A 60619-nucleotide genomic window follows, 5' to 3' on the forward strand; every position below is an offset into this window, starting at 1 on the left:
TGGCACTGCTGAGGCACCTCGAGTGCCGTGTCCAGTTCTGGGCCTCTCAGTTCAGGAAGGACATTGAGGGGCTGGAGCGTGTCCAGGGAAGGGAACAGAGCTGGGGAAGGGTCTGGAGCACCAGGAGTGGCTGAGGGAGCTGGGGGGGCTCAGCCTGGAGAAAAGGAGGTTCAGGGGGGACCTTCTGGCTCTGCAGCCCCCTGACAGGAGGGGGGAGCCGGGAGGGGGTGTTGGGCTCTGCTGCCAGGGAACAAGGGACAGGACAAGAACAGTGTGAAGCTGTGCCAGGGAAGGTTTAGGTTGAACGTTAATAAGAATTTCTTCACAGAAGGAATGATTACACATTGCAGTGGACTGCCTAGGGCTGTGATGGGAGTCCCCATCCCTGGAGGCGTCCAAGGAACGACCGGACGTGGCACTCAGCGCTCTGGTTTCACTGACAAGGTGGTGCTGGGTCAAAGGTTGGGGTCGAGAATCTCAGAAGTCTTTTCCAACCTAAGTAATTCTTTGATTCTGCGATTCCATGATTGTGTTACAATCCCCTCGCACCTCCCACATTTTAACCCGAACCCCCCCCGTTCTTGCCCCCTCCCCTCGCACGCCCCTCACGAAATGGCGGCGCGGGCGGGCCCGGCAGGGGGCGCTGCGGGCGCGGCCATGGCGGCTGCGCGGGCGGGTCCTGAGGCGCCCGGCAGCCCCCGCGCCCGCCGCCGCCATGGCCTTCACGTTCGCCGCCTTCTGCTACATGTTGGCGCTGCTGCTCACGGCCGCGCTCATCTTCTTCGCCATCTGGCATGTGAGTGTGGGGGGCCGGGGGATGCGCCCGGCCCGGGGACGGGTCCCGGAGAGCCCCCGGGGCGTCCCCAGAGAGCCGCGGAGGGAGCGGGGGAGTCGCATCCGGAGCCGCCCTCAGAGGGGGAATCGGCCTCTGTGCGGATAAAATGGGTTTTTATACGGGCAGATAGTGACTGAATGAGGGGGAATGGCTTCACATGGACAGAGGGCAGGGTTGGATGGGATACTGGGAGGAAATTCCTTGTTGTGAGGGCGGTGAGACCCTGGCACAGGTTGTCCAGAGAAACTGTGGCTGCCCCATCCCTGGAAGTGTCCAAGGCCAGTTTGGACGGGGCTTGGAGCAACCTGGGATAGTGGAAGGTGCCCATGGCAGGGGATTGGAACTGGATGATCTTTAAAGTCTCTTCCCACCCAAACCATTCCATGATTCTGTGATTTCTTTCTCGTGCCCGGCACAGGGAGAGCAGCCGAACAGGTCCCTGCCAGGGGAGGTGCTCTAGGGGAGGATGTGATGCTTGGCAGGCATTTGTTCTGTAGAAGTGGCTTTTGTACTTCACTCTGCATCTTTTTTTTTTATTTTATTTTTTTAAATTATTTTTATGGCATTAAAAATTCGAGTGTTCACATGCTTGGTTTTTTTTTATGGCTTGCACCTTTTAGACATATAACCTGCTCTAGGTGACCCTGCCTTGCCAGGGGGGTTGGACTGGATGATCTCCTCCCAGCCCTAAAAATTCTGTGATTCTGTGATATATGTGGGCTCAGCATTTACTTAGACAGTGAGGCAAAATATTTGGCAGCTTTTAAGCTTGCTGTGGCTTTTTCTGGATTAAGGAAGCCCATCTCTGGTTCCTGCTGGCCACCAAGATAGTCCTGTGTGAGGTTTGGGGTCTCGGGTTAAGAACTTATGAAGGGGATGTTGGAAATTCATTGCTGGTGGGGAGGTAAAAAGGTGGAGAGTTGTCAGAGGTCTCTGAATACCTGAAGAATCTTTTGCTTTCTTGTTTGTAAAACCAATTCCCATGTGTTTTACCTCAGGGTTTAGGATGTTAAAATGTCCCCGAACACAACGGCAGCAGTTCTGTGACAAAATGTCACTTTTCATGGATAAAATACACCTTTGCTCCTGGACTGAGCAATCACAACTGTTTCATTTTTTTTTCCCCCTAGATTATAGCATTTGATGAACTGAAGACTGATTACAAGAACCCCATAGACCAATGTAATACACTCAATCCTGTAAGTAGCACACTAGACTTTTTGTTTTGTTAAATAAATATATGTAAAGTGCTTATTTTTTTTGGTGTTATCTTGATGCAATCTGCCCAGGCAATTGAATTGCATCTGGGTTGACAAAACCTTGCCGTTGGTAGAAGTTTTAGGGAAATTCTTTGTCTGATTCTTTACTTTCAAGTTGAATATTCTGACTGTTATTAATCTGCTGGTGATCTTGTCAGCTGTCATACTAACATTCTTTCAATCTGCTTTCCACATTTTCGGCACAAAGACAGTTGAAAAGGTCAAAAAGATTAAAAGAGTCAAAATTGCATTAAAGGTGTGTACTGCTTTTCAGTTTCATGTTTTTTGACGCCACTCCCCTCTCATTTTGTTAGGAACATTTGTAATACTATTAAGCTGTTTTGTTTAGTCTGCCTGTCCATCTGCTCGTTCTTTGTTCCTTGGGGTTTATAACAACTTCATGGATTTCCATATTTTGTGCAAAAACAATTCTGCTTGCTTACCCAGCGGCGTGGGGAAAACTGTTACATGCCTATCAGGTGTCAGAAAGTAACTTCAGGCAGAAATAAATCGTGTTTTCCAAGCCAGATTTACTGAACTCTGAGGTTAGAGGAGAACAGTTGTTTGTTTTAAGCATTGACCAAGTCAATTCTGATCTTTTTTGGAGGGTTTAGGTGGGTGGAAGGCGATAGGAATCATCTTCACTTCTCTATTTTGTGTTCCAGGATCAGGGGTGTGTCCTGGTGTCCTCTCTTGGATGCAACTCTGGCTTAGGAAAAGAATTTGAGGCAAACTACTTGCCTGCATCTCTTACAGGCCAGCAGCAGAGGGGAGGCTTGTTGGAGGACAGACAGTTTGATCCTGCAGGATTTTGTGCATTTCTCCTGTTTTTTACGCTGTGTGTGCCCAGGCCGAGGGAGGACGGAGGGGCAGCACAGCAGCGTGGCCTGGGCTGAAACTTTACTGTGGTTTAAGTAAATTATGCGAGTTATAAATGAATTTACAGTAGCTGGAAGGGGGGGAAAAAAAAGGCATTTTAGATTTCCAGCACACAAATGAAAGTGGTGTTACGGCCTGAGGAGGGTGGGGAGGAGCAGAGGTGCCAGGCAGAGGTTGCAGCTCGGAGAGGGGGTTTCCTGCTCGGAGAGCTGCGCATTTAACAGTTTCCCTTGCTTGGCCTGTTCCAGTCATTCCTGCTGCAGTGTGGGAGAGGCCAGTTCTCATTACATGGATGCATTATGGTCTTCCTGCAACCTTTGTAGTGCTAAAATGCGCATGTTTAACCAAATCTTAACCCTGTGCATGGAGTGTCCTTTACATGGCAGCTTTGTGACCTGGAAGTCTGAAATAACTTCATGTTTGCTGTTCCTGTGAGAGCAAATGAGCCCCTAAAAGTGGAGTTGGGATCCAGGCTCTTAAAGGGAATCTGGTAAATGATGCTGGACAAAAAAACAGGAGGGTTGTTCTCCTGGACAAAGAATCAAAAAATCCTGGTAGGAATTGAGACACCTCAGTAGAAAGATTATCCCAAAATAGTATCTCCTTAGTACACTGCTGATTCCTTCTCTTCCCTGCTCCTGTTATAGTCGTGTCTTTTCTCAGCAACCAGATTCACCCTCCCTCGTTTCTGTGATAAATATGGCAGAATGTGATGTAATTAATTTTCCCTTAGGACAGGAAGGGCGGATAGAGTGTGGGAGATTTGAAAGAGGCAGGTATTGCAGTGTGGGAGTAGGGTATGATAAACAAGAGAAGAGAAAAACAAATTTTGAGCTGTTGTAGGTAAATAAACACAGATTTTTCAGGCCTGGTGGATCTGTCTGAGCAGGCTGCCAAATGCATTGTGTATTGGACAGGGTGGTTGTTGTTCTGCTATAAATAATTGCCATGTGTAAATGGTAAGTATGCAAAGAAGGGTCTGGGTGAAAATATTCTTTTTGGAAAATTTTGTGTATGACAGCTGAATTTTGGTGGTGTTGATGCAAGTTTCCTTTGTTATTCTTCATTTAGAGAGGCAGGAGGGTGTAGCAAAGGAGGTGGTGAGAATGTTTGTTGGTAGCTGTTAGATTTCTAGGAAGATATTTTTGGGGCTTTAAGAGAAGAATAAAAAAATTGTAAACCACTGAAACTTCGATGTAATCGCCCTATGCAATGTTAGTCACTGCCCAAAAAAAGAGGGGCAGAGTGTGTTGTGTGTGTGCACACAGTTTAAATCTTTGGGTGGAAATGGAGTGGTTTTCCTGAGGAGAAGTTTTAGTGGGCCTGAGTTGAGGAGGAGAAGCTTTTACAGATCTGCTGCTTCTCCTGTGGAGTCAGGGGGGGACAGCTGGGGGGATTCAGCCTGGAGAAGAGAAGGGTCCAGAGAGACCTTAGAGCCCCTTCCAGTGCCTAAAGGGACTCCAAGAGAGCTGGAGAGGGACTTTGGAAAAGAGATGGAGTGAGAGGACAAGGGGGAATGGCTTCCCACTGCCAGAGGGGAGGGTTAGGTGGGATATTGGGAAGGAATTCCTGGCTGGGAGGGTGGTGAGGCCCTGGCACAGGTTGCCCAGAAGAAGCTGTGGCTGTCCCTGGATCCCTGGAGGTGTCCAAGGCCAGGTTGGACAGGGCTTGGAGCAACCTGGTCTAGTGGAAGGTGTCCCTGCCCATGGCAGGGGCTGGAACTGGATGATCTTTAAGGTCCCTTCCAACCAAACCACCCTGTTATTCCATGCATGATCCCTTCTGACCCGTGTGATAAGGCAGGAAATAGCACTTTGGGGTGACCTGTCGAGACCTTTCCTCTCGTGGTGGGCGTGAGGTTCCGCAGCCCTTTGCATGTGTTTACTCTCTGTACCTCTCCATGTTGTTCCTATTAACAGCACTAACACACCTGGCATTTCATGCTTCCTGTGGTTCCATGATGATGAGCTCTGTGGGCTTCTGCTGGAAGCATGGTGCTCCAAGGCATGCACAGTGGGAACTGGGAGGGAAAACTGCCCAATTCCCCCCCAACTGCCCGTGTGGAGCCGACCCGTGTGTGTGACTGGTTTGGTTGGGTGAAGCTCTGCCTGGGGTGTTACGTTTTGGCAGTAATTCGACTTTGAGAAGTTGTGGATGTGTGGATACCAAAACAAAGCTGTGAACCAGGAGAACACAAACATCTTTCTGCCTATGAGCCGTTCTAAGGAGCATGTTTCCTGCTGATATTTTGCTGTTGCACGAGCAGAAATATCGCGATGATCTTTTCTGAGGGCCACGTGTAAAGTGTGGAATCTGTCAGTTTATTAGAAGCAATAAAAAAAATATTGATCTGAGCATCTGACTTTATAAATTTTTCTACTTTGTCCATGAATATCATGTGAAAACAGCAAGGCAGCACTGCTGGCTGCTGCTTTCACGTTCCACAGTCTTGTTCTTGTTAGTGTCGGTTTTAAATATGATTTTTAAGCAAACGCTCACCTCCAAAGCAGCTGAAACGCCACACGTTTTGCTCTGTGTGATCGAAACTTCTAACTCACCTTTTTCTTTTCCAGCTTGTACTTCCAGAGTACCTCATCCATGCATTCTTCTGTGTCATGTTTCTCTGTGCAGCAGAGTGGCTCACACTGGGTCTCAATATGCCCTTGTTGGCCTATCATATTTGGAGGTAATTTTGGTGTGGCTGTGCTCAGTGAGTTGTTCTCGTTCTCCCGTTGCCGTGTTCCTGTCCCGTGTTCCGTGTCTTGGGAAAACAAAGACGCTTTTTGACACGACACCATGAAAGTTTATGGCTGCACAATAAGAACCATCACTTGGCTTCGTTGGGTGTTTTTTATTTTTTATTTTCTTGTGCTGTGCGAGAGTTGTGTTGTGTGTCCTGGTATTCCTTGGTGGGTGGGGGGCAGGATCCAATGTTTCCCATGGCCCTCATCCCACACCTCCCTGTGCCCCCGTTCCAGGTACATGAGCAGACCCGTGATGAGCGGCCCGGGGCTCTACGACCCTACGACCATCATGAATGCAGATATTTTAGCCTATTGCCAGAAAGAAGGATGGTGCAAATTAGCATTCTACCTTCTATCCTTTTTTTACTACCTATATGGGTAAGTTTTTCCCCTCAGTCTGAAGTTTTGGCTCAGTGCACCAGAGAAATATTGTACATAGGGATATATTCCTTCCACTGCCTGAATGGAGCCTACAGGAGAGCTGGAGAGGGACTTTGGACATGGGCATGGAGTGATAAGACTTGGGGAATGGCTTCACACTGACAGGGAGCAGGGTTAAATGGGATACTGGGAAGGAATTCTTCCCTGTGAGGGTGGGGAGGCCCTGGCACAGGTTGCCCAGAGAAGCTGTTGCTGCCCCATCCCTGGAACTGTCCCAAGGCCAGGCTGGACGGGGCTTGGAGCAACCTGGGCTAGTGGAAGGTGTCCCTGCCCACGGCAGGGGGGTGGAACAAGATGAGCTTTAAGGTTCTTTTCAACCCAAACCCTTCTGGGATTCTGTGAATTTAGCAGAGACTCTCCCAGTGCCTCTGGCACAGCCCAGCCAAGGTCACCTTCCTGCACAGCTCTAAAGACTCGTCAGGAGCAGCAAAAGCACAGAACTCCTCACCCACTTCCCCCCTTGAAGCCCCAGCAGACAGCAGGGTGGGGGGGGTTGGTTCAGTCTTTGATACACAGGATGAAAAGATCCCTGGACTTGCAAGTCCAGACTGGCAAATATCCTTTCCTGCAGCACTGATTGATTCACTCCCAGAATCCCTGTTTAGGCTCTCCCGTTATGTAATGACCACATAAACAAATTAACATTATAAATTCATTTGCACTGGAAGTGTCCAAGGCCAGGTTGGACGGGGCTTGGAGCAACCTGGGATAAAGGAAGGTGTCCCTGCCCATGTTGGGGTGTAGAACTGGATGATCTTCCAGGTCCCTTCCAACCCAGACGTTCTGTGACTCTGTGATAAGGTGTTGATACAGTGCCAACTTTCCCGAAAAAGAATCCACAATCACCATTAATTCTGTTTCAAACACAAGTCTTAATTTGGTCAGAATTACTATTTTGAGTCTGTATCCCATGACTGGAGACTAGAAAGCTTGAAGCTTTTCTTTTAAGCATAATATAATAAACCCTCAGAGCATTTCCATCAAGAAGCTGAAACATTAATATTTTTAGAGTAAAGTGTTTGATGTAAATGTGAATTTTGTTGAAGAGTCATTGTGTCAAATCTTCAGTCACAATCCATGTATCTCACATGAACTTGTTCCTTAGAATATACATTAAATGTGTAACACTGATCAAAGTGATGCATGTTCATATTTTTATTTTCTTTTGCAGCATGATTTATGTCCTGGTGAGCTCTTAAGAAGACACTCAGCAAGCTTTGTTCCAGTTAAGTGCATGCAAAAGCCACAAAAAAACCATGGATTCTTTACAACAAGAACCTCTGACCAAGAATTAAATCCGGAACCCGACGATCGCAATTGCGTTAGAAAACAATGACTCCCCTATTTTTAAAATGTTTCCACATTTTATACTTGTGGAAAGACTGTTTTCTTATATTTTCCTGGGACGCTGAAATTAAAGAATTACGTGTAAATTAATATAAAGGTGACTGGGGTTTGGAAAGTTTTGACTTTGCACTGCATAAGGAACAGCCATAACCTTGGAGTAGCTGTTGGTTACTACTAGCCTTAGGACACTAGGGATTTGCTTTAGGCTGGGCTTTGTAGTGGCTCACTTGGACTTGTGTATCCCACTTTTAACTCTAAATCAGCCGTAGCTCTGAGTGCTTGGGAAGCACTGGAATGCTGTGTTTTGCCCGTAGGTGACGTTGGTCTTAGGATATGAATTCACGGACACAATTGCAAAAATAGTTCTCTTTTGGTTTGGTTTGGTTTCTTTTCTGTCTGGTTAGTCTTTCCCTTTCTGTGCATGGTCCAGGTCCTTCTGTATCTCTTCCAAACATTAGCCCTGCTTTTTAATCTCGAGCCTGTGTCATTGTGGTAGGAGAAGCTGAATTGTCCACGGAGGAATGAATTTAAATAATTTTTTTTTTAAATGTCTGTGCTGTCTGAATAACAAATGGATAAACCTCCAACATTTACCAAGTCCAGTAATGAAAACACTCTTGGGTTTAAGAGTAATAAATACTCCAGACTTTCTCAAAGCAGAAAGTGAGATTGTGAAACTGCCCCACTGTTCCTTAGTGCAATAAATGACAATAAAAAACAAATCTCAAATTCAGCAAAACTCCTTTCATCTGGTGCCTTGTTTTGTTTTTAAATTCAGCAGATCCTTGCTGTGTCCATCGCTCAGATTTACATGGATAATATTCTAAAAACAGAACATGGAATCAAGTTATGTCTGGAAAAGGGAAGCTCTCATTTCCTGCCTTTTTTCATGAAGTTTAAATAGTAGATGGGGCAGGGGAAGATGTTTCACATAAATATTGTAAATTGTGACTGCAAACAGCTGCTTAGTTTACAAGTAATAATTAGGAGTCTTTCTCATTTACCTGTGCTGGAGAACAATGCAGAGTTTCCCAGTTCTAGTAAAACTTTTTTTTTTTTTTGTATAAACTGTGTATTTGTTCACTTTGGGTCTCTGGGGTGTCAGAGGCAACAAAAGTTGTACCAGTGTTTGCACTGGGGTCCACCAGAAATCCAGGTATTCCAGTATTGGTGTGCTGGGCAGTGGCAACAGCTGAGGAAGAACAGTGTGAGACAGGGCAGGTGTTGAACATCTCTGCCTGAGGAGTGAGAGAGCGTTTGGAAATTTGTGTGTTACAGGTGTCCTGGGAGAGCTTTGGCATCTCAAACAGCCCTGAAGGGCTTCTCTGCCATCAGTTCAGTTGCTTTCTGAGCACTTTTATAACCTGGCGTGGAAGATCCCAGAACCTCAGAATGGTTTGGGTTGGAAGGGACCTTAAAGACCATCCAGTTCCAACCTCTGTCACGGGCAGGGACACCTTCCACTAGCCCAGGTTGCTCCAAGCCCCGTCCAACCTGGCCTGGAACACTTCCAGGGATGGGGCAGACACAGCTTCTCTGGGCAATCCCGAGAAAGTGACTTCTGCAGTGGAATTAATTAAACTGTGTAAACATACTTGTTCAGCAGTTCTGCCAGATTTCATTTGGTGCCCCTAAACTCCTATTTCCATGTTATTTATGCTGGGTATGAGTGATCTGTCAGAGCAGAGAATTCTGTTTGGTCTCTTCCTGGTTGGAATTCCTTCTGTAGCTTTGGGTCTGTCCTTTCTCCTCCACAAATTTTCCCTGTTCCAGGCTATTACCACACCAAGTTTGGGTGCCCAGGGGATGCAGAGTGGCAGTTTCCTCCTCTCTGCTCTGAATTCTTCTCTTTTTATAATGTACTGGGACTAAGAGAACTCAGGCTGTGGTAACTTCAAATCCTCTTCCTGAAGGAAGAAGAATAGTCCTGAGAGCTATTGAAATACATAATATGTACATAAAATTGCTTTTCTGATTGTCATTAGTTTTGGAGTTCCAGGAGGCAAAAGATTATGGAGAGAATAAAGAACATTTCTCTCCCTGTGAGCAAGTTTCCTGCTGAGTCATACGATAAATACTTAATATCTGACACCCATCAGCTGCAAGGATTGAACACCGGGGCACATTTGGAGCAGAGTATTTTCTCTAAGTGGAAACTGGAGGAGTTCCTGTGTCTGCTGTAGGAGTGGAGAAGGGAATGGCAGTAAAAACTAATTAATCTGTAGAAATCACCTTTAAACCTGCGCTCAAGTGTCTGGTTTTAAACATGTTAAAGAGAGAAATTTAAATTCAAGTCAATTCTCCTTCAACTCAAAGCCACCGGAGCTGTGGTGGAGTCTCATGTCACAACTTCTGAGTTGGGAATGTCCTGAAAAAATCAAAGTTTTATCAAAACCTGCCTGTTCATCATTCCCTTCATGAGTGGATATAGTGGAACAGGAGGGATGGGGACTGTTAGAGGAGTGTTCCTGTGGGATCCTCTCCGGCTCACAGCTGATTGTTTGTTTACTCTCTGTGCTGTCAGCAGGCAGAAGGGCTGTGCCAGAGCCTCACCCACGCAGCTACAGCAGTGTCTCTTCCCGGCAGTCACCTAAAAACCCACCTGTTTGGCTTGTCACAGATCTGTGGTGCAACACCTCCTACTTGTGGAATGAGGGGACCCATTCCTAAATATTCCTGAACACAGGGAGCGGAAATGTGACGTTTTAGAACGAGTTCTTACAGCTCGTAAGGGGTGAGCCCTCCAGCCTGACTTTGCTGAGGGTGTTTGTAAACAGCTCCAGTGCTGTAATTTTTATCCAGCTCCATTATCCCAACATGAATCCAGATTATTATATGGAAAGCCAGGCGTGCAGGCCACCAGAACAGCAGTGAGCACAACCACACTTGCAGGAGTATTTTTAAGGCAGTGAGTATTAAAGTCACCGAGGAGAGGGGGATGCTGCACATCCTGCAGGATCTCCATCCCCACCCCAAAGTTTCACAGCCGGATTTGGGAGGGAGCAGCTGTGTCCCCCAGGCAGGAGCAGTGAGGAAGTCGTGGTCAGGGGAGAGGTGTCTCATCCATGTGTGTTCCACAGAGATGCCCAGGGCAGTGCCAGCTACCGCGATGCCGATCTCGGCACCGTGTCCGTCGTTTCCAGGTGTGCAGCCAGGTTCTCCCGGAAATCGTGGAGGAAATTGTACTGCTGGAAAAGCACAACCAGGTCTGCAGTGAGTGCTCTGTGCTGTCAGAAGAGGCACTGCCCCTCTTAAAAATTTGTTTGATACCCCAAGAGGAAAACTGCACCCTCTAGTCTGGTTTGTTGTGCTTAATCCAACCCTCTGGAATTTTTCACTGTCAGACACAGATTACATGGATCTTGGCTTGGATCCCATCAAGGGCAATGTGAGCCCAAGGTAATGCAAAACATGGTCCTCATAGGTGGGAGCTCAGTGTCAGAATTCAAAGCTGCTTTATTTTGCATCATGGAATGATTTAGGCTGGAAAAGCCCTCCAAGATCATCAAGTCCAATCATCCCCCAGCACTGCCAAGGCCCCCACTGACCCATGTCCCAAGTGCCACATCCACATGGCTTTTAAATCCCTCCAGGGATGGGGGACTCCACCACTGACTTGGGCAGCTGTGCCAGGGCTGGACAACCCTTTCCATGAGGAAATTTTCCTTAATATCCAACCTAAACCTCCCCTGGCACAACCTGAGGCCATTTCTTTTCATCCTGTCGCTTGTTCCCTGGGAGAAGCTGTTCAGCAGCTTCAGCAGGGAACAGCTCAAACCCCAGGGAGCAGCTGTGGAGCATGTTGGAAAGACAGAGGGATCCCTTTGGGAATGGCAGGAGGGGCCTGGCCGAGCTGTCCCTCATGTTTGGACACGTGTGTCACCTGCTGCAGCCCTGTTACCTTGATGGTCTGTATGGCCCCGGATCCCCTCAGGTTCCTGAGGCTCTCTATCACCTGCTGAGGTGCCAGAGTGTCCGAGAGCTGGAGCAGGAGACAGGCAGCCACTGCAAGGGAAAGGTGTGTGCACGTGGATGCACAGCCACAGGCTTGTTCCAGGAAAACCACCCCAGCAAAACTCCCCTCGGGGTCACACATCTGTTGGGTTTTTTTCCTGAATCCTATTTCTGGGCACTGGCCCATCTGCTGCTGCTCCTGCCCAAGCCCGCAGGCTTCGGAAACATTGTTTTTCCCTGCCTTCCTAGCAGCACTTGGGATGCAATTCCTAGGCTTTTCAAGAATGAGTGCCAGTACACCCAGTTAATTCCCCTTTGTGTCTTCTGGCAGCATCACCACCCCTTCCTTCTGGGTCACACACAGGAACTAATGCTTCTGGAACACTGGGATGAAGGAAGATGCAGAGGAACAAGTCCATCCCCTTTATAGTAAGACAAGTTCTTACCGAGACAGGAGCGCCCAAGGCCACCATAACAGCTGGGAGAGAAGGAAACATCTGGTTGTAAGAAGCTGTGGGAAACTGCAACACCCAGAGACCCCCCAGTGCATAAATACATGGACACAATTCTCACCTCAATATCATCAAGAGCAGCGGTGGCACAAGGAAGTCAACAAGAATTTCTGTGTATTTTATATATTCTATTTCTATACCTAGAGGGATATCTCCTATTTGTTCTTCAGAGCTTCCTTAAGTGTCTTTCCAGAGAAACTTCAGTTTTAAAGTTCCCCTTCATTCGTGGTAACAGTCCCGAAGACATGGGAGGACAGCAAATGGCACCAGGATGGACACCCTCAATTTTCTTTAGATCCTACTCCAGATTAAGGTTTTGAGGACAGCTGTGAGGACAGCAGGGTTCTGCACCAGCAGGAAATCCAAGGACTCAGGGAATGTCTGTGCAGGGAGCTGTCAGCTGGGTCATTCAGGGAACAGGGAAAGCTCTTCCCCCCTGAGCTCAGCTACAGGTGTCTAAATAAATTACTTTAAACCAGCTTCATGTGATTTAAGGGGGAATTTTGCACTGCTGGAACCCACTGAGTTCCTAATAAACAGCCCAGAGGCCTGTTATAGAATCATAGAGTGGTTTGGGTTGGAAGGGACCTTAAAGACCATTCCAACCCCTTGCCATGGGCAGGGACACCTTCCTTCCATTGGACCAGGTTGCTCCAAGCCCCGTCCAACCTGGCCTGGAACACTTCCAGGGATGGGGCAGCCACCACCTCTGACAAGAGCTGGTTTAGCTCACACCTCCTGCTGCACACCTGGTATCCAGGTAGGCTGGGAGCAGAGAGTCCTTCAACACACTCTGCTGGACAGAGCGAGGGGAAATGGGACACTCTAATCTTACAAAGGACAAGTTCTCTCCAAAAAGATGGAGAAGGAGGAACAAGCAGCTTTTCACAGCTTGAACTAACCCCAAAGACTGCAATTACCATTTCAAACCATTCTGTTTCACCTGCTTATACATCTAACCAGGACCTACTGTATCACTGTTTTCCGGTTATTTTCCAGGCAGCTTCTGAGCTCTTCGAGGATTTTGCAGCACGTGGCAATGTCAGGAGCGTTCCCATCAGGAATGGGATGGTGGTGCACACACATCCCGTGCTGTTGGTAGGTGTCTATCAGGTTTGGCACTCGGTATTTTAAGAGCTCTCCTCTGGTACAAAGCACAAATATGTCCTGGATCCCACAGTTCTTCAGTTCTCCTGCCAACGGATTAATACACTTGCAAATAAACAAAAGCCTATCAGGCTCAAGGATACACAGATAAGCTGCTTGGTACTGAGTCTCTTGTTTAATCTCTGAGGTTAAGACAACAGGAGTGAGAAATTTTGCTTTGAGCAGCATTTCCTTCCACTGGGTCTCTCCCATATTTGCCTTCAGATGATCCAGGTGAGGAGTTTTCTCAGTTCAGAGGGAGTCCTGAGAGAAGCCTCACTAGGAAGCACATCAGCTCTCAGGAGAGCATGTTAACTACTAAAGCATGTTAACTACTAAAGCATGTTTCTGTCCCATCTCCAGCTTAAAATCACTGAGTCCCAGAATGGTTTGGCTTGGAAGGGACCTGAAAGCTCATCTCATTCCACCCCCCTCCCATGGGCAGGGACACCTTCCACTATCCCAGGTTGCTCCAAGCCCTGTCCAGCCTGGCCTGGAACACTTCCAGGGATCCAGGGACAGCCACAGCTTCTCTGGGCAAACCTGTGCCAGAGCCTCACCAGCCTCACAGGCAGGAATTTCTTCCCCAGCTTCACTTGTCCAAACACTGTGGGGTTTGTGCTGTCAGTCTCTGCCCTTCTAGTGCTCACAGGTGAATACTCAGCACAAATCTTTAAATAATCCCATCTTTCTATCCCAACCTCACTTTCCTCTGGGAAGGGGATATCACCAGTTTGTAATTCATCTTGTCCCCAGCTACTTTAAAGATGCCTCATGGTTCCTGTGAAGGACACACAGGTGCCTGTGTAGCTCCAGCCTGGAAATACCCTGACTATTTATCCCATATTTGTAGGGAATCCACAGGGGAAGTGGCACTGGCACATCTAAAAGTGATCTGTGACTGTACCAAGATTTGCTGCAGCTGCATCTTTTTCTTGCCCTTTACACAAGCAAGAGGCACTTTACACACTGGCCAGAAGAACTCACCTACATCCTTCTGAAGATTCCTCCTGACATCCTTAAACCTGCAGCCTGAAACAAATTATGGACAACAATTCCCACTCCAGGTAAGTGACATTTATGGAATGGCTGCTGCAGCTGAAGAGCAGAGCACAGGCAACCTCCCCCCAAAACCAGAGCAAGCAACCAAGCCACACCCCAAGCAAAGCACAAGTTCTTATTTTTGCAAGTAGATCCCTGGCACAGAAGGCAGTTCAAGCACCATTATCTGCTTAATGCTCTAATGTAATAGGATTAACAGAAGAAATCTGCCCGAGGTTTTAAGCTGCTTTGGGTTTTCCAGATAAAAAGTTTTGGAAATTTTAAGTCAGGGTAAAGCATAAAAAGACACAAACAAAAAAAAAAATACAAGAAATAAAAGGGGTGGATAAAGATCAGTTAAGAGTTGACTGGTCTGGTGACCACAAGAGATTCACTATGGCTGCAGTTTTGGTAGTTAAAAATACAGTGGAAGGTTTTATGTTTATTCTATATATTGAAAACATGTCATCTTATGTTAAGATATTCTATGGATTTGCTTTGTTGTTTCCAAAACAGTGGTAGATTACAAAGTAAGTCACAGAGAATTTTGGGGTACAAGGTATTACCCCTCTTCAGCTCTCAAACATGCAAACTTCAGTGAATGCTTCTTACCTGGAAGGGAGCATAATCCCAGGAACTTGAAAGAGTAGAGAGGAGACAAAGACAACCTATCAGAAAATTAAAAATAAACATAAATCAGAAGGTGAGAGTTTGATTATTTAAATTTATAAGCATCTTGAGGTGTCAAGAGGATGGGACCAGACCCTTTCAGTGGTGCCTGGTGACAGGACAGGGGGCAACGGGCACAAACTGAATCACGGAGGCTCCGTCTGATTATAAAGAAAAACTTCTTGGAGGGTGACAAAACCATATAACTCCAGAAGGGTTTGGGTTGGAAGGGTGTGGTGGTGCAATCCCCCCTCCTCACCCCTGACTGTGATCTGAGTAATGCTTGTTAGGCCTTGGCCTTGACAATGCTCAGGCTGAGCTGCTCAGAGCTTGTCAGAAATCCTGCCTGTTCCCAGAGTTGTGTTGTGTGACGAGTCCCTTGCTTTTCTAATGAACTTCCCTGGAAACTTTTTGCCTGAATAACACTTTCAAAGTGTAAGAATGCAAAGTGTGGCTGAGGTGAAAGGTTATCACAACTGAAGCCCACTCTCTTGCAACCCTACAGTGTCCCAAAATGAGACCTGCTCAGCTCTCCTGGGCTGTGGCAACCAGAGACACCCCCCCTGAACTGGGACACCTCTCAGAGGTGGCAACTTTCATGTTTGGTATTTCCTGACTGACAAATCCTGGGCTGACATCTCACTCCTCCATCCCTCTCCCGTCGGGGAGAATGCAAAAACATTCCAAGTGAGTATTTCATGGAACTCAAGGGGAATTTTTCACAGGTACCTTGTGCAGACTCCTTGTGTCTGTGTGCATATGTTGCATCAAATGTGCCAGGGATGCTGCTTTCTTAAATTCTTAAGTGCTTTAGGTTTATAAGTAAGTGAATGTCATAGTATAGTAAATCATATATAGATCCAAGTTAAATTGTTAATAGGTTAAGAGTTAAGTCATAAGTTAAGTGCCGTTAGATTAAGTTAAGTCATAAGTTAAGTGTTAAGTTAATGGTATTAAGTGTTAAGTTAAGCTATAAGATATAAATTAAGTGTTGTCAGGCCTTTGGGCTGTATTCCTTTCTGTCCTCTTGCCTCACTTACCTACCCCTCCACAACCACAGCCTCCACAGACATGGAGTCTCTGGACTGGTACTGATAGTGAGTTTAGATTTTTGTGTGCTTTTTCTTGGTGTATTTTAACTGTTTAGTAAGTAGTAGAGTGAACCTTGCCACGAACTCTGTTGTGCCATTGCCTTTATATTAAACCTGCCTTCACTGGTGATTTTTTGAGCGGCCTTAAAACACTTGTTTCATGGCAAAGGGATTAAAACTCATCCCATTCCATCCCCTGCCATGGGCAGGGACACCTTCCACTAGCCCAGGTTGCTCCAAGCCCCGTCCAACCTGGCCTTGGACACTTCCAGGGATTCGGGGGCAGCCACAGCTTCTCTGGGCAACCTGTGCCAGGGCCTGGAACTGCCCAAGGAAGATCTGGAGCCTCCATCCCTGGAGACATCGAAAACCCACCTGGATGTGATCCTGCGCATCCTGCTCTGAATGAACCTGCCTGACCAGGGGGATCGGACTGGGTGGGTTCCAGAGGCCCCTTCCAACCCCAGCCACTTCCACTGACAGTTCCCCGGCACCGCTTTAATCCGTTTTCAGGGACATCACCATCCACCCACAACCCTGGCAGGTCACCAGAGCTCCTCTTTGTCAGAAGAGGGATTTAATGCAATTTCCCGAGGGAAAGGACCCCCGCGGGCGGCGCCTCACCAGGAGATGTGGAGCGGGCTCGGGTCCTCCTCGGCGGCCTCGTCGTCTGAGGAGGCGAAGCCGTCGGCGGGCGCCGCGCTGGGCTGCGGGGAGAGCGAAGGGCTCACCTGGGGGCCAGGACCCTCGGCTGTGCTCCGGCCCCGATCGCGATCGCGACCCCGATCCCGGTCCCGGACCCTCACCGGGTTCACCATGGCGCCGCCACCCGTTTGAACTGGCCCCGCCCACCTCCGCATCGCCCAATGGAAAGCTGCGGCTCACAGGGTGCGTGGAGAGCCAAGCGGGCCTCCCCCGCGGCCGCATGAGAGGAGCGCTCTGATTGGTGAGTGGGGGAGGAGGGCGGGCTTTAAGAGGCAAACAGCGCAGCCGGCTGTGGTGATCTTCGCTCTGATTGGCTGAGGCTGCTTGGCGGGAAGGGGCGGTCTCGCGCCGCGAGGGGCGGGGCTTCGTGAGGGCGCTGAGGGAGCGCGCGGGCGCGTCCCGCTGTCGTCGTTCCATCTTAGTCCCTGCTGGATGCGTTTGCACTGCTGTTCATGTTCCTGATCGCCATAAGGCTCTGGTACAGGTTGCCCAGAGAAGCTGTACCTGTCCCTGGATCCCTGGAAGTGTCCAAGGCCAGGTTGGACGGGGCTTGAAGCAACCTGGTCTAGGCAGGGGGTTGGAATGCGATGGCCTATGAGGTCCCTTCCAACCCAAACCATTCTGTGATTCCATGATAAAACACGGAGATGGATGTGAGCCTTCCGTCCTAGCACACAGCAGAGCAAGGATGTGCTTGAGCAGGTGCCCTGCAGAGTTTTGGGGTGATGGTTCTGTGTGCAGAAAACAGGACTTTCTAATGACGTAAAATGAGCAGTCCTTGCTCTCTTAAACCATGGGCTTAATGCCGAATGTTCTTTTCATGGTCCTGTTTCCTGTTATTCTGTGCAAATAAGTGTTAGGGCTATTGCACAGAGTTTTTACTGGACTTTAACTAACACGGAGTTTTTACCTGAATTTAACTAACGTGAAAGATGGTTCCGGGGTGCAAAAGAAGATTTTTTGGCTGCCTCCCTTGTAAGAACTGGGCTGCTGCTTGTGCTCGGGGCATTCAAATGGGTCTCTTTTTGCAGCATTTTTCTTTATTCCTTCAGTAGCTCTGGCTGTTAATTAATAGGGAGAAATGCATAAATTGGTAGTTCGGGATTTTGGTTTTTAAAATTACGTTAAGGCATTTCTGCCACCTGTGCTTAGACACACATAGAACTAAGTTGTGGAGGAGGGATTTTTGGCATCAGTTTAGACAATAATGTCACGGGGACTCCCAGGGATGTTGTTTGAAGTGAAAGGAATGGCTGGGCACAAGTGGTTTGAGTTTGGTGGGATTTCCCAGAAGGGCCAGTGCAAGATCTCCAGGTGTGGAGATTTTGGTTTTTAGTCCTACATTAGTAACTTCACTTCCACAGCTGGAGGTTTTAATGAAACCTGCCCGAGAAGGATTGTCAGAACAAATTGCTTGGAATTGGCAGGATTTAGGGTGGGTCCAGGGAATGAAAGAAACAGATGATGGGAGGATCAAGGAGAAGACCAGTTTATTAAAACCCAGAATATGATAGCAGAGGTACAAAAATTACATGACTGAACATAATGGAGAATTAAAACAATCCAGATGTTGCAGACCAAGATGAGCAATGGGAAGAAATACATCATAAGGATTGAGGCAACGTGAGGACAGCCAGTCACTGTGGCTGTAAACATCATTTTAATAACTCCTACAGCCACTGCATGAAGGAACAGGTATGCTGCTTGCTTTTATTTTTAGCTCTGGTGCCTTTAGAGATTATGTGCAACACTCAAACTCCTTGATAAAGATGTGAAATTTGCTGTATTTTTATTCCCTTGGGATTGATTTTGCCTCTTCAGGAGAAAGGTATTGCAGACTTAAACTCTGGGGGTCATACCTTTATGGAAGCAGCGACATCAGACTGATAAATAAATTAAATAACAGCAACAGTGGTAGTGCTGCTGGTTGTTCTTTGAAAAGATCAAAGGAGTTCTCTGGAGTTTGGGTGCCTTCATGTGGAGGAAATCATAATGATGTTGTGTGGAATCTGAAGTGGTGATAATGGCTGTGGCAGAAATAAATAGGGATCATTCCCCATGTAAGTGGGAAATCTAAACTAAGTGTAGGAAAAAATTTGGGAAAGAAAAAGAATCCAAAGTTGAGGAAGTCCTGTGAGTTTGCTTGTTACCCTTGGCATCTGGCAGAATTAAATGACAATGATTATTTCTTAAATTGAACTGTTGTCCAGCACATCAAATTGGGATTTGCTAAAGCTTGTTTGTGGTGTATTTTATAGGAAGGACTAACAGGAGTTAGTTTTCTGCCAAAAAGTGTCCTTCTGGCAAATCAAAAGGAAAGCACTGATGACACCAAGGCTTTACCTTCTGGAACTTTTTGTCACTTTCTAGATTGGATGCCTTGGAATGTGAGGAAAAATAGCCACAGATAAGGGCTGAAATATGTAGATTTAATTGGTGAAATCAAATTGGTGATTGAATCAGAATTTTACTTGAGCTTTTAGATAATTGGTTAGGGCAGAAACTGCTGTTTATGGATGTCTAATGGGAGGGTCTAAAAAAAATGGAGCCAGAGAGGTGTGCAACAGAAGGAGAAGAGATGATGGACAAGAGCTGGAATATGGGAAGTCTTTATTTCATATAAGAAAATAGAGTTTTGTTGTGAGTGTGGACAACAATAAGAAAATGAGTGGTAATTTTGTGCTTATGTGTAGCTGTTTGGGGTTATGAGTTTTTTTTGGTTGTCTTTCTTTTAAGAGATAATAATGGTTGTGTTACATGACACAAGACACTCATGCCTCTGATGCAACAATAAATACCCTCCCAGAAATATTAAAGATTATTTCCAGTGAGGAGGGGGTCAAACAGCAAGATTTTTCCGAGGAAAATTCCTGTGTCACAGATTTTAAATATGTGCACACAGAATGGGTTTGTGGCCTGGCAGCAAAATTTGTGAATAAAATGTGAGAAAATGGTGCGTGAAAATCCCGACAGGTCTGGTGGATTGGCAAGGAATGGTGCTCGAGTCCTGTGGGCTGCTTTGGGTCTGGAATTTAAGAAGGATATAAAGCTGTAAGTGCCCAAAGAAGGGCCCTCATCCCTGGGGACAGCAGAGGGCTGTGTGGATGTGTAGCATCATCTCTCTGCCATTCTGCACTCAGGTTTCACAGATAAAATAAATAATTGATTAAATTCAGGTAAAAGCTTGGAATGAACCAGTGTGTGTGTGTGTGGCAGAGACAGCTGGGGACTAGTGTGAAACAAGGAGTTGAGGAACTTGATGGTGTATCACAGATAAAGATAAACCTTGAAAAAACAAGCCATGTTCTCTTCCTGCAAGGAGCCAAAATCAGATCAGGAATGTCCAAACCAACAAAATAATTTTAAGAACGTTGGTAACTGATCACTCCAAACAACCACCTGTAATACCAAAAACTTGTGAGTCACCTCCCAGCTGATATCTCTGTTTCTGGGAGGTGTATTTTGGTAAGACTAATTAATACATGTGGTGTTCCAGGAGAGGCACTGTAATGGCTTTGGGAGCTCTCCACCAGTGATGTCACCACAAGATCCCACAGGGAATCATTTCACTTTTCCAGATTGTTTTTTTTTTTTTTATGGAGGGAGAAAATAATAGGTGGAAGAGAGTTTTCAAAATTTTCAAGAATCTTCTTTTTTTTTTCCTCCACTTTCAATTGTCTGTTTGTAGAAAGTGGAACCATTACATTATAAGCTTTACATTGCACCCCACAACGAGGATATGAATGGAAAATTCCTGTTATGTGAGATAAAACTGTGTCGTGTTTGGAGAAACACTTGTAACTCGAGGCACAAAATAAACTTTTTAGAATGGCAAGCACAACTTTGGGAGATTCTGTACATTTTCCACATCATTAGCTCTTCAGCCACGCTTGAGTTTCTGTTTGGAGTTTGTTCTAAAACTGTGCCAGAAAAACCACTGACAGAAATCTCTGTGAGCGGTGATTGCTCTGAGCCAAAGTGTTTGTGAGGTGTATTATTTCAGAGGAACAAGCAACTCCCCTCCTGCTCCAAATTGTTTGAGGGAACTTTATATACTTCGTGTGCATGTGGGTTTTTCTTGCTTTCCATCACAACCCAGATCCATTGCTGGTAGTTACAGACTTGGGTTTGTGGATAGTTTTGCCAGGAGAGCACTGTGGAGTTGGAGTTGCAAGACAGACAGAGGGACAGAAGCTCTGTCTAGCCCTATAAATCCTACTTGTTTGTTGAATTAAAACCAGAACCGAGTTTTGGCCCTAAAGCTGGTGATGGAAAAACAGTGTTTTTATGTAAATAAAGTGGGTTTTATTGACCAGTTTATAATGGTGACTGGCAATTGTTAGTGGAGATCTATGTTTCTAGGCAGGGTGCAGCCCTGCTGTTACTGAGACTGATGACATATCAGGATACATTGACTTGAAGTCTTCAATAAATCCCTGTTTATTTTGGGTTGAAATTTGAAACCTTTTATAGCTACAAAGAAGTTCTAGTGCTATCTGGACTCAAGAATTGTACTGTCTTGTGCAGCTGATTCAGAATGGTGAATGTTTCTTGTTTGCCCTTCTTTTATCACAGTTCTCCTATTTATATATATATTTTTTTTTCCTGTGTTAAATACACAAAAGTGGTAAAGCAAATCTCTGTGTTGGTACTTTTTGTTTTGTTTCCATGACTTGTTGCTTCTGCAGTGGTCTGTATGTGACCTTGAAGAATCTGTTTTAATGAAATAATTATTTAAAAGCAAATTTTTCCCCACCGCATGATTCCTTTTCTATTTCAGGCTAAAATTGCCTGCTGAATGGAAAAAAAACAGAACCCAAAACTAAAAATGTTTGTAACTTAGTTTTTAGCACGATGTGGCTTGATTATAACTTGACTGAGTCTTAATAGATACAAGTAATAATCAGTAATTCCAGTACCTGAAGGGAACCTACAAAAAAGATGGAGAAGGACTTTTTACAAGGGCCTGGAGTGACAGGACAAGGGGGAATGGCTTCCCACTGCCAGAGGATGGGGTGAGATGGGATATTAGGAAGGAATTCTTGACTGTGAGGGTGGTGAGGCCCTGGCACAGGTTGCCCAGAGAAGCTGTGGCTGCCCCTGGATCCCTGGAAGTGTTCCAGGCCAGGTTGGATGGGGCTTGGAGCAACCTGGGATAGCGGAAGGTGTCCCTGCCCATGGCAGGGGTTGGAACGGGATGAGCCTTAATGTCCCTTCCAACTCAAATCTCTCTCTTTCTGTGATCCTCACTAGTTTTCCTCTCTCCTGAGCAGTAGAGGGCGATCTTGTATTACAAATTTGGGCTTTACCCCCATCGGTGCCTTTCCTTTAGGAATTGTTGCCAAAAGAATGAAGGTTTTTATCTCTAGAAACAAGCAGGATCGGATGTCTGTATTATTCTGTGTAAATGTTATCTTTGTTAGAGATACTCGCAGTAACTATCAGGTTTTACACCACACGGCAACGTTTCTCTGTGTTAAGTGAGATTTACTGAAGTAAAACCATTATGATACTAATGGAGCAAATAATAGAATGCACCGTGCAAGAACACTGTAAAAGTCTGCTGTATTGAGTAATACTCAAGAATTGTTTTTAAATTAACATTTTTTCGACTTAGAATAAAAATGGTAATTATCATTTGGTTTAGTAAGTTACATGACAATTAGGGAAAGAATATTCTAAATGTGTTTTGTGTCTGGGAAGGGTCTGCCATTTATCTGTGCACATGGAGGTGCCTGACTGCAAACTGAGGTGCTGAACCAGGCTCTGTACTCAGGTGGGTAGTTCTGCTTACACAGACTGTTCTTGTGAGTGTGGACAGTTTGACTGACCAAAAGCTCAAAGGTTGATGCGTGAGTTACTCAGACACAAAGAATATGAAGCACGTGATTGGGGAGGGAGTTATTATTGTATTTTTTGATGGCAGAGTTTTTAAATGGTGGTTTTTAGCACATTATTTTGTATAAGTTTGTATCCCCAGCATCACCAGGAGCCTGCTGTGCTAAAGCGTTTGGCCCCTGTGAAGGAGAATGACTGAACTATTGCAGATGGCCTGGCTTGATAAACTTCTTTGTCAATTAATCTGCTGCAAATGCCCTCAGTCCTCCAAGTGGGTTTTCCTCTCACAACCCTGTGATAGTTCCCTGTGGCTCCAGGATGGAACAATCCTGGGCAGTAAAGAGATTGAGATAATGACAGTCCATGGTGACAGCAGGGCTGGCAGAGCCAGCCTGGGGCAAGAAAGACACATACTTGCCAATAGAAATACCTCCATCCTTTGGGAATTGTAGCTTGGGAATCAAAGCTGACCTCATAGACAAGAATGATGGAGAACAAGCTTTTGATTTATGACTGGATGAAGCTCAAAGTCTGCCCTTCTGATCCTTCTTTACAACACACCTTTTGTATTTTATATGAGCTCTTTCACTTTATTCTCCCAATGTTATCTCCTGGGGTATCGTTTTTAAGTCTTTCAGTGTTGTAATAGTTCACTCATCTCCTTCATAGTAGTTAGTGTTCTTTTTAAATGAAGCTAAAATCCCATTTTAATATCACAAACAAACTGTCATTTATATTTAACATGACTGATCAGCTGCTTTGCTTTTTGATTATTATTTTTTTTCTGGGTTTCATGAAAGCTAAACCCATATTTACCTTCTAGACCGCATCCAGGGAATCCCATTTGCATTCACTGGTGCCTTGGCTGCCTCAAGTACCTATTTGCACTTGAATATGCAAAAAAAAAAAGCATTTTTGATACTGGAATTTCTGGGTCAGATCCCTTAGTAAGATGTTGAGCTGTGCTGCCTTTCACCACCCATCTCTAATTAAGGCATCCACTGTAATGATTGGAACAATATGTCCCTCTCTGGGGAATTCTTCTCTCTGCCACCTGGTCACTTTGCCTTAGAGGTTTTAAGCCAAATTGTGAGCTCTTTGAAAGTGTTAAAAATATGAATCTGTGCCTAAATCTTGTTGCCTAAGTTATGCATTGTTCATATTTTCCAGATCTTTGCTGTGCCCTCTGTGACAAGCCATGGAAAGGGCATCAAAGGGTTGTTTGTGGATGGGGAGGGCTGTGACAGCACAAGATCAAGTGCAGCTCTCTGGGAAGGAACGTTCTGTGCATCGGCCCTGCCGTATCTGCGTTCGGGGTGTTTGTGTTTCCACAGATCTGTCAGTCTGTCTGTCACTGCCTCCCTGTCCCCCTGACTTATGTGGCTGTTGATAAATACGCTCCGCTGGTGATTAGGAGGAAGTGACCTCATCAGTTTGTCTTCTCAGCCACAAAGGTTTGGTTGTAACGTGACATTCCATCCCATTACTCTGGTTTACACCAAATCCAACAGCTTGTGGCCTGCAGATACTCAGGATAAAGAGCAGAGAGAGACTGACCTTGACAACCTCATTTCTCATTCCTTTCTTGTTATAGGTAATATAGCTGAAAATGTGGTTTTAATTATAGTACTAATGAAAACTGAAAATCCAGACAGACACTTGACAAACTCTGGTACGCTTTATATTACATTTGTGCTAACTACAAAGTATCCAGCTGGGTGTAACATTATATCTCTTTTCCTTGAGCATCCGCCTGACTTAAGCTGTATAATTAATGTGTACTTTGGCTGCAGGTCAGCTTACAGTTGGTTTTTTAGAATTTTTACATTTTTTAAGATGTTGTAATGAAACGAATATGTTTATTACCTCTGTGCCTGCATTCCCCAGGGGGGTTTAATACCTGTGGAGGAACACTGACTGGGAGAACTTGGCTAAAATGCCTCTGCCAGCTGAGCCTGATGCATCAGAAGCCTGTTTTCAAAAGTGTGTGTAAGAAACGGAATCAAAGAATGTCATGTCCACAGATGTGTTTAACTTTGATTCACCTCCTTTGTACGGTTTGTTGATTTTAAGTTATGACACCGATACACAATTGCCCAGAGTAGAATTTGTGAAGGGATTTATTTCTTCTCTTTCCTTTTTTTTTTTTTTTTTTGGAAAGAATTTTGTTTTCAGAACTCACCAACGAGAAACTGATGTTCTCAGCTAGAGCCAAGAGCACTAAAAGCAGGTTCCCTGCCAAGCCCCACCAGTGCACCTTCATCCTGACCTGTCTTAGCTCTGCTATTCCAGTTGGGCATCTGACTGCACCAGCATGTGTATGTAATAGTGTTAAATAAAATCCTGCTTTTCATGATATGGACAAATGCTCTCCTGGGGCCGGACTGAAATTAGCTTTGAAGGAATTTTATTCTGATGTAAGGCAAAGCTGAAATCAGGCTACAAATGATAAAAATCTGAATACTTGCGTTGCACCGCTGTTCTCGAGGACCTGCTGCGGAATCTGAAATTTTCCTTAACAAAAATATTAGTGTGTTTCTCGTGCCAAGCTTCCAAAAACCACTTCTGACATAAAAGGAAATGGCTGCAGCACAACCACACTCACAGCAGGGGCCACAAGGTGTTGCTCGTAGAAATGAATGCATAATGATTTTCAAATGAACTCTTCTGGCATGTTCCCGTGGCCATTAATGTGGTTTGATGTTTGTGTGAGTGCAAAAGCTCATATCTCCACAACCTATCTGCAGCTGTGCTCTAAACTTGTTTGGGGATACAGATCATCTGAGGCAAGTTTGATTTTTCTCAAACAGCCTCAAATTGTTTCTGCTTTCTGCCAAACAGGGATGTGGAAAAAAAATAGCTCCTCACCAGGAATTATTCATGAGCAGCTTTTGCTGATGTTTAACTGAGTCTTGGAAGACAAACTGAATCCAAGCGGTCAAAAGGTCTCCCTGAAAGGGTAGAGCAACAGGTGATTGCTTTTGAAAACTGCCTTTCTAGAAAGGATTGCTGGGTAGAGTTCCCTAAAGGCTGTACCTCGTCCTGGAAGACATTTTGGAAAATATAGTGCCAAAGTGGGACATTTTCTTTGTTCGCAGGAGGGCAGGGATTTTGGAATTTGCCATCTTCTCCTACGTTTGTGCTCCAGAAATGCTGAGAAGCCTTGCCCCAACTCAAGCTCTGTCAGACCAAGGGCACAGTCAGACACAACCTCTGCTGCAAGGGCCTGTATTCTGAAGAGATGCCACAGGCAAATCCCAAACCCAGTTTCTCCCACAAGTGCTTAACTGGTTTTCATGGTGTCTCCCGAGTTCCCCTTTGGCAAGAGGGAGATGCACCAGTGTCAACTAAAGGCATTTCCCATCTCAGAGAGGAAATAACACCTGGTCTCCAGTTAGTAAACAACTCAGAAATGAATTAAGCCAGATGTTGCCAAGCCCTTGGTATTGACACACATGGCAGTGCAGCCTTTAAAGTGTCCCTCCTGTGGCCCCTCTAGTTATATTAAGATCTTATTTCCATCCTATAAACATCATGGGGAATGATTAAGCAACAGTGCCCCGTTCATATCACATGTTATGCCAAGAAAAGTTCATGGCTGCATTGTTTGAGTGAAAGTGTGATGGGGGTCATGTGATGTCACTCATTTGTCATTGCATTAACTGTGCTAAACAGACTTACAGGACAGAAGTACCTGGAAGTGTTTTATGTTTAATATTTGTGCATTGTTATTGTTTGGCTGTTTTTTAACTCCTGGTGATTTGGACTCTATTTCTCTTTCACCTTAACCATTCTACTGAGTGGTCCCATTAACCTCAGTGGAATTACTACTGTATGTTCTGTGTTGGGTGATACCTCTGTTAGGCTGCACTCACTGGGGAGGGATGTGCTGCTTTCTGAGCCTTTCCCACAAGGACTCAGTGCCTGTAAGTGATAAATCCCCAGCAGTGGGGGTGTTAAGTGGTTCTGGTGTGGAAAGGAGCTCCAGGTAGAACCAGGAGGGTCCTCATGGCAGTGCCCTGCACTGTGCCCTTCAGTTCAGATGTTGGTGTGTTGGCTTTGACAAGGTGTTTGTGCCTTTGATTGTGCAGCACGTGGAATTTCCTGGGGTAGATTTCTCAGATGGAGCAGTGTTGTTATCATATAACATTTCAGAGGAACGGCTGGAGGAAAGTTGAGAGGGTTCTGTTTGATGGGAACAATATTGTAAAACAGATCTGTCTGGAATAAAACCAAAAAACCCCCATGCTGTACTTGTGCCACGGTTCTGTAGGAAATGAGATGTACCTGTGCACGTTCCTGAGTGTTTTGTGTTTACATCTCTGATTTATTTGAACTTGCAGACCCGTGGAAGTAGTTTTTTCAAGTGTGGCTGTTGTTTGTGTGTTTTTGGTGGGTCTCCTGTCTCTGTGGGGCACTGTCTGTGTTCTTGCTCTGACATGAGCTTCTCTACACGTGGGTGTGCTCAGCTGAAGTGTGGATGGTTGGGCACTCAGGTGCTTCATCCTCTGACAGCAGTTTCATTCTCAGATAACTCTCTGCAAAGCTTTATCTGCAGATCATCAGCTCCTCATGGAGGGACTCCCAGGGTGAAGGCAGGATGATCCAGTTAGACTGGAAATTACAGTTTGGGCAGCTGGACATCTCTCTCTTGACCACACAACTGAAGGGGATTAAAAATTGGAATTACCCCAAAGTTACTTGAACTGGCTGCACGCTCCATGGTACAGAGAGAAAAAGAACACAGAGAAACTCCCTGAGGAGTTTACAAGCTAGATTATTAAATATTTTACTAATGTTTTATACCATGTGCCATATTGGCTTGAGCCTGGAATGTTCTCTAGATCTAATTTGTGCAGATTCATATCTGTTCTCTCCTCATTTACATTAATCAATAGTTATATAGTACTTCAGGAAGGAACATGAGAGGAAGGGCACTGAACACATTCAGTTCTAGAGCTGTAACTTGAGGGGACAGAAACACAGTGTTCCCTAAATAGAACCCTAGTCAAGAAAACATTTATATTTATATACATATACACCCTTTGTTTCCTGGACTGGCCCTTTTAAGTTTTGGAGCTGGAAGATAATAAGATTCTCCACACTTTAATCTCTGAAGTATAGTCATGAATAATGGATCTAAGAGCAGGATTTGGCACTAAACACTAACTGTGGTTCCAATGAGTTTATAGAAAGAAATCTATAGACCCACTTTGACCTTTTTAAAATGAGGCAAAAGAGATACTTTAAAGTAATATTCTTCTGTCTGCAAGACCTAGGTCACATGACAGGTGAGATCCATTCTCCCAGCTGTGAAGTGCAGTGTATATCCAGCATGGCAACAATATATTTCTGATACTTTGAATTATGCTACACGTGGTGGCCCCTGAATTGTGTGTGGAATAACCACAGTGCAGCCCATGGGCTGGTTTGTGCCTTGGATGCAGAGTTTTTATGATGGCCAATACTCTGAAACTCATTCAGGCAATAAATTTACTTGCCTTTGAGTTTACAAGGCAATAAACAGTTGAGGCCTTTGACCTCAACATTTACCAAATACATTTGCAGCAGTTGTGTTTATTGACAACTATTTATAGGGAAGTATTTTATACGGAATTTCACATGTGAAAGAAAACAGTGTAATTTTGCAGCTCTTATTCTTTCTGATTTCCATCTGTACTTCCTGTCTCCTTGACTGACTTTAAATAGCTGAAGTTGCAGGTTAATGCTGCAAAATCCTCAGTTATTGACTAAACAGCTAATTCAAAGCTTTGTGTCAGATTTTCAGATGTTCCTCTATTTTTATTTTGAGTGACTGAGCTGAAGGTAGATGTATAAGGCACTGTATAAGTTTATTTTAAATTCTCTTACTAATCTTAATAGGCATTTAGTAACTTGAAATAATTGACCATGGTTAAATGAGAGAGTGTCAGGCCTGAGATTACTGGAAAGCAGAGAGATAACAGCACCTTCCATCCCTCCTGTGACTGTCAGCTGAGCTCAGACTGGTTGCACCTGATGAACTGTTCCCAAACCAATCCCTGCTTTTGGAATTGATGCTTTTAAACTTGCATTGGCCCCGACCCAGCCAAATCCTCGAGCTAATGTTTAATTTCAGCCACAGAACCTGGGACTTCAGCGTGGCTGCTCCTAAGCTCAAAGATAAGCACAGGCTCGAGTTCCTTGTTGGGAAACAGCCAGCACACTTTTTATCTTGCAGCATCGTGCCTGTGAGATACTCACTGCAATCTGGTGAACTCTGGTCGCCCGAGTTCTTCTAGAAAAAAGGATTTCAGGTGCTGTGGAATTACAGCCACCCGTGTTTAAACAGCTCAGCAGATTCCTGCTCCGTGTAAGTCGCTCCGTGCCAATTTGCAGCAGTCGAGGATGTGATGCAGAGTTTCGATCAGGAATTCTTTATGCCTTTGTGTAATTGGACTTTTTTCCTTATTGCTGAGGGTTTTAGCATTAGTATCTGCAGGCCAAGTGCAGCAACATTTTGAAACCTATTAGAAAAATCCTATTTAACCAGATGGTCGACTCTCAGGTGGGTTACACCAAATATGTTTAGAAAGCAGTGTCTTATGCTTCAATAAATCACCATAAATGGGTCCACAGTAGATGGTCATCCAGTGCTGATTTTCATTCATGTGACATAAAGAAAATGGGCTGATTCTCTAGAGTGGGTCTGTCCACACAGGAAGAGGTCCATAAACAAGATGTTTTATGTCTTTGGTGTGTTGAGTGTTTAAAAGAGTAAGAAATACACTTTATCAGTGCAGCCCAAACTTGCTTGGTGAGTTATGTTTACAGCCCATATCCCAGATTCACACCCTGGAGATCTGTGGAAATAATAGGAAATGTCACTGACATTGAGGTGGTGACAAGCTGGAGTTGTGGGGTGGGACACCACTTTCCTGGCACCTCGGTGTGTGCCTGATGAGGTGGCAGTGACAGTGGGCTGGAGTTCAGGGCCTCTGATAGGAAGGTGTGGGGGAAAGCCCGTTGCTTTGCTGGGTTGGGTTTTGGATGAGCACCAGAACCCCCTCAAGGAAATCCCTTACAGGGATGCCTGGGAAGCTGCCTCAGTGTGGATGTTTGGCTGAGCTTGCTGTGGAGCTTAAAGAGGGAATATGGGCCCTCAGTCCACAGGGATGGATGTGTGGAGCACTGAATTTGAGCTAAAGTAAAATGACATGGAGGGGACAAGGGGGGAGGGACATGGCATGAACAGCCTGGCTGTGACAGTGTGAAGGGCAACTCCAGAGCTGTCAGCACAGCTGCGTGTGGAGCAAGCCAAGAGCCTGGATGTTGTTCCTGATGCTCAAAGACTGTTTTCCACAGGTCACTGCTGGGCCCTGGTGATGGAAATCACTTGAGGCTGTGGGACCTTATTCCTAGCTGGGGAAGTGAACGTGGAGGAAAGGGAGGGATCTTGTGCCTATTTGCATTGATTTATAAACTAAAACCAAATTAATTTGATTTCATAGTCAATTTAAAAGGGAGGAGGTACTTTGAAACAGTTACTTCCATGTTTAGGTAGCAACATCTGCTTCCACTGTCAGTGTGTGTCTCAGCCATTGTCCTCCCCAGAAATGCTCATTTCTAAAAGGGATAAGAAATAAATATATTAATTTTAAAATTAATTGTACACCTCTCATTAGCTTAACTTAGAATCATCCTTTATCTGCTTCGTCTTTCCTTTGCATTTAAAATAGATTTCCCATTTTCCTTTGCATGCATCTGTCCTAAAGGATTAAACCTTCTCATGGCACACATCCTGAGTGGAGGAGTCCTGCTCAGGAAGAGCATTTGGAGGCTGGTGGAAAGAAATCCCCACTAAAACCATAGAGCCTTAAGGAATTACAACATCATTCCTAGATCCTCCTGTCCCACTGGCTGCCCTCTGGGATCACTCTGTGTTCCTGTGAAAGGAGTCACAAAGGTGCTGTTCTTCATGGCCCATGAGGAGTCACTCAGGAAAAAACAATAAGGAAACTTAAAATAAAAAGTTGCATCAAAGAGCATCCATGGCCATAAATTTGCTTTATCTTTTTTGATAAAACATATAGACTTTTTATTTTGTATGCAGACAATATCTACTGTCATGGAAATTTTTGATTAAATCCCAAAGGACATTTTATGCTGAAAATCTATTTTTTGTTATATCATTAGGGTTTTATTGATTGAAATTCATTATTTTCCACTGGAAATTTGTCATCTAGGTCTACCTTTCCTTGACATTTTCAGGAAGAGGAAAATCACTAACCATTTTTGCAGTAGCTTTAACAAGCTTCTAATATCTTTTCATTATTCAGTACTTTTTGGCTTTTATATGTTCGTCATGACCCAGAAATCTGGGGTGTGAGGGAAGAACTTGGTACTCAAATAGTTGGAAGAGGACAGAATAAAGCACTATCATGAGATTTCCTTTGTGAAGCTTCCAGGCTGACTGGAGTTGAATCCCAGCTGCCAGGAAGTGGTTGTTGGATCTCGTTGGTGCTCCACAGAAATTGCACACCTGGGAGGTGCCCAAAGGGAAGAACCTTTCTGGGCAGTGCCTGCAGGTAACAGGATCCTTCAGCCTGTGAACAGCACCCTTGTGTTGGGGTGAGAGTGTTTTACACTGATATTCCACTTTCTTTTCCAGGTCAACTGACCTAACCTACGTTAGGCTGCTGTTCCCTATCATTTACCTTACATTCAAGAAACCTCATTCCTAAATTTTTATTTTAAATCCCAGTTGGTATCCCCAGAAGAACCTAAAGGCTTCAAGTACATATTGCACATATCTCTGTTGCAAATTTTTAACTGTTTTTAATTAACAACACTCCACTCACTCTACTAGAAATGCATTAATAAAAAACAGTGTTTAACTCAAATTAACAACCCACCAGCAAACCAAAGGTTCGTCCATTCTCATTGTGAGCTTTGGACAAACACTTGAAATCTGGAGTGGAAGTTGCTCTGATATCAAATGGAGATCTCTTGGCATCCCTATGGAAATTTTCCCAAATCTGACCAAGCTGTGTGGCTCTCAAAAGATTTTAGTTCACAAATGTTTAGTACAGGCTCGTTAGAGTTTGGCAGCTAAATTCTCTGAAGTTTTCATCTCGTGATTCTTTTTCTTTACTGTTAGTGCTTTCTCTGAAGTACAGGCAGGACAAATAATAGGAAGAAGCACCTGATTGGAATTTCAGTGGAGAAAATGGAAGTAGGAAGTAGAGGTAGCAGGAAATAGAGAATTATCTGAGTGGAAGGTACTAATTCTGTTCTCACATCTGTTGTGAAGACAAACTTTTTACCTGATGTGGCTTGGGTGCTCTTCCAGTAGGACCATAGGAATGCCTGCGAGGAAATGGATAATTCTGTATTAAATGTGGAGTTTAAAGGCCATGTACAGGACAAAATCTGGGGCTGTGTGTTGAAGGGAAGAACAGAAGAAGCATTGAATAACTGCTTGTTTTTGGAATAAGTGAGGTCTCTACTTGTCCTAGACAACCCCAATTCTTTCCTCAAGCCATCCCTCGCCTCACAACGAGAGAGGTGCTGGTTTAGTGGGAAAAAATTGTGTGTGATCCCATAATGGACACCTGGATCGTGGAGTGCCCTCAGAAAAGGGCTGTACAACGTTTGTGGCGTTTCCTAACTTTTGGATTCTTGGCATTTTAACACACTTTTTGGATGTCATGAGTAAAAGTGATGCCTTTGAAGCCTGTATTCCATCCTTAGCTCCAGTGAAGCATTCCCGATCTTCATCCGAATGAGCCTAAAGGGGCTTGTCTGTCACACTGGGAGTCGGTGACAAATTGTTCACAGCAGCACTTTGCAAAACAAACCTCGTGCCAGGTTTCCAAGGATCCTCCAGCAGTGCAGGTTTCGCATCTTGCCCTGCAGGGATGGGAACAGCCACTTCCACGCTCAGAAGACATTTCCCTGCGGAGCTCAGGAGATGGGATGTGCAGCAACGTAGCTGTGATGTCCGTGTGGATTTGAGTGGCTTTCTTCTGGAAACTGCATTTGGATTTAATGGTTGAAATAATATGAAAGCCCACATCCCATTTCCCTTGTAGTACAAGGGAGCAGCCCCTCTGTCAGTGCAGCAGGAACACTAATGAGGGTCCTGGCTCAGAGCTGCCATCTGTAAAATAGTGAAACATATTCTGATGGTTCTTATATCATTAAGGCCCTACTTAACCCCACCGACTTAATGAGGAACGTGCAGCTTTAAAGGTAATCACAGACATAAGTGCTCTGCTGAAAAGGGATTGATTTAAACCTGATACAACTCTGTAACTCATCCTGTTCAAATTCCTGGCTTAGCTGCAGGGCTGGTCTACACCTTGTGGACACGGCTCGGAGCAGCAGCAACGTGGAGCTGAACTGCTTCTCCCAGAACTTGGGAGCAAAGCAGGGCTGAGAGACACCTGGAGAGGTTCTTGACCCGCAGACTGCACAGTGCACACCCAGAGGGTTAAACCAGTTTGCAACCTGCTCCTTCTTTCTTGGAAGAAACTTGTAAAGCTCGGACTGTTGGCTTCTGGAGTTGTTTGGGTGATGGAAACCTGAGATCACGACTCCTGTTTTCCTTGGAGGGTTCCTGGACTTGTGTTCCACAAGGTGCATGGTGCCAGCTGTGAGCTCCTGTGAAGAATATCAGTGAAGTGTAGACTACCACCTCTGGAGCAATTCCTCTGGCTTGTTGTCTCCATCTTCCCAATTATCCCTCTGAAAAGAAGGGGGCAACTAGGAACAGCCTGTTCAAACTGATCCAGCACACATCCATGACTCTGTTTTTTCCAAGGGTATGCTGGGAGGCTTTCCTGAATGCATGGAAAACAGAGAGAACTCCCCCTCCAGGAATTGCCATTCCTGCTATTTGAGGACCTCAAATCTTGTAGTAGAAGGACAGGAAAAATTATTCCATACAGCCAGAATGTCTGAATACTACTCACCTACTTGCTTCCTGGCCAAGGTGGGACTCGCTCTACCTACATCTTTCCTGACAGTTTTGTGTTTATATAAGTTTTTTTCTGTATTCTAAAACTAGTTATTGCTCTTTTTTGAGCAGTGTCTCAGAACAAAGGTATGAAGTTTTCCTCCTGTCTGTAAGTGCTCAGTGGTGTATTGTGTCAAGGGCAGCAAATGCAGCGTGTTGCATCGCAAGGCAGGGACACATTTGGCCAACAGACCGTGAATCCTCACGGGAAGTGGTACAAGGGTTTTCCAAACCTCAGAACTGGATGTTGAAAATAATTGTCTGGAAGGTAATAGTCCCCCAGAATGGACTAACAGCCTGCCAGGTTTCACGTTTCCTCGAGTCGCTTTTGAATTCATAAAACGTCCTGAAATAACTCCGATCCAGATTTGGTGCTCGAAAAAAATGTCAGCTCGTGGGATGAAACTTTGAGATTTTACCTGAGGAGGGCTCCTGTTTGCCTTCCACCTTTGGATACCCTGAGTGAACCAGGTGAGCCACTTTGTGTTCACTGTCAGTAGAAACTCTGTGAAAACCCTAAATGAGGGAGGTGGTGCTGTAAGTGTCCAGCTGAACTGGATTGATCCAGAATAGTATTTCCCTGGCAAGGTTTAGCATTCTTAATGCAAAGTGAACCCTCCTAGCAGGGCCTCTTATACTTTAGGGTTTGTACTTTAATGAGGTAGATATTTAATCAATTTTAGGGTATACTGGTATCTGCCTTTTGCACATGTTTCAAATAACAATGAAATTTATCCACAGATGAAGTAATTGAGGCATAGCCCGATTTCAGAAGGGTGCACAGCCCTCACTGCAGTGTAATTCGAAGAGATTGAGGATCAATCAAAATGTTTTAAAATTAAGAGTTTTCTGCAGCTGGGACACTCCCAAGTTGAGCTACTTCGGTTTCAGTTTATAGCTCAACTTTTTTTTTTTTCTCCCCCAAGTCCAATGGTTTATTGTACCCGGGATTTTTTTAACCGTCACATCTGAAAATGAAAAGTATCTTTAAAAAAACCCGATATCCTGTAGAGATCTAAACCCACATTGAGCTGCGTGACCCAAACATACCCCGAACCTTAATGGCAAGGAGTTTCAAATTGAAATCCAGGTCCACATTTCACATGAGTTCCTATCCTTGTATGTCAGAATTTGAATGCAATATTCGGCTAAAATACCTTGGAATTTGCCTTTACTTAACTGCTCTCACACGAGAGCTCTGGCAATTGTTTATTGCCTCTGAGCATGATTTTAGTGATTATTTAGAAAATAGCCCTTATCCTTACGGTGGTCCATACCACACCATTTGGTTTATATCTCTCTCTGCAAACTCTGGAGTATTTGAAATTCAGATACAGATTGTGGGGCCAGAACCGTGACCAGATTTTCAGTGTTGCTTTACAAATCCTCTCGCTTTTGTAATGAGTTTTCAAACTTTCTTTGCTAGGAGAGTATTGTGAAGTTATTCCCTGAGGTTCAATTCCTTTACCATTTCTTGCAGTAACACCACATTTTTGGGGGAGTTCCCCATGGAGTAGAAGCTGTTCATTCTGGGGATAAAAAAAGCAGAATTTGGCCATCAAGATCGGATCCAAGACCCACTGAGTACAACAAAGGTCTCTCATTGCTTAGCAGGGCTTTGTATTTGTGGTTGATGAATAGGATGATCAAGTCACAGGAGTAAAAACCGAGACAAATTGGGTTTAACTGTATCTCAGAATGATGTAGGTTGTTTCTGAGCTGGATTCTGAATTTTATAGTTGACAATTAACTTAGAATCTCTCTGCTAACAAAGAACCTCACCTGGCTGAATGATCAGTCTTAGAGGCATTGCTCTAATATTCCTAGGGGGGTTCCATGAGACAGTTCCATGGGAGTCATTACAGGATCAGGTCCTGAAGTATGGATCCTATAACAAATAGGATCCTATAACAAATATAACAAACAAATAAAACTACATTGAAAGAATTACACTGAACAGGAAAGCAGCATTCACTTTTAATGATGTTTTCAATAATTTGGAACAAAACACTTAAAATGTTTCAGTGGGTTTTTTTGCAAGTCTTTACACGGTTTTCTATTAAAATTTTCTTTCCCATTTGAAATAAATGACTTGGCATCCTTCCTGTTAATTCAAAGTGCCGTGAAACAGTGTTTCAGTAGGAAAACCTTAAAATAAGCTGTGTGCTGTATTTGTCAGAGTTCCATCTGAGTGCACTGCTGAGTGGAGTCTCATCAGGTAAAGAATGCACTTTTTCAAAATTCCTTCAAAAAGAGTCTATTCTAGGATGGTGTGTGCAATTCAGAAATAAATTATATATTGCACTTTAGATCTTGATTAGCAGCAAGAATCAATATCAGGTTCTGTAATGGGACATAGCAGCTGGCAGCTGCCCTGCCACTCTGTGCTTATCACTATTTCTTCCTTTCCCTGGAGTTATTATTTATTTAGTTTTCCTCCCTCACCTGCCTCTTTTGTATCCACACAGGTTACACGGAGCATCCACATGGAGCAGGTGGGAGCCAGGCTGCCCGTGGGGGCTCAGATTCCCTCCTTTCTGACCCTGGTGGTCCTGCTCAGAACAGGTTTATTTATTTTTTTTTGAGCCCTTCTGGGGTAGGATAAGGGGTGGAATTGGGGCCACTCCTCGCCGGATACATTCACTAAACCTTCCAATTCCCAACGTGCTGTAGTTTAGAAGGACTTGCCATGAGCAGAGTTCTCTTTTAGAATATTAATTACAGGGTAAATTACAGTGGAGTTAAGTAGAGGAAAAACTCCAGGCAAACCACAACAAACTGTTTAACAAAGTAAATATTTGGAAAAGTGAGCTAAATTGTCCAACTTTTGCACAGTGTTAATGGAGTTACGTGGGGAACGTGGAAACACATTATCAAGTCCATTCCACTTGAAAAAAAGAAAAGAGGGGAAGTTTTCCTCGTGTAAAATATCTGACAGCAGCTTCTGATCACGTACGTGGGGGACACAGGGCTTGGGGATGAGGAGGGTTTTAGAACAGAGGATTCTCTGTGTTTTGTCTTTTCTATCAATAAATGAAAATAGAAGTTTGTGGTTAGAATGTGGCTTTAAGTGCAGAGATAAGAGCCCGAGTAAATACCAGCACTCCTCCATTCCTGAGGGAAGTTGGTGGCCTGCCCATATAATTTGCTGATAAAGTCCCATCTGTGAAAACAAAGTCCTGCAGCACGAGTAATAAATTTCAGGCCAAGACCATGAGAGGTTATTTTTGCATGAAGGTCTTTGCTGGGCTTTATTTTAAACCAGAAAAAAAGCATTTGAAGCTGAAATCGAGATTATGCCGTTGGCTTTACACTTTTACAGGGCAAATGAGAAATCCTGCCCCGCTTTACTTCCCTGGTAAACAGTGTGGCAGGATAAACTGTGAGGAGAATAAAGTCATGGGGAAAACTCTGCTTCACAAATGACACACGTAGAAAAACAGCAGATGTCTGATGAAGTAAAGACCCGACTTATTGCCAAGTCTTTGGAAAACAAAATTAATTTCCTTTCGTCTTTGATAATGATGATGTAATGGAGTTAATAGGAAGAGCCTGCCATGCTCATGGAGTTATTAAAGAAGAAATGTTAGACATGCAGCAGGTCAGAAATATGGGTTTACTTACCAGGGCCTTTTCCATGAGAGCATTTATAGATGTGGGGGGGGAAAAGAAAGTTGATAGTGATGAAGGATGTTGCTTTTTGTCTTATTTGGAGCAGAAGAAATGTGTAATGAAACAAGACTTGTGAATGTCCTCTTAATGACTTCAGAATTGCTGTTGTTCGGTGCAAAGGAGAAAATTTTTTGGTAGGCAGCTTTTTCTGTTGAGATCTTACTTCAAGGAATTAAAATACTTTTCTGGATTGAAATTAAAAAATAAATTAATTGCCCTGCTTTTTCCTGATGAGGGTTAAACCAAGTGAAGATGGTGGGTGAGTGGACACGGTATTGGCTAATTTAATGGCTAGAAAATAGCTCAGCACCAACCACTGCAACGAAATAGGTTTGATTTTAACTAAACAGTGTAGGAAATAGATGCGATGGGTATTTATTTGCAATGTCTTTTTTTGGTCGCTAGATGTCCCTGCCTCCTGTGGGAGGAACAGCTACCTGGGAAACGACAAGGTGAAGCTAAAACCAAAGCCGGGCAGATTCCTGGAGGGTATGGAATCGTGGAATCATTTAGGCTGGAAAAGCCCTCTAAGATCATCGAGTCCAGCCCTTAACCCAGCAGTGCCAAGCACTAACCCACGTCCCCAAGTGTCATGTAGGAAAGTGTCCAGTTTAGGAACATTTTGTGATCTTTGTGGGTGCTTAAGTGGCAGGAGGGGTGGTGCAGGAATGTGCTTTTACCAGAGATACAGGATGCAAGTGAGATTTGTTCATGGAAACTTTCGAGGAGGTGCTTACTGGAATGGCTGGAGCAGCCAGACATGGTTTGGCAAAGCCTTGGTGACTCAATCTCCTCCCCAGTGATAAACACTACAAAGGGTTCTTACTGTAACTATGAAGGTGCTATTTAAAATTGGAGTTTAGTTGCTGAGACACGAGGATGACTACAATGCACATACATCTATGTACATATGTGTGTGTGTGTATCTGAGAGAGATCCCACAGTCCTGCCATGGTGGTAACTAATGTTTGTTTTAACAATGTCCACGATAACAATCTCGACAGGGAAGTTTTATACCACACAACAGATTTTATATTGTGTGACAAGGCTGGGGGTAGCCCCTAATTAACCAGAAACCTAATGTCGAAGAAGATTTGCATTTATTTCTAAAATGTCTCCCTTTGAGTACAAAATGCACAGGTTTTGATAAATCTGACTGCTGAGCTCTACCCTGGTGTGAACAGACACGACACTGTTACTGGGGAGTCTTGTTCTCATGCTCAGGTTGTAGAATTGGGTTTTGTCTTTCCAGTAACGACCCATTTGCTACAGATGGAATCCAGGACTCACTCTGTGGAAGGTCAGCTCTGGGGAGAGCTGGGACAGATGCTGTTCCCTTGTCAGGAAAGCTTTGGGCTTTAAATATTTGACAGTTGAGTGCAGATCACGAATACAGAAAGCAGAGCAAAACGCTGCAGAAGTGATTGTGGTCTCCAATTAACAAGTGAAAAATAGTGCCAGAGTTGAGTGTAAAATACCAAACACAACTCTCAGGAGAAAAAGCACATGTGACTGAAACAGTTCCCTTCAGCTGAAACGTGGGCACGGGGACTGCTAAACTCTTTTTATTGTGCAATTTTATTTTTTTGCATATATGGCTAAAAGTTTATGGGCATTTAGTTTAGTGTTAGGCTGCCCTGTTCCCGATCTGCCTTGCCACAGGTTGTTGTAAAAATAAAATTATTTTGGGGTTTTTCGAATACCTACAAAATTGTGACGGTTATTAAAACACACACAAGCTGATAGACTGCGTGTTTATTAAGCTTGGATACTTGTCCCTTTAGAGCCCACCTGCCAGTGAATATTTCACTCCAAAGGAGTCAGTTAAAGTTCAGCAAATTAATTTTGCAGTGGGTAACTTCGTGCAGAGGTGAGACCTGCTACAGTGCCATCAAAATGTTGAGAGGAGTGAATTCTACTGGTGTTGCAGACTCGAGGAGGTACCTTGCCCTGGAAAGCTGCTTTTCTGCCCATGGAATCCCCAAACTCTTCAGGAAATGAAAATTTGCAGGTTCTTTGTCATTCATCTGATGAGTCCAAACCTCTCTGTCCCCTCACCCCCCTCACCCTCCCACAAATACTCTGTGGGTTAAAGGATTCCAAAGAATAATTTCCATTGTGCTGCATTTGTTTAGATTAGGGAGTCCATGACTATCCAGCTGGAACAACGGCTCTTAAAATAAAACTGATCCTTTGAAATTTACATTTAGTACCTATTTTTTCTAATTTCAACTGGGTAACTAATTTTTTTTATTGTGCTAATGGGCTGTTATGCATATGTGGAAGCCATTTACTGCATGCCCTAGATGGAAACAGACTCATATTTCAGCTCTGAATATTTAACACTTAATAAGGTAACCACCTGCTTTTAAACTTACTCCAACATATTTCAGTGGCCTTTACTGCTCATTGTGAACATCAGAATTATTTTTGATCTCCTGTAATGAAACAAATAACCGAACCAATTGAAGCACTACATAAAAATAAAATGAAAAAAAAAACCCTAGTCCCTCTATTTTTCAGTAATTCAAACAACTCTATGATTTTATGAATCTCTTAGAAAGGGTTCTGTGGCTTTAAAAGCCAAGGCTGCACATGGTGAAAGTTTGGCCTTGTCTCCATGACACGGTGAGGGCAGGTGCTGAGCTCTGCCTGTTCCCATCAGCCCTCCCCAAAGCTGTCTGGAGCATTCCTGCTGAAACCTCAAAGCAGGAGAAACCCTTCCCTGCATCTGTTCCACTTTGCCCCCAGATTCTGTTGTGCCTCGTGAACCTGCATCTGGGGAGGATGGAGTTGGCAGGGAGGCACTGCAAGAGTGGCTGGAAGCCATGCACTTACTCCTCACTTTGGAGCTGGCTGCTCCAGACTTCAAACAGCCTGAGAAACCTCATTTCCAAGGATTGGCACAGCTCAGGGACAGGATTAGTTTGGAGTGGTGGTTTGTAGGGGGGAAGTGTTACCTTAATTCAGCATTTCCTGTTCCTCTCGGTGTTGCTGTTTGATTTTGATGGTGACTCTACAGGACAAGAACATGATTAATACCAAATTATCAAGCTCCAAGATGCCAACCTTTTTCAGGCAGTGCCAGCAAAGCTGGGGACTGCTGAGGTGAGCTTTCCCTCTGGGAATTGCCATTCCCCAGTGCAGTCAGCTGCCAGGTTAGCACTGTTGCCTGCTTCTCTGCTTCACTTCTGGTGATTATTTGCAAGAAAACTTCTTTCCAGTTCTGAAGCATGGCAGTGCATGGATTGTGTAAATGTGGGAAGAAAAGTTAATGGAGGAAGGGCTCCCTTTGGTTTGCTGTTTATTGGGTGAGCTGAGCTGTGCATTTTTCCTATGGAAAAGAAGGAGGAAAGGCTTGGGTACTGCAGAAAATGTCCTCCACCTGGCAGCTCTATTTGCAGGGCAATAATGCTCATTTTAAAGTCAGCTGTGACAGAATCCTTGAGAAGGGAACTCTGGAGGTGGCACTGGGCTTCTAGACTGGTTTTCTTTGTGCTATTTGGTCCCTTGAAAATAAGGGTGAGAACTTCCTCTGAGTCCAGAACTCCCTTTGCGTCCTTCCAGTGCGTAAGTGGGGCTTACAAGAGATCTGGAGAGAGACTTTGGACAAGGGCATGGAGTGAGAGGACAAGAGGGAATGGCTTCCCACTGCCAGAGGGCAGGGTTAGATGGGATATTGGGAAGGAATTTTTGGCTGTGAGGGTGGTGAGGCCCTGGCACAGGTTGCCCAGAGAAGCTGTGGCTGCCCCTGGATCCCTGGAAGTGTCCAAGGCCAGGCTGGACGGGGCTTGGAGCAACCTGGTCTAGTGGAAGGTGTCCCTGCCCATGACAGGAGGTGGGAACGAGATAATCTTTAAGGTCCCTTCCAACCCAAACCATTCTGGGATTCCATGAACTCAAGAGAGTATTTTATGGATAGCCAGTGTGAGAGCAAGGAAACAACCTGCCCGTAGTTGCTGTGGGAAGGAAGTTGTGCTGCAGCCCTTGGTACCAGCTGGAAGTTCCTTGGTGCCGATGCTCAAAGTCCCAAAGTCCCACAGTGCCACAGCCAGCTGGGAAGTGAGGAAGGCATTTATCCCTGAGGCTGGGCCGTCACATGGATATAAAGCATTTCTCACAGATGTTGCTGTCAGAGAGCTCAGTATCAATAAGGAGAGAGAAACCTGGAAGCTGGATTCTCTTGGTAACCCCTGAGCACGTGTCCTTGCTCCGAAGGAACCGCAGCGCTCCTCGGAGCATTTCCCTCTGCCCGCAAGCCTGACCTCTGTCCTGCCGAGCCTCAGCTCCAGCCTCAGCTCCAGCCTCAGCTCCAGCCTCAGCTCCAGCCAGCTCCTGCTCTTCCACGTGCGAATCTTGGCGAGGCACCGGGACAACTGGAGTCTGTTGTGTTATCCTGGGCTGTAAACAACAGGCACAGCCACGTGTCATCTCCGAGCTCCCCGATCCAAACAGTGGCGGGAGCACCGGCGGGAGCAGTTCTGGGGAGCGTCCGGCGTGCGAGGGGGTCAAAGGGAGCTGGGCCTGCCAAGTATCCTGAGCACTGATGAGGCTTGGACACGTGTGCTGGACCAAAGCAGAGCAGTAGTGGCAGAAGGGCTCAGTGAAGCAGCTTGAGTCATTACAACCACTGGTTTTCCTTCTTTCCACGCAGATAACAGGGAATAATGCTTTCTAAGAGAATGGTTCCCCGTTGAGGGAGCTGGTGGATGTCAGAGGAGGGACTGTCAGGATTGGTGATGATGTTAGCAGAAAAAGAGCGTGCTTTTGTTCAAACTTACTCTTCACGTGGGAAAGGATTTTTGTGAAGAAAACAGTTTTTGTGATATGAGAATTTCTCTCCACTTCTGGAGCGAACCAGGGCTTTTGTGAAGCAGATGAGTTATGTCAACTCCAGGGCCTTATTGAGCCTTTTTACTCTTGAAGTGGAAAAGATTGAAATCCGGAGTTTGTACAGCAGAGGTTACTAAAACAAGGAGAAAACTTGGTTCTTTTCCTGGGTTTTGGAAGAAATCTGATATGTAATACTGAGGAATTTATTTCACCTCTGTGCCTTTCTTTAACCATCTGTAAAATGGGAATGATACTGGCTATGTTATGTCAGGTGCTTTAGGATGTGTAGGACAAACGAGGCAGGGAACAAGCCAGATGCTGATTGTATTGGATTATCTTCCAAAACCCTGACTCTGGCAAATCCTCACTGTACATGGATCTGTCATCCTCCTTCACTCCCAGTATCAACCCCATGCAGAATAATTTGGAGAAATTCTTCCCTGTGAGGGTGGTGAGACCCTGGCACAGGTTGCCCAGAGAAATCCCTGGAAGTGTCCAAGGCCAGGTTGAATGCGGCTTGGAACAACCTGGGATAGTGGAAGGTGTCCCTGCCCATGGCAGAGGAGTGGAATGAGATGTTCTCTAAGTTCCCTTCCAACCCAAAGCAGTCTGTGATTCCATGAATTTGAAATTCTGTTTTCATAAGGAATATGTACTTTGTTATAACTGCCAGCGATGGGAAGGCATAAACAGCTAAACAGCTTCACCACTAAGAGCTCTTTTCTTGTAAGGGTGAACAATGTACAGATCCTGCAGCATTAGCTGCCACTTATTTATTTTTAAACAACTCGTCCCCGTCTGTAACAGGGAACAAATTAACTTGAGCAGTGTGACAGTTTGCATATTTTCAGTCTATTCATCTTCCCAGAGAAGGCAGAGCTCGAGCTTTTAAAGCAAGAGCACACGAAGTGCAGTTCCAATCTTTAACAATCCTCCTGTGCCCCGTTTTCATGCCCAGTTATCATCTCCCTCTCTCTTTTGTGGACCCCACAGAAAGCTCAGAGGAATCCTCATGCTGGGCAGTGGAAGTGCATGGGATCAGCCAGCAGTGGATACAGGTGAAACTGGTGTCTGCTGCGTGCTTGGTGGAAGGATTCCTTCCAAAATCTATGTCCAGCAAGAGATAGACAGGATATAACCAATATCCTAGATATCCTATAACCAGTTAGAGCTGATTGAGGATGTGGTGCACCCCAAGACATACATCACACACGTTGTGCCTCACTCCTTCCTCTGCTGTGTTTTCCTCTGCATCCCATGAACTCCACAGGAGAGAACCTTCAGTGATGTGCTGCTAATGCTCTGTGTGTGTTACACAGGCTCTTGGTGCAGGAATGCTGACACAAACAAAAAGGAGATAACTTGGAAATTCTATTGCTCCATTTATGTTATTATTGTAGTTAATGGTCTGTCAGCATTTCCATTATAAATCCCTATTTTTCAGGGGTTTATAACTCAGCCGTAAAAATTCTCTCCAGGCTGAATTTGGCATGTGTGTTTTCAGCCTGAGAGCACATGTGTTGTGTTTTTTTTTTTTTTAACAAGTTTAAAAAAAAATTAGAACTGCATTCACAATTTTTAAGATATAGAATTGCCAAAAAAAAAAAAAAGCACCAACAAAAAATAGGTGATTGGTTACAGATGCTTTCTTTGCACTCATATAACTCAAAAATTGCTGAGTTATTTCAGCTGTAATTGTGGGTATGTGTAAGGTTAAAATGGTGGATTTAGTACTATTCCTTTCTTTATGGTGTTGGTATTTGACAAGCAAATAGAAAACAGACCCCTGTACTGTATACACTCACGTATAAGCTGACCCGGGTGTAAACTGACCTCCCAAACCTGCCCCACACCCCCCTCCCTCCTTGGGGCCACGTTGTTCCAGTGTCAGCAAGGATGGGGGTGCTGGGAGAGGATTTTAGGTTTGGGTGAGTTCCTTTGCCTTTATCCCGTCACTTCCAAGGTCTGTGCCGGGAACCCACACGGACCAGGTGGTGCGGGCAATAAAGAGCTACAATAGACACGTGTTCCCCCAGGCTCTGAGGCCCGGCTTTGTCCACCTTGTTTACAGAGGGCCTGCCCTGTGTCTGGGATCGCCCCGGGAGAAGTTTACACGAAGAGGAGTGTAAACCACATGTTTTACTCCGAAGCATCTGAAAGGAAAAGAAACAAGGGGAAAACTAAGAGATCCTGTCTGGATTCTTTGCTGTCTGCACACACAGATTTTCCTTCTGATCTCCCCATAGTACCTCTGGCTCTTCACTTGTGTTTTGTTCACCAGGGCTGGAACAGAAAAGGGTGACCAGCATCCAGAGAAATTTTATTTTACGATCTCCAGATCTCCTAATTCCCAAACTAATTTGCTTCCGAATGAATTGATTGCCTCAAGACTACAAGAACAGGCTGCAATAGGGTGCACAGATTTTTACATTTTTTTTGCATGTAGGGTGATTTCTGCATAACATTTTATTATGCATAAGACCAGAGCATCACATGCCTTCCCAAGAATGAACAATTCCTTTCACACTAAGAGAAAGTGCAAGAAATTCCGGCGACCCTGTACCAGAGTGATTCCTGCCACGTCTGTACTTTGGCACCATGATATCTATAAAATTGTGTAAAATAACGATTATGGAAATTTATAATCTGATTTTCTTTTTTTTTTTTTACATTTATCAGATAGATCTCTTTGTAAGTATTCGATTCTTTGCATTTTTGCTGTGCACACTGGATTTTCTCCGTGATGTTTTTAACGTCCTGTGATATATAACATCCCATCATATCTTAAACATTCCTTTACATCAGTATGAAAGGTCATGTACTTGGGCTGTTTTTCATTTCACGAACATCTGGGCTTATGAGATTAACAGAACAGTACAGCATTGCCTTCTTTTTGGTCTCTTTTATTAATAACTTGTGAATAACACTTGTCTTCTACCATGTGGATTATACTTCTGTTGGGGTAATTTCCTCACTGTAATAATGGCTGCTGGTTAACCCCTTGCTCACAACTGCTGCTGTTACCAGCTCAAATGGATTTTTTATGTTCAGATGTGTAATCCTGTATGTTTCCATGGGGTAGGAACAGGTCATTTCCCTAAAAAACGGGGATCTAGCACCATTTTCATGCTGTAAGATGTCCCACCAGGGCTCCAGTTGTCACTGTGGAGAAGGCCTGGGGCTCCTGTAGGTCCTCTGGTGTATCTTCCAGATATCCCTGAGGCTGTGAGGTGTGTTCAGTGTCACTGTGTGCCTGGGATTATGTTATATTTTTATATTTGTGGTGAGCACAGTCAGGATTTGGGGTCCTCCTACAGTGCAATGGGAGGGTCACATTATTTAATGGTGGTGGACAAGGGCCTGGAGTGCCAGGACAAGGGGGAATGGCTTCCCAGAGCCAGAGGGCAGGGTTAGATGGGATATTGGGAAGGAATTCTTCCCTGTGAGGGTGGGGAGGCCCTGGCACAGGTTGCCCAGAGAAGCTGTGGCTGCCCCATCTCTGGGAGTTTTCCAGGCCAGGCTGGATGGGGCTTGGAGCAACCTGGTCTCGTGGAAGGTGTCCCTGCCCATGGCAGGGCATTGGAAATGGATGATCTTTAAGGTCCTTTCCAATCCAAACCATTCTATGATCCTGTGATTTCTGGTTTGCAAAACTATAAAATAGGAATGAGAATAATTGTGACAGTAAAGGCTTTACCTGATTGTGAGGTGGTTTCATATTGTGCAGAGACCACACAGCCAGTCATAAGTGACATGAGAGGTGATCTGAATTCACCTAAAAGGCCAAAAAAGTGTTTTCTATGCATAGATCATAGAAACACAATATGGTTTGTGTTGGAAGGGGCCTTAGAGACCCCTTTGTTAATTAAATCTTTAACTGTCAGAACTGTGGAGAAATTGGTTCTACACCTGCAAACAGAAAAACACTGAACAGAGAACTACAGACCTGGAGATTAAAGTCTCCATAATTTGTCACCAGTCATTTAATCCCTCATTTCTTCTCTTCTGTCTGTGTGTTTATTGTGTGTTTTGTGTACAGGGTTGTATCTCCCATAGCAATTCCATGGGGTTTGGCCACAAGATGGCATCTGATTTCATGATCTTCTTTTAAAATATCACTCTTTTTTTTTTCCTGTCTTGATGGAGTAATGCCCAATTTTCCTGAAGCAAATTATAACCTACTTTCCTCCTCCCTTAGGGAATGCCTTCAGGAGCAAATGCAGTAGGATTTTCCATGGCATTCTTGGTTGCTGATAGTTGGAACCACCAGCAGAGATGATGGGTGACAGTTGCTGTGGATCCTCTGCTCTGTAACCCCACTCCTCCACCCTTCCAGGGTGTGACTGCTGCCTCTGTTATGATTGTTGCCTGGCAAATGAGAACTGACACAAAAACTGCAGCTCATTTCATCTGTGAAGTGATTCAAAGTCCCTTGAATCTGATTAACAAACTCTTAACTGGCATAGAATAAACTTTGCCTGGGTCCCTGCTTGCAGAAAAATATCCTACAATTTCTTAATTCTCACTAACCTGCCTAAATTTAGGAGTGATGTGTTTCCTTCTTATTTCTGCTCCAGAGCATCTCCCATGTTCCTGCATTTGGGGAATGAGGAACAGTCAGATTTGAAGGACAAACAGCCTCATCTGAGTAGACAGGGAATTCTGCCTCTACAATTACAGGAGCAATGGGTAACTGAGATTTATCACGGGATCAGACCTACAGGAAACTGCAGCAGTTGGTTCTTGGAAGCTTGTGGAACATGAGTTTGAGTAAGTAGGATCTTGATTTGCAAAGGGAGAACTAAAATATTCAAAAATTGTTCAAATGGGTTTGGCTTAACAGTGTGAAAACCAATGATTCAGTGCAACTAATCAGTATTTAGATAACAGGTTGTTTGGAAACTGCTGGATGATGTGAAATAGAGCAATTGACCTTTTTCTGAGTAACTTTAGCAAATAACAAAATTGTGAATTGCTCCAGAATATTTTATCACAGCTGACTTTGCAACAGCTTAAGAAGGCAAAAAGCGAAAATGGAGTTGAATAAGAGGAGAGAGATTTTCATAAAGTTCTTGGTGGCTTTTACACGATGTTGTTTGGTCCAGCCCTGGCTGAGAAACTCCACCTCCCTTTGATTGCTGGAATTGATTGTTCCACTCTAGCTGGAGAAAAAAGCCTCAGCAGTGTTGCAGAGGCAAGTGTGCTCTACATCCCACTGGGAAGGACTGTGGGAACTCTTCACAGATTAGAGGCCACGGGGTAGGAACCTCTGTGAGCCAGGATGGGAGAGCACCCGGGATTTCAGATATGGGTGGAACCACCCAGGGAACGTGGGACTGCAGACATCAAATGGTTTGGCCTTGTTGTTACTGCTGAACCCATGGATCAAGAAAAATGGGAGATTTAATCTCTGCAGTCTGGTAACCCTGTATGAAATGTAGAAGAAAAGGTAGAGGAATCATCAAATTGTTAAGGTTGGAAAAGACCTCTAGGATTATCAAGTCCAGCAATCAACCCAGCACCACCACCCTGTTCAACACTAACCCATGTCCTCAAAATGCTCACAGAAGAGAGACAAACTGATAAAGGGTGAAACATTGAAAAGGATTTTTAAACAAGAATTTTGGCAAATTGTGGTCTCTCTATTGGTGTATCTCATTGCTGGAGTTTCTGGTTAAAGTTTTTCTGTGTTTGGGCAGAGGTAAAGGCTCTTTGCCCTCTGGGTTCCTGCTGCCTGGTGGGGGCTGAGCTTGTCCCACAGGGTTTTCTCTGTGGTGGGACACACTGCCACACTCTCTGTCCTGTAACTGAGAAAAAGTACCTCCTTTTAAAAAATGCAGTGTCTTTAATTTCTCTGAAACCTCTTACTCTCAGTCCAGTCACTTATGGCTAAAATGGGCAAGTGGGATGTGTGTGGAGAGGACAGACAGACAGTGTATGATCAGAGAGCTCAGCTAAACCCTCTGTTTTTCAAAAGACATTTTGATACAAGCTCTGTTAACTTTATCAAATGTCTCTTCCTGTAGAAACTTACCATGGCATCTGAGAGACTTACCTTTATTCCTATAACATTCCAGAGAAACAAGGAAGAGATGCTGTCTTATTTTTCACTGGAACAAGTGTAACACAGAAAATTTTTAACCTAGATGGCAAACCTATTTAACTGTATAATTCTGAGTAGTAACTTCAGGCTCTGTAAGGACAGTCCCTGAAGGATCTGGATCCAAATATTTTGCCCGAGGTGAAGTTGAAATAGTGTAGCAGAGTGGTGAGGCTTGACTTCCCTACACGAGGATCTCTCTTGATGGAGGCAGATCCTGCACTGCACAGCAGGTGAGGTGTGGAAGGAGGTTTGTGCCAACCTGCTCCAGCTGCTCACCTGCCCTTTTGCCTCCTCACAGCCACCCCAGCTGTCCCAGCAAGGTGCTCGTGTGAGTCCTGTGTCAGGCTCAGGGACGAGGGCTAATTTAAAGGACATAAATAGCAGACCTTCACTAATTCTTCCTGATATACATTGCTTCCATGAGCAATTTTCCTAGGAAGCTGACAGGGCTGAAGGCTGTCCCATTTTCCACAGGTATTGCTGGATCCAGGAGAGGATGTTTGCAGAGTAAGTAACTTTGCACATTTCCACTCTGCCTGAGCCTCCCCTCAGCTCCCTGTGGTTGAAGAGTCAGGAAAAAGCTGCTGTTGGTACAATTTGCTCTTGTGCTGAGATTTGGCCTGAGGAGCTCAGGGGTGTGTCTTGGTGAGTCGTGCTTCAGGTAATTATTTGCCTCTTGGTGCACTGGGTGGTACCAAAGCTCTGTGTGAATGTTAAAGAGCAGATTTTCAACCAGCTTTCAGCCAGCCTAGAGAATATTCCAGCTAACGAGATTTATTTTTGTAAAGAGCTGACTCTCTTACCAAGAGGGGCTGTCTTTGTTTGGTATGGAGAAGTTTCAAGCTCTTCCACTCCAGGTCTTAAGGAAAGAGATGACTGCAACACTGAGGAGCTAAGGACAGCTATCCACTCACACCTCCATTTTCAGCTTTCCACATCTGGTTAAGTGCATTATGGCATTTTTGCTTTTACATATGAATCATTAGCTCTTGGCTGTGGCTGGTAGGAAAAAGAGACAGCAATTTTCATGTGCCTGTCCATATTCTTGTATAGAAAGGGGATAAATATTTTTCTAAAATACACCACGTGAGTGCTTCTGTTACATCTCTCATCTAAGTACCCCCAAGTTCTCTGCAAATTGTAATCAAATATGATGAGACAATTAAAACAATAAGGGGAAATATGAGATCAGCTTCCATTTATTTTATGAATCCAGGGACAAGCACATATTTTTTTCCTGCTGAGCAATGAGAAGTTCCTGTTTCATTCGGATGCACTTGAAATGTGAAGTGGGACTACAGTTTATCCTTACTTTTGTTTTTCTGCTAATGTGTTCAAAATGGGGTTAATTTGGCAAATATGCTTTCTTCAGCAGAACTCAATCTTCATCTAAACAGCCCTTCCCAGTGTAAGCAGGACAGTAAGTGGAAAAGGAGGTTATTCCTCTATTAATCTCCCGCATGGCTCAGTAAAGTTCTGGCAGCCTCTTGTGTGACTTTCCTGTGTCAAATGGGAAAAACTTTTATACTTTCTGGTTCTCACTTCTGTACTACAGTCCCAACCCCAAATTTCCTTCTCTGTCAGCTGCTGCCTCTGTTCCCTTTGAAGTTCCACCGTGTGACCCAGGGAGATTTGAGCTGTGTTTTTGTGCTTTGTTGTCTCACCTGCTCCTGTTCTGACAGCTCGGGATGGGTGAGTGAGGCAGACAAGCAGCTTTGTGGAAAGGCTCAGGCTGGGGAAACCTGTGTTCAGGGACTGCTGAGCTCCTTGGCAAGGCCACATTTCCCCAGGGTAACTCCTCAGAGTGACTTCCAGGCACACTGAAGGTACTCTGAGAACATTACACTGATCCTGGTTGGCTGCCCAACAGGCTTGTTGTGACAGTGACACTTTCTGCCTCCAGTGTGCTTCATGCCATCTCTCCTAGATCCACAAAACCACCCCAAATGAGCTGCTGCAGAAACCTGTAGCTTTTTTTTCCCGTAGGTTTTGTGAAGACAGAGCAAGTCTTGCTCCTTGTGTAAGGAAAAAAGTCTTTTTGGGTGTTGGAGAGGCGTTTAAAATATGGGACAACACTGTGCCTCAGTAATGTTAGTTATGAGTCTGCTCAAGGGATGGGAGTACTGGCTGGTTGGCTCTTTTTCTAGAAGGAGCATTTTCCACTGAGCCTGTGATTCCATAGCAGTCTAAGCCAAAATAAATCGGTGTACTGTGGTCTGGTGCTACCCCTCACCTCTCCTTGCACATTCCCATCCCATGTCCTCCCCTCTCCATTCTGTGGACAAGGCAGGGCTGCTCCCTGTGTGCAGGGGGGGTTTGCACTGTGGCAGGAGGGAAGGGCAGAGGTGCTGTGCTTCTGTAACACCCAAAAGCTAAGTCACCACCTGGCCAAAAATTCTGGGAACTTGTGGCCTGCCTTAATCAAATCCACATGTCCAAACAGGAAGCCACTCGGTGCTGTTCTGCATTTCCATGAGTAGCCTGGGATGGAGAGTGGGGAAGACACTGTTGAGTATTTTTCCCAGTTCTACCACTAATTTATGCTCTTTCTGACCTTTGGCAAAACAATTTAATTTGCAGATGTCCAAACTGTACAACAGGGCTATCAATACATTCCATCCCATAGGAAACTTGCTCGGTGACACTGTGTGAGCCAAGGCATTTGAGATCCCTGGGCAGAAAGTGCTTCTGAATTGCTACAATTATTATTTTGTTAGTTATTTGCATGTTTGTAAACATGGGGCAAGAAGTCTGAGAAGATACCATAAATCCAGGACTCTGGAAAAATGTCCAAAGGAATATTTAACTCCTTTCACTCTGAAGTTTGTAAATATTAGAGTCCGTGTTAGGAAAAAATATTTGTATTCATTCTGTCACTTTTCAGATATAACTAGTGCAATTCAAAAATATTGAAATCAAACCAAAAGATTGCTTATAATTATTTCCACCTTGATTTTTTTCTTGAGGGAAAATAAAGGATGTCACAAGGAACCCAGAGCATTACCTTGTCTGGGCTGTGCTGCACAGGACTAGTTCAAAACTGAGTCATAGAATCATGGAATGGTTAGGGTTGGAAGGGACCTTAAAGATCATCTCATTCCAACCCAAGATCCACAAGATTCAGTATAGAAGAATAAAGTAAGGGGAGCCCAGCCAAACATCTCTGCTTGTCCCAACTGTTGGAGTTTATCAGGGTCTAAACTCCACACTGGGCTTTGTGACCCTCACGAGAAAAGCAGAACAGGTTCCCAGTAATGGAAACACTCGGGAAAATGGTTTTGTTTCCCATTTCAATGTTTCTGCTCTCACACATGTGCGGTCAGGGCGTTTCCATGGGCAGCGCTGCAGGAAGCCTGTTTCCTCCTCCACATCTGGGGTGACAGTCGGGAGTGAACGCGGGAGACCAGGCTGACAAAGAGCTGAGTATTATCCCGAGGATAAATGAGTTAACCCATCACTGCAAACACTGTGCTGGCGGATTTTAGTGCAATTAGCTCCACAAATACCAAGACATGCAGTCTGCAACCAGACTAAAAGGTCTCCTAAACAATTAGGGGACCACGGCCCCATGGACCCCTGTCATGCACATTAATGTCACTGGCCTTAGCAAAGGGGATGTGTGTGCTTTGATGCCAGGGGAATCCAGGGTTTGACGGCCCCATAAACTTCGTCCCATTTTTGGTCCCACGACTCAGTGGCATTTTATTTACTGCACCTAATAACATTTAGTCAATAAACACGTACAGGTTGGAGAGAAGGTCTAGTGTGAGCTTAATTACCTCAACTCTCTGCCTTCTCTTTTGTTATGTACATCATGGATACTTGACAGCATTAACATTCCTGGAATTGTATCTGCCATCCTTTGTAAAAGGATTGAATACTACGCATTAGTTCGGGCTCGTGGGGCATTTGTGTCTCCAACAACAGCTTAATTATGGACATTGTTTACTAATCAGTATTAAATTGACAGACTATGAGGGCTAATCTGGAGATTAACACAATAGCTTGTTTTCATTTTGTTCTTCTAGCAGTTTATTGAATGCAAGATTTAAAACAAGACCCTTTTGTGAGCTTTTCCTTCCCCATCACAGCTGTGTGAGTGGAAAGGTCTGTGCATTTCTGTAACGTGGAGTTTGGGCACAAACATTTTGCTCAAGATAGAAGAGCAACCATAAAAAAATCCGTGTTGTTCCGTTGTAAAAGCAACACAGGATGTCCTTTCTGTAGGATCAGCAGTTCACAAATCTTTAGGCACATTTAAGCCTCCTGTTTGTTCTGTCTCACAAACTACACAGAGTATCATCACTCAGACAAATACCAGCAGACCCCAGGCCCTAAGGAGTAATTTGTGGAGTGAGAAGATGTGATGTCACTGTGTGCAAAGTCATTCAGTGAAGCTGTGGGCACTCCTGGGCCATCTGTTTTGCCCATACAAATTATTGAATTCCCTGATAGTTCTGATTTCCCTGTGAACAATTTCCGTGGTCGGCCACAAAAAAGCTGAATGTCTCTTCTGAATAGACAGGTGCCTGTTTGATTCTGAGAAATAAGAGGGTTCATTTAGGGAAGGACACACATGTGAGAGAGTCTTACACATGTTGTGTGTGTGTCCTTCCTGTCTGACGGCAGCACTGGAGATTTGCGGCAATGACACTGATCTGACGTGTCCAGTTCCCAAAATATTCCCATCCACATCCCACTCTGATTTTTCAGGCTGCTGAAAACACCTCGGGTTTTGTAGCCTGGGAAACTTTGCATCCTGCTGGATTACTTGGCTGATTAAGGATAAATGAATGAAAACTCACTTAGTAATGATGAGATAATCTCTTTCTAGTCTCTTACTTTCTCCAAGAGTGATGTAGCATGGGAAGAAGTGATGCTACAAGAGATGCAGGGTGGGAGAAAGTGATGCCACACTGAACTTCAAAGCACCAGTGACATGGGCAGAGTAGATAAAACAAGCAGAAACAAGTGGAAAGGGCTGTTCCCACCCTCTGTCCCACACGTGGCACTTCTCCTGTGCAGGGTTTAATGACAGCGTGGCACTCCAAGCTCTGTTATGGAGCAGCAGTCTGGCAAGAAAAGAAGACAAATCTGACAAAAAAATCTCACAAATATTTCTGAAGTGCCCAGCAGAGTGTCTCCAAAGTCAGCTCTCTTCTTGTCCATGCTCTCCTCATGCTGGAAGTAATTAGTATAAAAGCCCTAATCTTTTTTTGCATCCGAGCCACGCGGTATAATCCAGCCTTTCAGGAGGATAAGTCAGTATTTCTGAGCTCACTTGGATTTAATGTAAACAATAAAGGGCTAATTCAATAAAATGGCTTTGACCCATCAAAATCTACTTTCGGGAGCTGTTCTGCAGGCTGGGAGCCCACATGGTGTGTTGTGCACGCAGGAATCTTCAATCCTGCCTCCTTGGAGAATAGCTGAGAGTGCACATGGACCAGCCCTAAGGAGAGCCACTTGTTAGGGATTTTGCACCTTGCTTTGTGGGGTCATTCTTCATTCTTCTTAGAGAACTTGCTTGTCAAATACAATATGACAACGTTTCTGATTTATTCACAGCTCTTAGAAAAAACAAAGGAAGAAAAGGAAAAGAAGAACAAACAGACAAGTAGCTGGGACAAAAAAGTAACTGCTTTTTTTTTTTAATTTTTAAAATTCTCTTGTGTTTAAGCTTCTTCAGAAGAGTGTAGTTTTCAGGACACTTTGAATATTTCTACTGATCTGTCTCCTAAAAAAAAAAGAAATCACAGGAATGGTGTTAAATATTAAGGCATCCAAATGAATTTGTTGCCTTCTGAAAATTGATGCTGGAGCTTTCCAAACATTTCAGCTCACAGTCTCTGAAAAGTCTCTCAGAAGAGATGTGGACTCTTGCACAGTGAGTTTAAGACCATGGCAAATAGGGTCTTTTATTGTTGTGCTCCTGACTCCTTACAAATTGTCTGTTATTCACAGGTCCAAAGTGATGTAAGTGATTAGTTATTGTAGCACAGGCAAGTTTTATTCACATTTTACTTTTGCTCCTTTCTGCTTAACTCAAGGGGTTGGCAGGTTCCCTGCCTGTGGCAGAGGTTGGAATTAGGTGATCTTTAAAGTCCCTTTCAACCCAAACCATTCTGGAATTCTCTGATTCTACAGTTGTTCTTCTACACAGGGAGCAGCAGACTTTTACAAATGGATTCATATTGGCTTCATACCTGTGAATGTACATCCACAGACCAGGGATTTTAACTATTGTGCAGAAAGATTAACAACCTGCTCTCTTGATCCACCTTTTTTGCTGTTGCTTATATTCAAGTCCTTTTTTTAAGCAACAGTCTGGAAAGGGTGGGCACTCAATGTTTTCATGGGACTCTTGGGAAGCTGATAAAGTTTGCTGGTTAATCCAATAAAGCTGAGTCTGTTGCATCAGACCACATCAGTCAGATCAGTTTACACTCTGGCTTTTAAAGCAGGTCTTTGTTTATTTTATCAAAGGAGTACCTGCTACCTGTACATGGGCTCTCCAGGCAGGAGGGACCACCCCACTGATCATCTCTTTCCAACCCCTGTTTCCATAGGCCATACAGTGTTTTCTGGAAGCTGCATTAAAGCATTAAATTAGAAGGGTATCTTGAAGTCTTGCTTAAAGACTCAGAAGAATAAAGTCAGCCAAAGTCTGTACTAAGATATTCCAATATTTAGTAATGCTTATTACAAAGAAATGGCTTTTGTTTTAGAGTTGAATTCACCTGTCTCCACTCCATGCAGCCACAGGATTTTGCTCTACTTCTGTTAGATCAAGAAGTTCCTGGTTCTCAGGTCACATCTCCACATGTTAAAGCTCGACAGACTGAACTCCTCAAGCCTCATACTATATAAGCTTTCCTTTTCAATATCTGAATTTTTTTTGTAACCCTTCTTTGAATACTTGGAACGTCCTTACCTCCTTCAAAGCCTGGGCATAAAGCAGCTGCTCTAACAGATCTGTGTGCAGAGACAGTGTTGCATCTCTGTTCACAGATATCTTTTATCAAATGAGCTACTTTTTGCCACAGCCTCTGAGAGATTTGTGTGTGTCCATCACCCCTTGAATCCTCACTGCTTTCCAAGTTGCTCTCCCATCCTGCTGGCAAAACCTACCTGTTATGTTTCATTATATGTTAAAATGGCCAAATCACCCAGTCATCCATGGGTAATAAATATCACCCATGGTAATAAAGTTTTGCTTTCTATCTATTACAGACTGAGACTTGAAAACAGGTTTTCTCACACCTGGATGCACGTTTCTGCTCACTTAGACCTTTGGAAGCATTCAGGCTTTGTGTTTCTGTACAACCTAACAGGTCAGTGTCCACAAAAAAACCCAAACACCCTCTGTTTTCTCCTTTCTTTACAGAAGGAGATGTAACTGCTGCTTTTAACACTCAGGTTAATTGACTTATCCCCAGGTTTCAACTGTATAATCATTCCTTCTTCAGGGAGAGAAGGAAAGAAAAGGAGGTTTCTTACACCTCTTTTTTACTACTTCTCCTGCTATTACAATATAGAGATTTTTAAGCTTGGTCTCCCTCAAACCACACCTTAAAGGGCCTTTAGACATTGTCTTCTAGGTCTCTTTGTGCCAGTTTAGGATATTATTTTATCCTCAGCTACTCTTCACCAACAGAATGTGAAAATTCCTTCTTCCCAGCTCATCAAAAATCAGCCTGTGATTAAATCAGAGCGTGTGTCCAAACAGTTTTAGTCTCTCTAAACCAGAGCTGCAGTGAGACAGCCTGGAGAAGGTAAAACCATTGACTTAACCCTAACTTCTTGTTATGGTTAAGTTGCAATCACATGAGGTTCCTTTTGTAATTTAGGCAGAAATCTCTAGACTAAAGCACACCACTTAAAATTCTGGTTTTCCTCCTCTCCTTTTAGGAAATCTGAGGATAAAGTTATGTGATACAGTTGAGCTGACTTAAAATTGTGCCCTTCTGTTGAAGGAGGTAGTTCTGCTCCTCCCCACTGTTCAGTTTCATGATTATCCCATTTTCAACCTCCCTTTACACAGTTTGGTAAGAGATTCTCAGCCCATCTTCCAGATTTTCCCTCCTTCACTGCTTACTTAATGAGCTGAACTTCCACTTACTGTTCTTTGCCTTGCTTGGAAAGTTTTTTGAGAAGTTCATTCAAAAGCCCTTTTCTGCAGTCTGTCAGGAGCTCTGGGATGGTGCCTGGTGTAATGTCATGGATGTCAATGTGGATTGTACTCAAAGAAGTACAGCTGGACTTGATGAGGTCTTAGAGGTCTTTTCCAACCCTAATGATTGTGATTCTCTAAGTCCTTCCTGAACTTGGAATCTTCCACGTTCATTGTAACAATATGTTGCCTTTACTCCTGGAAAACTACTGTTTTTCCTCCTGTCTGTCTTTTGTCTCTTGCAGATCATCTTAATCCCTTTCCTTCACAGGGTTCTCAGCCAGGACTATCTATAGCCTTTGGCAAGTCAAGGGGTGTGTCTTTGACCCCTGAAGTTCCTCCAGCTTATTCTTGCAAGGCAATCTCTTCATATGTCTACAATGTCAGGTGCAATTAAATACAGCCAGTGATAAAGATTTGGGGCTTCCTCCTTGCTGTGACATGTTTTCAGTCATCTTTTGTTTCCTTGTCTATGCTTTTTATGTGATTCCCCTGGGACAGTGTGTGGGAGTCCCTGTGGAGTAATTTGAACTACTGAGGAAAGATGTTTCTCTCAGGGACAAACTTTCTCCTCCACCTGAACTAAAATCTTGTGCTTCATAAAGGCAAAAATACATCTCCTTGGAGGGAGGAACAGAAATTTGGCACATCCAGTGTAGTGGTAAAAGCTGATAACCCTTGGTCCATCTGTGTTCTTGATGGGAAACTGCACTGCAAAGCAAAGCCTCCAAGCTCAGCTCTGGGAATATTCTCATAACTTCCACTGCCAGACACTTGCTTTTCACAGTTTATGTTCCCTCAGTACCATCCCCTTGCAAAGAGTTACAAACAAGCTTAGGAAATCACAGTCAGAACCTACAGCACATCCTTGTACCTCTTGAGTAGCAAACTACTCAAGAATCCTAAAAGCAATTACACAAACCCCAAAAGGCCCTGAGGGCAGGCTTTACACAGTCTCCAAATGTGATGCCAATGGCAGGGGCATCACAGAACTGCCAGGTCACACCAGGGCTCCTTAGCTGTCACTGTTTGGTTGTATCACTCTCTGTTCACCATTAGGAGTCAGGGGTTGATAACTTGATTTCTGGTGGACAGGCCCAGATCCCTTTGCTTCCTGCTTTTCTCAAAGCTCTGTTTGTGCCCAGAAGGAGCCAAACCTGTTTAAATTACTGCCAGTCACAGAGATGCAAATATCCATCAGGCTTTTTATTGGACTTTCCCTTCCATAGCTCCACCTTGTGCTTCAGCAAAGGCAGCATTCAGAGAGGAAAGGAGCTGCCCTGCGTTAATTAGAGACCCTGCTTTTCCCAGTGACAGACTATCACTAATTACAACTCATCAGTGACCCCCCACTTGCCTCTGATGCTGCTGCTTGGTGAGCTAATGAGGGGCAGAGGAGGAGCTGGAGCAAGAGGTTGTCCTGAGTGGTTTGAAGTGATGTAGGGAGTGTTTAATTTGCTCTAAAAATGGAGTTTGCACTGTAAGATTGGGCTTTACAACAGCAGTGCTGACACGTTCTTGTGACTTGATATTTGCAATGTTACTGGTGCTGTATTTAACTAATAAACATTGCAGCACGTGCTTGTCTTTGCCTCTGAGGGGAAGGAGGTCTGTTCCCATTCCTCGTTTGTGTGCAGATGACCTGCTCCACCTCATTAGCTCTGCAGTGCTGGTTGGTGTGCTGGGAAGGATGATCCTGAAAGATCCACCCATCTGAAAGGGATGAGGAGCGGCAGCCCGGACAAAGCTGCCATCCCTGCTTCCCACGTGGGAATTCATTCCATGAGGCTGGAGGAACAGGGGTGCAAAGGAGCAATAAGACTCCCTAGTAGGCATTCAGGGAAATGGATAAGAACTTTCCAGCTCTGATTTTTTAAATCACATACACGCATTTAATATTAAACCACATTCTATAATCAACAGGTCAGGTCCTGATTTGGGTTAAACGGTCCTCAGCTGGGGTGCTGACCTTCCTGTCCCTGGGACATTGGAAAGTGCCAGCTGCTGAGTTATTTTAGATGTTTTCTCAAGGACACAATGCACAGCTAGATCCTGTGATCAGCCCCCCTGAAGGAGGAGAAGTGCTGTCCCCTTGAGTTGTGTAGAATTATAGATTTAAAGGACTTTTGATCCTTAAAAAAACCTCTTCTGTAGCTGGATGAAAAAATCCCTCTTTCCTGAAAGCTAATAGAAATAGCAAACTAACCAGTCAACTAAAATAATACAATAACATTTTTCAGAATTGTCTGATTCACCTCAGCTCTCAAAACCTGATATTTAAATAAGGTGTTACTCCAATGTAAAACACTTCAGTGAATTTTACCAGATATTGTGGTTTAAACCTATATATCATATCTCTTTTGACACCAGTGAGATTTCACTGTGTACTCAAAGGCACTACAATATTTTGCTGAACAGGGGTGTTATAAAATATGTCCTTAAATTAAAATTATTCTTACAAACCGAAATTAGTTAAATGTCAGTATCTGTTATGATGCAGTATGTTATGAGGCATCAGTTAGACTTGATGTGGGGTCACTCAGTACCATTAGAAGGGAGAATCACACATTTAGGAGGGACCCAGAGAACCAAGTTTCAGGGTGAAATGATCTTCTCTTGTGTGTAAAGCAGTTGTTGAAGTCTCAGGAAGAGGGATTTGTACTGGGAATGCCGTTGGCATAGTGATAACCATCAAACTGAATGGAGTCTTGGAAAGAACAACACTTGATAACAGCTGTGTTTGCATTAAACATTTTTAGAGTGCAGTTCAGAGCAGCTCTGCACCATATATGTAGAATTTTTATGCAGAATTTGCATACAGAAAGCATGGAATGCTCTTTGCTGGGGAAATTATTTGCTTCTGCTATTTATTACACTCCCCCCCATCCCCTGGGCACACGTGGCTGCAAGGATTCGAGTTAGTAGAGAAAACAGGTGTGCCTGGTCAGAAGAGCAAAAAAGCAAGTATTCAAGGGAAAAGCAGGATTTTTGTTTGGAGTGAGATGTATAAAGCAGCCCTCCCTCTGGGTCCAGCTAAACTGACCTTCTGGCAAGAATGAATCAAGGCACAGATACCACGGCCCAGATTTACCTCATCTAATGCAGACGCTTTAATTCTGTCCTTATTAGGCAAAGGATTTAAGAACAATCTTAAGTCAGGAATATTATTGTGCTAGACTTAGTCTCTCTTCCAAGGAAGAGGGTTTCCTCTGGGTGGTTCTTCAGGTCACCAGTGTACTGAGCCATCTTCTCTCTCTTCAGAGAGACCAGAGGGAACTTGCGTGGTAAAACTGAACCAGTCCAACAGCTCATGGCAGGTGATGAACATTCTCACTCCTCTTCCTCGCCCTTCTTCCCAATGATGTGGATCAGTCTCCTCTGGTGCAGCGCCTCTCCTGCTTGCCTGACTGCACAGTAAAAGCTGAATCAACTCATAAATCTGGAAGAAAATTATACTTTTTATTTGGTCAGATGGAGCAACAACATTCCTGCAGGCTGAGTGAATCACATCCAGGGTCAGGAGAGTGCCAGGGAACACATTAAGGAATACTGCAACATGAAGGATTCTTTTCTTCCATCAGAACTGGCCTCAGAAGGTCGTCTCTTGCTTTCCAAAAGGCCAAGGATTCAGTAACCTGGTCTATTGGAAGTTGTCCCTGCCCATGGCCATGAGAGTGGAACTAGATGGTCTTTAAAGTCCCTTCCAACCCAAACCATTCCATGATTCTCTGATTCTATGATCCCAGCACAATGCTCACAGCCTGTGAGCCTCACCTCATATTATGCCTGGGTTTGGATTTTGAAATGGAAGCCTTGTGAAGGTACAGCTTCTTTGGAGTTCTTCTGGTGGGGGTTTTTTATCATGAGCCTCAAAGCAACTGAAGGTGAAGCTCCCAGAGCTGTGCAAGTCCCCCCTGCCTCCCTGCTCCCGGGACAGCACAACCTGAACGTGTTGGAATTTGGCTGGAACGCTGCAAATGTTCTTTATCACCTGAAATGCACATTCTCATTTTAATGACCCCAAGTGTCAAGTACCTGAATTTTATATGTCATGTGTAAGATATCATCTCTGTCAGGTACTGCCATCAATCCCATTTTGGGTCATCTCCTCTGCAGTGATTTAGGAAGTGGGATGCAGCTCCTGGCTCAGCAGGATCACTTGCAGCACAGTGACCTGGTCCCACCTGACCTGCATAGCTCATGACATCTCAAAGGTCCCATGACCAGCTGATTTCACATGTGTCTGAGGTAACCAGACCGTTTTTCTTTCCTTCTGAGGGAGAGGTCCAATGAGTAATAGCAGATATTTTCAGTTCTTTTGGGATTTTTGCTTTTCTAATCACAGTTTATTTTTTCCAAGTCTTTGAGCTGTAGATTT

At 44.3% G+C, this 60619-nt stretch overlaps 2 protein-coding genes and 1 long non-coding RNA gene across 6 annotated transcripts; 2 read left to right on the top strand and 1 right to left on the bottom strand.

The window, feature by feature from the left end:
* The first annotated feature begins 654 nt into the window (after window positions 1-654).
* On the top strand, window positions 655-8242 carry CNIH1 (cornichon family AMPA receptor auxiliary protein 1). Its single transcript, XM_027703986.1, has 5 exons — window positions 655-796; window positions 1966-2034; window positions 5547-5659; window positions 5952-6095; window positions 7330-8242. The coding sequence occupies exons 1-5, from the start codon at window positions 716-718 to the stop codon at window positions 7355-7357; spliced, it is 435 nt and encodes a 144-aa protein (XP_027559787.1). The 5' UTR covers window positions 655-715; the 3' UTR covers window positions 7358-8242.
* A 2157-nt stretch (window positions 8243-10399) lies between these two features.
* On the bottom strand, window positions 10400-16814 carry CDKN3 (cyclin dependent kinase inhibitor 3). Of its 4 annotated transcripts, XM_027703981.1 has the most exons (9): window positions 16725-16743; window positions 16543-16625; window positions 16294-16455; window positions 14771-14826; window positions 14105-14149; window positions 12942-13164; window positions 11906-11937; window positions 11407-11510; window positions 10400-10693 (listed from the first exon to the last, which is right to left on the bottom strand). In XM_027703981.1, exons 3-9 carry the CDS (start codon window positions 16311-16313, stop codon window positions 10607-10609), a joined length of 567 nt encoding a protein of 188 aa, XP_027559782.1. In that variant the 5' UTR covers window positions 16314-16455; window positions 16543-16625; window positions 16725-16743; the 3' UTR covers window positions 10400-10606. The 4 variants fall into 4 exon arrangements, with proteins under 4 accessions (XP_027559782.1, XP_027559781.1, XP_027559780.1 ...); XM_027703980.1 differs by lacking the exon at window positions 16294-16455 and having other exon boundaries at window positions 16725-16814; XM_027703979.1 differs by lacking the exon at window positions 16294-16455 and having other exon boundaries at window positions 10400-10690; window positions 16543-16771.
* A 384-nt stretch (window positions 16815-17198) lies between these two features.
* LOC113977668 lies at window positions 17199-46730 on the top strand. Its single transcript, XR_003537389.1, has 3 exons — window positions 17199-18318; window positions 35929-36025; window positions 46164-46730. It is a non-coding gene; the product is annotated as an uncharacterized LOC113977668 (long non-coding RNA).
* The last annotated feature ends 13889 nt before the right edge of the window (window positions 46731-60619 follow it).

Source organism: Neopelma chrysocephalum, unplaced genomic scaffold (assembly GCF_003984885.1).
Source record: "Neopelma chrysocephalum unplaced genomic scaffold, ASM398488v2 Primary Assembly neopelma1_253, whole genome shotgun sequence".
Taxonomy (NCBI): Eukaryota; Metazoa; Chordata; class Aves; order Passeriformes; family Pipridae; genus Neopelma; species Neopelma chrysocephalum.

What these genes read in the sequence shown, in the direction of transcription:
- CDKN3 (XM_027703978.1), bottom strand. Translation starts at nt 16,736, where the DNA reads ATGGTGAACCCGGTGAGGGTCCGGGACCGGGATCGGGGTCGCGATCGC. An exon ending in GGGATTATGCTCCCTTCCAG is followed by an intron (nt 14,150 to 14,770) that starts GTAAGAAGCATT and finishes AATTTGTTTCAG; the next exon opens with GCTGCAGGTTTAAGGATGTC. An exon ending in CCTTGGGCGCTCCTGTCTCG is followed by an intron (nt 11,511 to 11,905) that starts GTAAGAACTTGT and finishes TTTCCCTTGCAG; the next exon opens with TGGCTGCCTGTCTCCTGCTC.
- CNIH1 (XM_027703986.1), top strand. Translation starts at nt 716, where the DNA reads ATGGCCTTCACGTTCGCCGCCTTCTGCTACATGTTGGCGCTGCTGCTC. An exon ending in AATGTAATACACTCAATCCT is followed by an intron (nt 2,035 to 5,546) that starts GTAAGTAGCACA and finishes TTTCTTTTCCAG; the next exon opens with CTTGTACTTCCAGAGTACCT. An exon ending in TTGGCCTATCATATTTGGAG is followed by an intron (nt 5,660 to 5,951) that starts GTAATTTTGGTG and finishes CCCCCGTTCCAG; the next exon opens with GTACATGAGCAGACCCGTGA.